Source organism: Meriones unguiculatus, chromosome 11 (genome assembly GCF_030254825.1).
Source record: "Meriones unguiculatus strain TT.TT164.6M chromosome 11, Bangor_MerUng_6.1, whole genome shotgun sequence".
NCBI lineage: Eukaryota > Metazoa > Chordata > Mammalia > Rodentia > Muridae > Meriones > Meriones unguiculatus.
In genome coordinates this window covers 56,792,169-56,861,962 of record NC_083359.1, presented here as the reverse complement: position 1 = coordinate 56,861,962, position 69,794 = coordinate 56,792,169, and the positions used below count along the sequence as shown (strand labels likewise).

General features: G+C 45.9%; 3 protein-coding genes across 4 annotated transcripts; all 3 read left to right on the top strand.

The window, feature by feature from the left end:
- The first annotated feature begins 3,855 nt into the window (after window positions 1-3,855).
- On the top strand, window positions 3,856-17,406 carry Timm17a (translocase of inner mitochondrial membrane 17A). 2 transcript variants are annotated; one of them, XM_021636670.2, is made up of 6 exons: window positions 3,856-3,980; window positions 7,131-7,230; window positions 7,779-7,842; window positions 10,460-10,588; window positions 12,697-12,807; window positions 16,952-17,406. In XM_021636670.2, the coding sequence occupies exons 1-6, from the start codon at window positions 3,955-3,957 to the stop codon at window positions 17,035-17,037; spliced, it is 516 nt and encodes a 171-aa protein (XP_021492345.1). In that variant the 5' UTR covers window positions 3,856-3,954; the 3' UTR covers window positions 17,038-17,406. The 2 variants fall into 2 exon arrangements, with proteins under 2 accessions (XP_021492345.1, XP_021492346.1); XM_021636671.2 differs by having other exon boundaries at window positions 3,933-4,056.
- A 16,077-nt stretch (window positions 17,407-33,483) lies between these two features.
- Window positions 33,484-52,482, top strand: Rnpep (arginyl aminopeptidase). The gene is made up of 11 exons (XM_021636652.2): window positions 33,484-33,986; window positions 37,442-37,582; window positions 38,555-38,703; window positions 42,275-42,391; window positions 42,943-43,178; window positions 46,846-46,959; window positions 47,793-47,905; window positions 48,081-48,189; window positions 49,660-49,884; window positions 50,930-51,072; window positions 52,049-52,482. Exons 1-11 carry the CDS (start codon window positions 33,540-33,542, stop codon window positions 52,205-52,207), a joined length of 1,953 nt encoding a protein of 650 aa, XP_021492327.1. The 5' UTR covers window positions 33,484-33,539; the 3' UTR covers window positions 52,208-52,482.
- A 2,319-nt stretch (window positions 52,483-54,801) lies between these two features.
- Elf3 (E74 like ETS transcription factor 3) lies at window positions 54,802-61,536 on the top strand. Its single transcript, XM_021636630.2, has 9 exons — window positions 54,802-56,848; window positions 57,346-57,525; window positions 57,885-58,106; window positions 58,253-58,351; window positions 58,532-58,648; window positions 58,790-58,879; window positions 59,037-59,153; window positions 59,988-60,183; window positions 60,745-61,536. Exons 2-9 carry the CDS (start codon window positions 57,354-57,356, stop codon window positions 60,857-60,859), a joined length of 1,128 nt encoding a protein of 375 aa, XP_021492305.1. The 5' UTR covers window positions 54,802-56,848; window positions 57,346-57,353; the 3' UTR covers window positions 60,860-61,536.
- Window positions 61,537-69,794: the final 8,258 nt, after the last annotated feature.

Genomic DNA, 69,794 nt, shown 5'->3' with positions numbered 1-69,794 from the left:
GGAAATCTATTCAGAAGCCAAATGACAACCAGAAGAGTGCCCAGTGACTATGGAATAAAAGCTTGATTAACAGGATGACAAGGAAGCAGAGAGAGCTCCAAGAAAAAGTTATCCCAACTGTTGAGTTGATGCTCTCTACTGCACCATGAGCTATGAAGCTAAGAGCAAACACACAGAGTTGCTGTAGGAAGCAAAAGGACGCAGTCAGAGCTCAGGGTCCTCAGGAAGTTAGAGAAAGTGTCTTTGCCCCACGAGAGTGCATGCCCCTAGGTATTGTTTGTGCCCAACAGGTCTGGAACACTGACTGTACATCAAACCCTTGCTCTCTGAGCTCCTCCTTCTATGTTCCATGTTGCCCCTCGCACATTCTCTATTCAGCTTGTACAGCTAATTAGATTTCATTATTCTTGATGATAGCCACACAGAACCTCTTGTGTATGCACACCCAAATTTGATACATGGTTGCTTGTTGCTTTAAAGACTTGTTTATTTACATACTACAGGACCATACAGAGAATCCTTAAAATAATACATTTATGGCAGCCCATGCTGCCACTGAGGACCATGTTTGGGTTTGTGGCTATGCAGCAGCAGGGGTCAGTGTTGATGTCTGTGGTGCATATTACCACTAAAGACCATGGGATGTCCCTGGTGTGGGCAGCCACCTAGGACCATGTGGATGCCCAGGGGCTGTGCAGAACTGGTCCCACCCCTCACTGGCTATGGTGCTCTAGAGAGCTGCCCCCCAGCTCTCAGGACAGTAGGTCCTATGCTTTGCCTGGGCAGCACAGTGGAGCTAGCCTTGGTGGGGCAGGATTGATTGGGTGCTGGTGAGCCAACTATGGGTAAGAGCATGGGGGTGCTGGCCCCCCCACTCCTCTGCCATGAAGTGGCACAGGAATGGAAGTGATGCCCTCTCATTTGCCCCTTGCCACCTACAGCAGTCAAGAAAGCTGGCCCTTTGGTCACGAGGGCAGGAAAGCTGGCCCTGGCTATCATCAGCTGTAGCACTCAGGAGAACAGGTCTTGCACCTTGCCTGAGAAGCACAGTAGAGGTGGCCCTAGTGGCAGGGGAGCAGGAGAGCTGGCCCCATTGCCACTTGTCTGCCATGAGGTAGGTGGCCTGGGCACAAGGTGACTCCTCTGCCCCCTTGCCCCTCACCACCTGAGGCAGTTGGGAGATCTGGCCCCGGGGTCATGAAAGCAGGTGAGCTGGCCTTACCCCTCACCAGCTGCAGCACCTGGGAGAGCAGGCCTTTTGCTTCCACTGGGCAGCACAGTGGAGCTGGCTCTGGAAGCATGGGTGTAGATGAGCCAGCCGTGACGGCATGAGAGGGGACTACCAGGGTGAGCCTCTCTGACATTAGACCACACCATGCCATCACTGGCAGGAGCCGGGGTCGGCTCAGCTACCACCAAGGCCCAGATACAGGACTTTTGAGTTGGCCCACCCCAGAATCTACAGTATCTGTGAGCTGTTGGAGCTTGTGAAAAGGCTGGTCCTGCTGACTCAAAGCTGCAGGATCTCCATGACACATGGAGCAACAGAATAATTGGGAGGAGTACCAGTGAGGAGCCAAAATTGATGGTGTCACAGAAGCCAGAGATCTCAAACCAGACTAAAGACTCACCGCAAGTGAAGATGTGCGGACAGGGGGTGTACTGTGGGACACACTGTGACATACCACAGCTTCCAAGGTGAGATGCTTCTGTACTTTGTTTTGTCTGTGTATGTGTTTTTTTACTTTGCGGGGAGATTGCAAGGGCAGAAGGGGAATTCAAGGGGACAGGGAGATGAGTGGGACACTGGGTGCAAGTTGGGAGACCCACAAAGAATCAAAAAGCTTCTTAAAAATACATTTATGTGTGTATGTGTCTGTGTGAGGGTATGCACAAGTCTGGGTAGAGGTGCATACACCTGCAGGCACGTGGAGGCCAGAAGAGGGTGTTGGGTCTTCGGAAACTGAAGCTAAAGGCATTTGCAGGATGCCAGGCTCATTTCCTGGATGCTGGGATCCAAACTCCAGTCCTCAAAATTTCAAAGCATCCTGAGCCATCTCTCCAGTCCTGTTTGGTATTTTTAAGCTAAGTTTAAAGATTAAAGTCCCCCCTCCAGTATCAGATTTCATTAAAAATTTTACATTTTCTGTGTGTACTTGAATACCATGGCAAGGTGGAGGTCACAGGACAGAGGAGCTGGTTCCTTCTACAGTTTAGGTTCTGAGGACTGAACTTCCAGCACAGCTCCTGCTGAGATAGCAGGATGTGCCACACCCAGCTTTAGATGACTACTTTAAGGACATTTATTGCTATTCTGCAGCTTATTTCCAAAGGTTTGGAAAAACACCACTTGTCATCATAGTCTACTATTTATTACACTGACTTTCCCATAAAATGAGTATCTGTGTTAAAAAAATTAAAACCATGGGTATTTTGCCTGCATCACAAGTGGGCCTGTTGCCTGCAGAGGGTGTTAGAGACGACTGTGAGCTGTCATGTAGGTGCTGTGAACGGAACCCCAGTCCTCTAGAACAGTCAGTGCTCTTGACTGCTGTGCCATCTCTCTTGCCCCAAATATCTACAGTTTAAAAAAAAAAAAAAAGAAAGAGAATGGGGAGAACTCCCTTCACAAATGGCCCATAACTGGGTTTTCCTGATAGTAACTAAACATAGGCTGATGGAACTTCATACTTTTAGTCTCTTTTTACCTTTCTTTTTTTTTTTCTTGCCAGGACAAGTTTCTCTGAGCAGCCCTTGGCTGTCCTGGAACTCACTCTGTAGATCAAACTGGCCTTGAACTCACAGAGATTACAGGCCTGCAGGCCTGCCTCTGCCTCCCTGCTGGGATTAAAGGCGCCAGCATGGCCAGTTTAGACTCTTTTTCTTAATGAGGTCTCATGTATCCCAGGCTGGCACTGAATTCTATATGCAGTGCAGCTGAGGATATAACCCTGGGCCACTGCCCTCACTATGTGCCACCACACCCGTTCAGGAATGCCAGGGACCTGATTTAAGGTTTTGCACTTGCTAGGCAAACCATTTAACCAACTTAGGTATGTCTCTAGCCATGCATTTAATCTATTTTCTTTGGGCTAAACATATCTCATGCTTTCTGGGTATCCTTTGTGAGGAGGTGTCCCATATCAATGACCCCAAAATGAATGGTCTCAAATTCATCATGGCCCCTGAAATAATCCAGTAGCTCAATTTCATGAACACTTATTTTCAGGCTGGCAAGATGGCTAAGTGGGTGAATGCTTGTTGTCAAGCCTGCCAAATTCAGTTCTATAGATTGTCCTCAGACCTCCATGCATCCATCTTCTCCCGTGCACAAATATATAAATAAATGAAATAAAACATTTTTATTTAAAAAAGTATCTATTACATTCCAGTTACTATGACTATAAAGTTCTACCCGACAAGAGCTACATATATTTGCTCAAGATTCACTGTTCACGGCAAATTAAGTAGCACTATTAATAAACAGCTGACAGCAAAATTACTTTTTAAAAAGTAGCCGTTGGGTAGTGGTGGCTCACACCTATAACCCCAGCACTCCGGAGGCAAAGAAAGGCAGATCTCTGAGTTCGAGGCCAGCATGGGTCTACAGAGTGAGTTCCAGGACAGCCAAGGCTACATAGAGAAACCTTATCTTGCAAAAACAAAAACAAAAAAAAAAAAAAAAAACAAAGGACAACCTCGTTTATCCCAGGCCTCGGGGCTAACCTGAATTCTGTCACTCAGTACCCCGAATCCTGTCAACCTTCCATGACTGGCGGCGGAGCAGCTACTGCGTACGTCCGGGGCCTGCTCGGAGTCGCGATTGCTATTGGCTGCGACTGGAAACGATGACCCAATCCCCGTCCAGTAACACGCCTCCTCCTGGGATCACATCCGCCACGGGGATCATTTCCGCCCGGCGTGCCGGGCGCTCTCGCGCGGGCTGAAGCCAAGATGGAGGAGTACGCGAGAGAGCCGTGGTGAGCTGCCGCCGCCGCCCTTGTTGTTCCTTGTTTTCTCCGCCCGCGGTGGTCGGAGTCCGAGGTGCAAGCGGAGGTCCGCGCGGCTCGGCGCCGAGAGCTGGGCAGCAGTGGGTGGTGCGGATGAGAGTGACCAAGGTGGCTTTTAAGCGCTCTATGCCGGGACCCAGCACCCCTGTGACCTTGTGATGCATAGGGAGGAGGTCCAGTGCTGGGCTTGGTGGAGCTTTGGAACCTCCTCCCTATGGCAGGTGCTGTCGACTTTGTGCGGGTATAATAGTGATCCCCTCAGCGGTGACCTTGAACACGTCCCTAGGCCTCACTTTGCTCAGTTGCTGCCTCGGAGAAGGGAATGTAGATCTCTGAGTGTCATACTTGAGACCTTATTGCTATGGTAATAAGTGCTCCTATGATGGTCTCCTATGAGTAGACCACAGATTTCACCCAAAGTTCAAAGGGTCTGGATCAAGAGTCTTGAAAGCTAGAGCAGCTTTTCCAGGGTAGAATTCCCGGAGAAAAAGCATGTGGAAAATAGGAAGAGATTAGCTTCGTAGCTCAGAAAAGCTGTATGCTTTGCTCAAGGACTAAACATGAGTAAATCTGGCATAGCAACATAGCTGTAAATTCGTGTGATAGCTGTTCAATCTCAAGTTGTGTAATATCTATTGGATCTCAGGTGTTTTGAATAAAGCCTCAGGGTTCACAAGCACATAATTAAATCTTGATAGTTAAGTTAATCTGGTTTTGCTTTTATTTATAACGAGAAAGTTTTATTTATAACGAGAAAGAGTTAGGGTATCCTCAGATTTAGTGCCTTCCCAGGACTTTATTATCTGGTGGCAGTCTCTGCCTGCTTTGTGCTTCATCCTTCAGAGAAGGTTGTCTCCAAGTATTGAGTTTGGATAGCCAGGTTTAGCCTGACTGTACATTGGTATTGGCAGGAGGGGTAATTTTGTTGCATTGAAGATTTTATGAAAGTAGTGAGTTTTCTCCAGGTCTGGTGGTACAGGCCTGTAATGCAAGTCTCACGAAGCAGAGGCAGGAAAACCAGCATGGGCTGCAGAGCAAGTTCTAGGCCAGCCAGGGTTAGACCTTGTGTCAAACATATTTTAGCAGAGTGCAATACACAGCCCTGTAATCTCAGCACTTGGACAAGAGGATGCCAGCCTAGGATACATAACAAGACCATGTTTCAATATTTAGTGAAGTCACTGGTTATTGCTTTTTCTTAGTAAATGTGTTTTGAAGCCGGCACTGTCTAAAATAGTAGATGGTTTAATCATTGTCTTAATACTTTTACCATTTGTTCGCTCAGAATTCTTTAGACTATATAAATAGTCTAAAGTCTAAATAGTAAGAAAAAATTTGAGGACTTCGGAGTACCAAAATGTATGCTTAAGCGGGCTCTTACTAGTTACTAATTTGATTTGGGGCAGGCTGCTTAATTTCCGTCTGAGCCTTTGTTTATTTGTAAAATGCAAAGGAGAGAATCATAATTTTTTTGTCAAGTTAAAAGACTGAATTCTAAAGGAAAATTAGTCACTATTCAGATTCTTGTGAGCAATAATGGTTAAGTTTAAAAGCATACCTGTTTTTACAGTACGTGTCCATGAGCTGGCTCACTGTAGTGCTTGTCTTTTTGTAGGAAGGAACCTGGGTTGGGGCTTAAGACAGGGTTTTGGGTTGTATCGTAGGCTGGCCTCTGACTCCTCCTGCTTCTTCCTCCCAAATTCTGGGATTACCAGTGTGCCACCACTTCCTATTTTGTGTTTAGCTCTTGGGATTGTCTGACATGCCGAGAAACTTCTGATAAATACACTACCTAACAGACCTTTTTTCTTCTTCTAACTTGAGACGTTGTTGTGAAATTGTCTATAAACCTGAGTAAGGTTCTCTGTGCTTGACCAAATAGCATATGAACACAATAGAAACAACAGTTTTGGTTCTTTTTGGGTTTTTTGTTGTTGTTGTTTGTTTTGTTTTTTTTGTTGTTGTTGTTGTTGTTTCTTTTTTTTTTTTTTTTGAGATAGGGTTTCTCTGTGTAGCCTTGGCTGTCCTGGACTCAATTTGTAGACCAGGCTGGCCTCTGCTTCATTGAGTGTTGGCATTGAAGGCATACGCCACCATGCCTGGCTAAAACAGCAGTCTTGTTTTTTTCACAGAATTCATTTGATTTGAAAAATGGTGGATGGTGCACGCCAGCAGTGAGCTACCGGCTTTTTATTTGGAAGGAGATGTTAGTAGAATTACAACTTTATTGAGACTTGGCTGAAACAGAATTTACCATGTTCTCTCTCTCTCTCTCTCTTTCTCTCTTTTCCTCCTTCCTTTCCTTCCTCCCTCCCTCCCTCTGTATGTGTGATATATACAGAAAAGAAACATAAACCTTTACACTAATAAATTGACTTAACAAGGCTGGAGATATTGTATGTGTCAGGCCCTGGATTCTATACAGACTGATTAGCCAGATTCCTAGAGTGGTGGTTTTGCTCTCCTGACTAAATTACTCAGATTTCAGTGTTGAATGAATTAGGGTGCTGTGTTTGGATGCTGGGTTTACAACTTAACTTCTAATTATTAGATATTATTCTAGTGTGTTAAACAGAGCTTATGCAAACGAAAGCTTAAAATACTGTTTTGAACTTAGTTCTCCTGAGAAGACTTCAGAGTTTTAAGAATGTGTATGCAGCTAATGAATCTTCATTGGAATGATCATACCCTGATTTCTAGAAACAACCAATATTGTTAATTACAATATGAACTATTTTATTTGCTTTTTTATAGCGCCCAGCTTGGAACAGACTTATGATAAGTTATTGTGAGTGAATAAAATGCCGGGTATGATGGGATGGACCTGTAGTACCAATGCTCAGGAGGATGAAGTATCAACATAAGGGCAGGCAGTTTAGCAAGATACCACCCACACTAACATTCTTTTAAAAAGGAATGTGACTGGTAAATCCATCCAGCTTCAGGGACTTGAGGCTGAATAGCTGTGGATGAGTTTAGTATCCTTGCTCTTATTTTATAAGCTAAAAGTTTATTGGTTGCAACAGGACCTGTTGTATCCTTTTATATAGTAAGTAAAAAAAAGTTTTATGGTTTATGACTGAGAAATAAGGTCATCTTTTCCCCCCCTCCTGTTTTTAGCCCCTGGCGAATTGTGGATGACTGTGGCGGTGCCTTTACCATGGGTACCATAGGTGGCGGTATCTTTCAAGCCTTCAAAGGTTTTCGAAATTCTCCAGTGGTGAGTGAGTGATTGGTCTTATTTTATCTTTAGTGGAAGCCAGGGCTGGTTGAAATTATTGATGGTCCCAGCAGTGGGTTAGCAATGTATTGCACTTACAATCTATTACATATTGGTTACTGTGTGTGAGTGTATGGATGTGGGTGTCTTGCCTGCATGTGAGTCTGTTCACTGCTTGGTGCCTGTTGCTCCTGGAACTGTGGTTACAGATGGTTGTGAGCTGCCATGTGGGTGCTAGGAAATGAACCTGGATCCTCTAAAAGAGCAGTAAGTGCTCTTAACCTTGGAGCCATCTCTCCAGACCTATTTTGTTTTCTGTACATGAATGCTTTCTCTTTGTTTATGTCTGTGCACCATGTACATAGAGACCAAAAGAAGGCATTGGCTTTTGAGGAAGTGGAGTTACAGACTGTTGTGAGTTACCAGGTAGATGCTGGGAATCTAATCTGGGTCCTCTGGAAGAGCAGCCGGTGCTCTCAACAACTGAGCCATTTCCGCAGCCCCTAATCTATCACATTTCAGACCACTTTGCTTTGTTTTTGTTACAGGGAGTAAACCACAGACTCCGAGGGAGTTTGACAGCTATTAAAACCAGGGCTCCACAGTTGGGAGGTAAGAGGAATGTTTCCACATATACAGACTTGCTGCTTACCTGAACATTGAGTTTTGCCTGTCAGTATGCCTGTCCCTTCTTCCTTCCCTTCATTCTTCCCCAGACTGGACTGAAACTCAACATCTTTCTGCCCCACCTTCCTGAGTGCTAAGATTACAAGAGTTCAACCAGCGAATTTTTTTTTTCCTTTTTATATTAGTGATATTCATTTGTTCTGTTCAGCTAGTGTGCCTGCAAGTTCTTTTTGATTGGCTTGGTTTGGAAAGTTAAATTGGATTATTATGTTTTTTTAAAAACCTTGTTTCTGTCGTTCAGGTATCCAGTGTTTGCTTTGTTCTAAGGTGCCTTAGTCAAGGTTTCTACTGCCACAACAAAACACCATGGCCAAAAAGCAAGTTGGGAAGCCCCCCCCCCCCCCATACTTCCATGTTACTGTTCATTACCGAAGGAAGTCAGAACAGGATCTCAAACAGGCCAGGAACCTGGAGGCAGGAGCTGATGCAGAAGCCATGGAAGGGTGCTGCTTACTGGCTTGCTCCCATGACTTGCTCAGCCTGCTTTCCTTTTTGTTTGTTTGGTTTTGTCTTGTCTCCCCCAACAGGGTTTCTCTGTGTAACCCTGGCTGGGTCCTGGAATTCACTTTGTAGACCAGGCTAGTCTTGAACTCAGAAATCCACCTGCACTGCCTCCCAAGTGCTGAGATTAAAGGCATGGACCACCGTGCCCTGCTAGGTTTTTTTGTTTTGTTTTTTGTTCTTTTGTTTGATGGGGAGTTGTTTGAGACAGGGTGTTACTATGTAGCCCTGCTTAGTCTGGACCTCACAATATAGATCAGGCTGGCTTTGAACTCAACAGAGATTCACCTACCTCTGCCTCTGAATACTGGGAGTAAAGATGTGGGTCACAACACCTTCAGTCTGTTTTTTTGTGTTTGTTTGCTTGGTTTTGGTTTGTGTTTTTCAAGACAGGGTTTCCCTGTGTAGCTTTGGCTGCCCTGGAACTCAATCTGTAGACCAGGTTGCCATGTTGGCCTCTGCCTGCCTCTGCCTGGAGTGCTGGGCTTAAAGGCTTATGCCATCACCACCTGCCTGCTTTTTAACAGAACCGAAGAGCACCAAGACCAGTAATGGCCTCATCCACAATGGGCTGGGCCCGTTCCCATCAGTCACTGATTAAGAAAATGATTTACAGCTGGGTCTTAGGGAGCCGTTTTCTCAATTGAGGTTCCCTCCTTTCATATGACTGCAGTGTGTGTCAAGCTGGCATAAGACCAGCCAGCCCCCATTTTCCAGAAGAAAGGCTATGTTCAAAGTTCAGATTTGGAGAGGCAGACATGGTGGCATAATGCTGAAGAGAATGGAATGTAAGGGACCAGAGAGACCGATTAAGCTGGTTGGGTTCTTCCAGGTTGACATTAAGACATTGTACAGAAACCAGTGCAGAATGTCGGACGATTATAAGCATGCAGCACTTAGGAACCTTGGTTTTCAACCTACCTGGTGCTGGGACCCTTGAATACAGTTCCTCCTGTTATGGTGACTTCCAGGCATAAAATTATTTTTGTTGCTACCACATAACTGTAATTTTGCTACTGTTATGAATTATAAATATCTGATATTTCCAATGGCCTTAGGTGACCCCTGTGAAAGGGTCATCATTACCTACCCAAAGGGGTCACAACTCGCATATAGGTTGAGAACCACTGTTCTAGAGGGTAAAGAAAAAGTAACTTGGCCTCCTGTGTCTGATGCTCTGGTTCCACCTAGGTTTTCATGTGTCTCTTTGGCATGTGCTGTGATGTGTCCAGAAGAGCTGGATTAGTGATTATCAGAGTAGTGATTGCCAGAGTAGATGCTCTGTGGCATTTAATGAGGAAAGGAAAAATAAAATTAGGAAAGGAAAGAAATAGTAGCTTTTGGTTTGAAATATTGTTTAAACAAAAGTGTGTTATTCTAAAAGTGATTTACATATTTTTAGACATTTGTAGCTTCTTTTAGGCTTATGTATGTATTCATTTTTGTTTTATGGTGCAGGTGGTTAAATACAGGCCTTTGTACATGCTAGACAAGAGCTCTACCACTAAGCTAAATCCAGCCCCTCGGTTTCCCCCTCCCCCTTTGCCACCCCCCTTTCAGAAAAGTTGGAGATCTTATTAACATTTTTTTAAATTTGTTTTTATTTATGTTGTATGAATTTCTGTGTCTGCCCCGTGTATGTAGGTCCCATGGAGGCCAGAAGACGATATCACCTTGGAGCTTGGGTACATGTGGTTGTGAGCTAACTGAAATGGGTGATGGGAACTGAACTCAAGTCTTCTGCAAGAGCAGCAAGCACTTTTCACCGCTGTGAACCCTTTCTCCCACCCCAAGATACTTTAATATAAGCTTGAAGCACAATGGTTAGAGAGGTGCTTAATGGAGAGAGATGTGAAAAGCACACCAGTAGTATGGGTGTGGACTCCCTAGGAGGCGGTTGCGTTCCCTTCTCTGAGATGGGCTCATTAGATAATGATAACCTGGGCTGATTTCAAAGTGAACTTAGTTGACTATACTATTTTAATATAAGGCAAAAAAGAAATTTAGGTAGTTTTCTATTTGTCTTTATTGTATAAAACAGGAAGCTTTGCAGTTTGGGGAGGACTGTTTTCCATGATTGATTGTAGTATGGTTCAAATAAGAGGCAAAGAAGATCCCTGGAATTCCATCACTAGCGGTGCCTTAACAGGAGCCATCCTGGCAGCAAGAAGTAAGTGAGCATTGCTTAATCTGGTACAGAATGAATGTTTATGGTGATTTGAAAAGTCAGTAAGAGTTTCCAGGTGTGGTGGCTCATGCCTTTAATCCCAGCGCTTGGAAGGCAGAGGCAGGCCGATATCCATGAGTTGGAGGCCAGCCTGGTCTACAAAGACAGTTCCAGGACAGCCAGGGCTACACAGAGAAACCCTGTCTTGAAAAGCCAAAACAAAACAAACAAAAAATCAGTAGGAGTAAAAAAGTATAGGATTGGGTTTTTTAATTTATTATTATTGCATTATTTATGTGTATGTGTGTGGGCACATGTGTCGCATGAGGTCAGAGGACAGTTTGCCGGAGTTGATTCTTCTACCACTTCACTTGCATTCCAGGAATTGAATTTAGAGCCTATACCTAATGATTCTGTCTCACCAGCCCCCACTTGTTTGTTTGGTGACAGGGACTCATGTGATCCAGAATGACCTTGAATACCTTATCCTCTTGCTCCTCAAGTTCTGGGATGAATGTGTGTGCCCCTTCTACTGGTTAAGAATGTTGGCCATTATTACCAGTTGTGTTGGCCATTATGTGACTGGTAGAATGCCAAACTCTTTGTGCTATGGTTTACTAAGTTCTCCTAAAGTAATAGTACTGCCATACACAACTGTTAGGAATCAAGATCATCCTTTGGACCTGCAGGACAGAGTGCAAACCAGAATTCTTTGGCCATAGAGTAGAAGTTTCAAAGTGTTTCTTATAAAAGTTCAGGCATTAATAGTAAATTAATTTTCTTTATTACATTGATTTAGTGTGTGTGTGTATAGGTATGGGGGGGACTACTTGTGCAGTGGTTCTTTCCTTTTGTCTTAAAGGGTCCCAGTATTGAACTTGGGTTGCTAGGCTTGGTGACAAGCACCTTTTCCTCCTGAGCCATCTGGCTAACCCAGAAATAAGTGTTTACACTTATGGACTATGCTATCTTGTTTGTTAGTTGGTTTCTTTGGATTTGAGACGGGCTCTTTTTTTTTTTTTTTTTTTTAACCATAGTTTTCCTGGGACTTACTATGTAGCCCAGGCTGACTTCAAACTCATAGAGTTCTGTCTGCCTCTGGTTCTCAGTGCTGGCTTAAAGGCATGTGCCACTCTGCCAGTGCACTATGTGAGCCGATGCTGTTAAGACACACTTCAGTAGTGAATAAAACACCATGACCAAGGCAATATATAGAAGAAAGTTTATTTGGGCCTTACAGCTTCAGGGGGTTAGAGTGTTGTGGAACGCTGGTGGCCCTTCATCCATAAAAATAGACACCAAGACCTTCTAATACTTTCAAGCTTAGGCCTTAACCAGGCAGACTCTCAACTAGGCCATCTAATTTAACTACTAGCCCCATCCAGCCATGTGGCTAGCTATACCTTCCATGCCCGAAGTAATATCTATCTCCTCTCATGTTTCCTGGTGGAAAAAAACTTCCTCTTTCTTCTTCCCAGAGTTCTTTTCTCCTTACCAGAAAAATCCTGCCTTCATATTCTCTCTGCCTAGCTACATGTTGTCAGCACTTTTATTATCCAATCAGGGGTAATTGGGGCACAATCCTCATATCACACAGGAGATGGTTCAACTTTCATGACAATGCCCGTGGCAGGGCGGTGGCCAGATGTCTGGGCACTGAAATCAGCATCTGAAAACAGTGCACAAGACCCTCCCCAACATTTGGGTTCCTGTGGGTGGAGCGGAGGTGGCAGGAGGCTGGAGCCCCAGCTGAGAGCACACATCTCAGTCCACAGGTAGAGGCAGAGCACACACTGAGGATGGCACAAGGCTTTTGAAATCTCAAAGCCCACCCACCTTCAGTGACACACCTCCAACAAGATCACACCACCTAATTCTTTCTAAAGGGTTCCACCACTTGGTAACACAGTATTCAAACACTTGAGCCTATGGGGGCCATCTCATTCAAACTATCACAGCTTTGTTTAAAAAAACAGGCTGTGGGCTGGCGATGACCTCTCGGCCATTGTTTGCTGGCTGTTAGTCTTGGACAGTGAAAGAGTTTGAGAATAAGGGAAACATAAAACTATATGCCTTTCTTTTAAAGTAATCTTTGTTATTACTGTCTTCAGATGGACCAGTTGCCATGGTTGGGTCAGCTGCAATGGGTGGCATTCTCCTAGCTTTAATTGAAGGAGCTGGTATCTTGTTGACAAGATTTGCCTCTGCACAGTTTCCCACTGGTAAGTCCTCTTTCTCCTTAATGTTCTAAGTTCATACACGTTGGAATGGTTTCCTCATATTTAGAAAGAATGTATTTTGTTTGGTAAAATGGAGTTTGTAATTTTTACTTTAGGTATTAACATATTATTAGAGCCTATGATAACTTAAAAAGCTAGTTTTAAAAGTGATAGGTAGTGGCTAGAGAGATGGCTTAGTAGTTAGAGTACTTATTTGCGGCTTTTGCAGTGGATCCAAGTTCTGTTCCAAGCACCCACTTTAGTCATTCACAAGTGCTAGTAACTCATCTTCAGTTCCAAGCAGATCTCATGATCTCTTCTGGCCTCCACAGGCACTACATATGTGGCACACATACAAGCAGGCATATGCATACACACACACATATATATATATATATATATATATATATTTTTAAGTGAAAGGTCTATAACTGTCATTTCTAGCCACAGTGACAAAATGCTTTGGGAACTTAACATTTTGGTGATTTAATTTCCTGTTTATCTTTCTCTGTAGACCCAAGGATTTATTAGTGTTCATTTATTTATGCTGAGAAATTTCTGTTCATTTGAAAGATATGCAGATATACAGCAATGATTGGTAGTTGACAACTCCTTACTGTGTTTGTGCCAAGCAGTGTTACGGCTGTTGACAGTAGAGGAGTGAAGAAGACAGTCCTTGAGAGACCAAAGAATTAAAATTTAGGTTTTTGGGGAGATACGGTTTAAAGATTAAAGCCTAAGCCTGAGCAAAGGCTAGCCAGGTGGAGACATGTCTAGCCACCTGCAGGGAGGAACTAGCCTTACTGCATTCTTTTCCTGCCCACTAGAGATACAGTTGCTAGGAAACCGGTCCAGATGGCTAGGCCAGAACCATTTATGGTCTTGGTGTCTAAAGTAAACCAATCATTTAAAAAGTCAATTTCCCTTACCCAGTCATGTAACACCAAGGCATGTAACCCGCTGCTTGCAGTTTTGCCCTTTAAAAACCTTGTTCCCCTAGACTGCAGGGCCGCACTCCCCCTCTTCAACCAGGGAAGTTGCTGTGACTCGGGCTCAAGCTTATAATAAGAAGATCCTCATGTGTTTTGCAATGGACTTGACTTCTGGTGGTATTTTGGTGTCTCAAGATCTGGGTACAATATCCTTGACCTCGGGGACTTAAATTCTAGGGAGCTAAGATTGACAACCAAGCAGTGACATTGTCTTACCCAAATAATATAACTTTCTTTCAAGAATATAAAATAATAGGCTGGCCATGGTGGCACAAGCCTTTAATCTCAGTCCTCAGGAGGCAGAGATATTCGATGTCTTAAGATACAGGGCAGCCAGAGCTATACAGAGGAACCTTGCCCTGAAAAGCCTAGACAGAGAGAGATTACAGGAAGTGGTGCAGCAGAGGCAGGAGGATCTTTGTGAGTTTGAGGCCATCCTGGTCTACAGAGTAAGTTCCAGACAGCCAAGGCTACACAAAGAAACCCTATCTCTAAAAAAATAAAAAACAAAAACAAACAAAAATTGGCTGATAGAAGGTGATTTGAGTTTGGGGGAATCACAGAATTACAGGAAAGAGAGAGGCTGAGCTGTGGACTTGCATGATCATTTGATAGTCATGGCTAGCTATCTGTTCATTAACTTGAAGGGTTTCTTCCCTAAACATCTCTGTATAAATGGGATATTCCTTAGATATTGAAAGGAAATAGATACCAAGATTCTGGTGCTAGAAACTTGAATTGGGGCTGGAGCAGTAGCTCAGTCATACTATTACTCAGCTTTACATGAGCTCAGTCCCCCAGGATTCATGCTTGCAAAAAAGCCAGGCGTGAGTGCTGACACATGCTTGTAATCCCAACACTCTGGATCTCACTGTTAGGTTAACAAAGTTCTAGGCCAAACACACACATGTGCATACACTGGCGTGTGCCACACTGGCCAGATCACTAACAAAGTACCCTACATTCCAATCTTATGGAGGCATTTTCTCAATTGAGATTCCCTCCTTGATAGTTTAATGTTAACTTGGCACAGGCTAGAGTCAATGAAGAGATGGGAACCCCAGCTGAAAAAAAAAAAAATGCCTTCACAAGATTGGGCTGTAGGAAAGCCTATAGGCCATATTCTTAATTAGTGATTGATGTGGAGGGCCCAGCCAGTTGTGCGTGGGGTGATCCCTGGGCTGGTGGCCCTGGGTTCTATAAGAAAGCAGGGTGAGGGGGCTAGAGAGATGGCTCAGTGGTTAAGAGCACTGGCTGTTCTTCGAGAGGTCCTGAGTTCAGTCCTAGCAACTATTTGGTGGCTCACAACCATCTGTAATGGAATCTCATTCCCTCTTTTGGTGTGTATGAAAACAGATCACTCATATATAAATATATAAATATTTTTTTAAAAAAAGGAAAGAAGGAAGCAGGCTGAGCAAACCATGAGAAGCAAGCCAAGAGGCAGCACCCCTCATGGCCTCTGTCAGCACCTGCCTCCAGGTTCCTGTCCTGTTTGAGTTTCTGTTCTGACTTAGATGGTGAACAGTTATGTGGAAGTGTAAGCCAAATACCCCCTTTCCTCCCCCAGGAGTCTTTTGTGTTATCTCACAGCAATAGAGCCCCTAATTGGGACACCTTCTTTCAGATGACTCTAGCTGTGTCAAGTGACATAAAATTAGCCAGGACACCTACATAGCAAATTTTAAGGTTAGCCTGGGCTACATGAAAGTTAGTCTCAATAAAAGATTTTTGTTGTTGTCTGAGGCTTTCTTGGAAATAAAGCTGTAAATTTTGTACTATAACTGTGGGACAGCTTCCCTTTCAGAGCTTGTTTCATGGTTTTGTTCTTTGTTTTTTGAGACTGTTCTCACATTGGTTATTTAAACTGGATTAGTGGGTTCTTTTAAGTACAAGTAAGGGAGTTGTAGCTTAATGGTAAAGTATTTGCATAGCTTTGCAGAGGCCCTGGTTTTTACCCTTTGTACTGCCACAACAATAAAGACATAGATAAGGTCATTCTAAGTTTTATGAACATAGTTTTAAATGGGCATAAAATATGTGTCAGGAGGGGCCGAAGAGATTACTCTTGGTTCAGAATACTTGCTGCTCTTGAGAGGACCCAAGATCAGTTTCTAGCATTCACATTTAGTGGTTCACATCCTCTAACTCCAGCCCCAGGGGATCCAACACCCTCTTCTGGCTTCCCTGTGATCTGCATGCACCCACAGACACATGCAGATAAAAATGTTAAACCTTTAAAAAATGTGTCCAGAGGAGCTGGAGAATTCTTTACTGCATTACAGAAAACCAAGATTCAATTCTTAGTACTAACATAGCTCACAGCTGTGTGCAACTCCTACCTTTCGGGCTTCTGCAGGCACTGCACACTGGTATGCACACATGCTCATAAAATAAAATATTAGGGGCTACAGAGATGGCTCAGCAGTTAAGAACACTGGCTGTACTTCCAAAGGACCCAGGTTCATTTCCCAGTACCCACATAGAAGCTCATAACTGTGACTCCAGTTCCAGAGGTTCTGCCACCCTCACACAGACACATGCAGGCAAAACATCAATGCGCAGAAAATAAATAAATCTGGAAAAAAATAGCTTTAAAGTTTGCTAAGAAACAGTAGAACTTTGTTTTGCTTTTGTTTTCCAGTCTGGATCCAGGGAAACTTACTGTAGCAGTTCACCATGTCTAGGCTGAGGGTGAGCCCAGTTGGTAGAGTATTTGGGTAGCATGCACTAAGCCCTGGGTTCACTCTTCCACAAGAAATAAACTGGGATGGTGTACATACTTGTAACCCTAGGACTTGGGATGTGGAGGAAGGAGGATCAGGAGTTCAAGGTCATCCCTGTCTATATAGCAAGTTCAAGGCCAGCTTGATGATCTAAGACAGATTGCGTCTTAAACAAAACAACAAAAATCTTACTACTTTTTCTATAATGGATCCATTTGGCTTTCCTGGCTGTCCATTCTGGAACACCTGGGATTACAGTCTGTCCTATGATAAATCTGAAGGGTCTCCAGGCCTTTGGTGGGAAATGGACAGGTCCTTATGAAGAAATTCAAATTACAGCTGTAGTGTAGCAGAAACTTTTAAGTTGATTTCATTTCTTTTCTACACAGAATTCTTTTAAAAAAAATCCCTTTTCCATCTTAATTGCAGGCCCTCAGTTTGTTGAAGACCCCTCCCAGTTGCCTTCAAGCCAGCTACCACCCTCACCCTTCGGAAGCTACCAACAGTATCAGTAGGACATCTCTCCCAGCGTCCTGTACCTGGGTGGACTGTAGTTCAGTGGGTTCAGAAGATTAAGTTACAGTCTGTTGAAAGCCTTAGGTGGAGCGATGCTGCCCGAGCAGCCTCGAAGAGACAATTAGCACATTTTTCTATTTAAAAGAGACTCACAGGGGAGAAAAGATACTAAGTTTATTTATTCATGCTTGGATTACATTTGTGATAAAAATAAATGTCTAATACCATCTAAAGAATGTATACGTGCTTGGAAGATACAGGACCAAAGGCCAAATAACAGTGAAACACGACCATCATTTCCTTCGGGACTTCTCTGACTGGTGTTTTGTGTACAATTATTCAGACAATAAAAGGCTTCTGGGACTTAACATTTCCTTTTAAAGTTATAGTTTCATGCTGAGCATACTTCAGACAATGCATGTTTATGCCAACCCCTCGTTGTACTTGAATTATATATCCAAAGTATTATGTATCCTCATGAATCATTTCACAGGAAAGGATTTTAAGGATTGAAAGATTTACCGCATCTTTTGCTTTGAAAGCAACTTGTGCTATCTTAGTTTAGCAGATGCCGGATAGCCAGACATAGTTTACACCTTTAATCCCAGAGCCAGAGGCAGATAGCTCTCTGTGAGTTCCAGACCAGCCTGGACCACATGGAGAAACCATATCTCAAAAAGAAGAGATGATACTGGATTTAAAACTCTTTTAGAGCTGCCATTTATTGACTCCTGGTCATCAGAACAACATGTTTCTAATATAACTTGTTCTGTATGAGAATAATTCTTAAAAGAGTTTGAGGTGTGGGTGTGTTGTGTTTTTGAAAATGAAGATAGGCATGATGGCTCACACCTATAATCCCATCACTTGGAAGGCTGAGGCAGAACAGTCTAACTTCAAGGCCAAACTTGACAGCAGTCTCAAAAAATCAAAGAAAAAGAAGAAACTATTCCGTTTTAATTGTTTGAGTCCCCTGAAGCTGGTTTTAAAGCACACTGTGGGGTCATGTGGGGCTAGAAGTTACTGAACAGAGTGGGTCCCTGCTGTGTTGGGGTGACATGGCCGCGAGAAACCAAGTTGTGCCTTTCGGGTCAGGGTGGTACACATAGTAAATGCTTAATTACTAGTTATGGTTTGATTATTTGAGTTTTGCTTGTTTTTTGTTTTTTGTTTTTTTTTTTTAATTGTGGCAGTATCATTGTAGACATTTGTACATATGTTTTGGTGGCTTGGAAATACAAGCACATTTAACCCTCAGCGTTCTGTATGCTCTGAGCCCGATGGAAGGCAGAGGCAGGAGGATGGTGAGTTTAGTGCCAGCCTGTCTCAAAGTAAGTTAGCATCACTAACATGAACTGTGTATGCATCAGCAGTAGCTTCCCTTACCCTCCCCTCAGCTCCTGGTAATCCACTGTCTGAATTTGCCTATTCACGCTATCTCGTGCATGAAACCATACTGGTTCACTCTGCACCTGTCTTTATTTAGTAGAATGTTTGCAGGTCCATTCATCCTGGAAATTCCTTAACTTTGTCCCTGAATGTTTCCTTGTGTGCATGTACTGACTGTTATTTATTCCTCTGTTGATGATAACAAGCTGTTTCCAACTTCTAGCTATGGTAAGTTCTACCCTAGAGTGTAGTTATCTATTTGAGTCCCTACTTTGAATTCTCTTGGATATTTACCTAAGAGTAAATTGCCAAGTTACATGATAGTTCTATCTTTAACTCTGAGGAACTGCCAAATTGTTTCCCACAAGGGCTGCGCCATTTTACTATTTCCAGGAGCAATGCAAGAGGGTTCTCTTTCTCTACATCCTTATCATCCTTGCTATCTTCCTCGCCCCCTTGCTAGGGTGAAACCCAGGCCCTACTGTCTTGCAGGCAAGCGTATGATGACTGAACAGTAACCTCAGCTCCTCTCCCTTAAAGAGAATGTCTAGGCCTCCTGACATGGGAGGTGGTTTGCCATTTTTTTGATGCTAGGTTTGTTTTGGTTTTGTTTGTTTGAGGCTGTCTAGTTATTGTGGCTTTAATTTGTATTTCCCTAAAACTTTAATGAGATGGAATTTAAGACTAATCTGTTAAATATGCAGTGAAATGTGTATCAGAAAAGTGTTTCAGGTAGCACATTCAGTTGTAGAGAGAATGCTACAATTTGTTTATTTAGTTAGGGGAGCTAATTAATAACCCTTGACATGGCATGTCAGTAAATTCCAGTTCTTTGATGCTGATTCATATGTAATGCTGATACGTTTTGCCATTTTAATGGGTAGCTCTATGGTATTCTATCTAGCTTACCTGAATCATTTTTGTTTTGAGATAGTCTTGCTATATAATTTGGGCTGTCCTTGAGTTTGTGAGCCTTCTGACTTCCCGAGTTCTGAAATTAGGAACATATCTCACCATAATCACTAAGCTTCCTTCCTTCCTCTCTCTCTCTCTCTCTCTCTCTCTCTCTCTCTTTCTTTCTTCTTTCTTTCTCTCTCTTTTTTTTTTTAGCACTGGGGCAGGGTTGGGGAAGGCCAGATGGTTTAACAGGGGAAAGTGGTAGCCATGCAAATTGTACAAGCCTAGTTTGATCCTGAAACAAAGTCAGAGCAAGAGAATCATCCAGTTGCTCTCAGACCAGCTTGCCTGGAATATGAAGTATGATAAAGAAACAAGTGCCATCTCAGCAAGGCAGAAGGCAAGAACCAACTCCGCAAGGTCACTCTGGCCTTCATACTTGCACCTGTACTCATCTATACATACACTAAATAAATATTTTAAAATACATCCTGTAAAGTAAAACAAGTGGAGAGCAATAGAAGCCCCCAGATGGCCACCTCTGGCATCCACACAGTTAAGCACAAATACAGAGACACACAAACAAAAAAATAAAGGTAAACTTGTTTTCAGTCTGCTGAGTCTGTCCATCATATGGCTCTACAGATGGAGCACACTGTTTCCGTGGTAACTGTTGGAACACAGTTACCACGTGGCCATGACTGTTTTCTTACTCTCATCACAGATCAGCAGTTCTGGCCCATGACTAGCACAGGAAGGAGTTGTAGGATTAATATCAACTCATGTTGAAATTGAATTTCTTGACATAGAAGCCATTTTGCAGTGGAGGGTATGCAGTTCTCTTGCCTCCGTCTCACAGTTGCTGAGATTTTAGGTGTGAGCCACCATGCTTGGTAGAAACTACATTTTCTAACAGATACTTGAAAAATACTGAGTAAACAAAGGATAGGCAGATCTGTCACTATGGAGTTAAAAGGTCCAAAGCTGGGCTGGAGAGATGCCTCAGTGGTTAAGAGCACTGTCAGCTCTTCCAGAGGTCCTGAGTTTAATTCCCAGCAACCACGTGGTGGCTCACAACCATCTATAATCTCTTCTGTCATGCAGGCATACATGCAAATAGAGTGTTCATATGTATAAATAAATCTTTAAAGTTTTTTTTTTTTTTTAAATCTGAAGTTTTTAGAAGATATACATTTGGGTTGACAATGTAATATATAAACCCCACATCATAGAAAAAATTAAATATTCTGAACTGGATGAGACAGGTCAGCAGCTAAGAGCATTTTGCCTCTAAGCTTAAGGACCAGAATTTGGTCCCTGGAACACACATAGTAAAAGGAAGGACCAATTTTCACAGCTTGTCTTCTGACCTCCACACGTGTTCTACACACATACGACAAATAAGAAAATATCCGCAATACAATTGAATTTCTTACGCTTGTTTTTTTAAATATTAATTATGGTTTATTCACTTTGTATCCCAGTTGTAGCCCTCTCCCTCATTCCCTCCCAGTCCTACCCTCCCTCATCTCCTCCCATGCCCCTCTCCAAGTCCACGGATAGGGGAGGTCCTCTTCCCCATCCATCTGACCCTAGCCCATCAGGTCTCATCAGGACTGGCTGCATTGTCCTCCTCTGTGGCCTGGCAAAGCTGCTCCCCCCTCAGGGGGAGGTGATTAGAGAGCAGCCACTGAATTCATGTCAGAGACAACCCCTGTTCCCCTTACTAGGGAACCCACTTGGATACTGAGCTGCCATGGGCTACATCTGTGCAAGGGGGTCTAGGTTATCTCCATGCATGGTCCTTGGTTGAAGTTCAAGTCTCAGAAAAGACCCCTGGGCCCAGATTTATCTGTAAAGGTTAACAATTGCTAGGCGGTAGTGATGCACACCTTAATGCCAGCTCTTGGGAGGCAGAGGAAGGCAGATCTCAGATCTCTGTGATCTATAGAATGAGTTCCAGGACAGCCAGGGCTACACGGAGAAATCCTGTCTTGAAAAACAAAACAAAGAAAACAAAACAAAAACAAAAAGTTATCCTGAAGTTGGTGTTTATCATTCACATGGGTTTCTGTTTTTGTTAATAGTTGTACTGCCTAGTTTTTTTGTCAACCTGACATACGCTAGGATCACCAGGGAGGAAGGAGCCTCAATTGAGAAAATGCCTCTATAAGATCAGCTATAGAAAAGCTTGTTGGACTGTTTGGTTTTTCGAGACAGTATTTCTCTGAGTAGGTCCCTGGCCATCCTGGCCTCACTTTGTAGACCAGGCTGGCCTTGAACCAACAGTGATTCGTCTGCTCCTGCTTCTGCCTCCCCAGTGCTGGGATTAAAGACATACACTACCACACCCAGCTTGTTTGTTTGCTTTGTTTTTCTTTTTGTTTGTTTGAGACAGGGTTTGCTATCCTTGATGTTCTTTGTAGATCAGGCTGGCCTCGAACTCAGAGATCCACCTGCCTCTGCCTCCCTGAGTGCTGGAATTACAGGCATGAGCTACTGTGTCCAACTCTTTTGGACACTGTCTTAATTAGTGATTTATTGGGGAGGGCCTAACCCATCATCCCTATGTTCTGTAAGAAAGCAGGCTGAGTAAGTAATGATGAGCAAGCCAGGAAGCAGCACTCCTCTATGGCTCCTGCCTCCAGGTTCCTGTCCTGTTTGAGTTCCTGTCGTGACTTCCCTCAATGATATGGAAGCATAGGCTGAATAAACCTGTTCCTCCCCAAACTGCTTCGGTCTTGATGTTTTATCATAGCAATAGTAACTCTAAGACAAGTTGATGCTAGGATAGTAGGGTATTGTGACAGACCTGACTATGTTGCTTTTCAGAGGCTTGTGGAAGGACTTTGGAATTTAGTGCAAGAAAAGCCATTCATTGATGAGCTTGGAATGTTGAGGGCAATGCAGAAGATGGAGGCCCAGCTCGTGCAATTTCAGAGAGAAGTTTAAAGACTGTGGGAGCCATTTTTTATTTTGAATTAAGATTCTGTGGTTCTGGTTAACTGTGAATAACAAGATACCAGAACTAGTATAGTGAAACCTTGGCTTTGACTAAGAAGATAGCAGTATTGTGGACGTGAAATCTTCTGGGTCGTGAGAACAAACAGAAGCTGTGTTCCAGAGGCAGCCACGGTTGTACCTTGCACTGACAGGTGAACTTGGCAGTGTAATAAGAGTCACCTAAGAGATACTGGTTTTGAAGGCATAAAGGGGTCATGAACAGCAGCTGAGGCTTGGCGTTGGGAGAGGCCAGGACTGAAGGGTCATGCAGAGAAGTTGAAGCTCAGCACCATGAAGAGAGCCTAGGAGAGGCTGGTAAGTGCAAGGGCAGCTAAGTTGCAGAAGACCCTGTCGTTTTGGAGATACCATACCATTACCGTGGGATGACCACCAAGAACAGCAACAGCAGTGGAGTGGAGCCATCTGGGCCCTAGACATGCCATGTCTGCTGCAGAAGGCAGAACCAAAGAAGCGACCCAAGGCCGTGGAGGAACCCAGAAGATCTGAGTGAATCCCAGACATTGAATGTTTGAGTTACTTATACTCTTGGAGTTTGGTTTTGTTTTATGCAGATTATGACTGTTGTCCGGTTCTTCTCTCTTGAAATGAGAAGGCATTTAATTTCATTTTGATTTATACAGGAGCCCACAGCTAAAAGACTTAGAACTTTTAAAAGAGATTTTACATTTTTAGAGAGATTGGGCATTTTAAAGAGACTGAAAATTTAATGTGTTTGAATTTGTGAAGACTGTGGGATGTTTAAAGTTATTTATATATTTTTTGTTTTTGTTTCTCTCAAGACAGGGTTTTTCTGTGTAACCTTGGCTGTCCTGGACTCGCTTTGTAGACCAGGCTGGTCTCAAACTCAGAGATCCACCTTCTTCTGGCTCCCAAGTGCTGGGATTACAGGTGCCCAGCTTGTTATTTACATCTTATAATGTGATATTAATATTAACATGCCATCTTGGGGATAAATGAGAAAGGAAAAGTTCTAATTGAACAGTGATGTGTTTGTCAAATTGACAAGAGATTAGTAACTAACAAAACAGTATTTTTAGATAACTTTCAACTTAAAAGTTACAAAGTTTTTGATATATCTTTCGGTATATCTTCCATTCATGGTCTCTCTCTCTCTGTCTTTGTTTTTTTTGTTTTGTTTTGTTTTTGTTTGTTTGTTTGTTTAAGACAAAGTTTCTCTGTATAGTCTTGGCTGTCCTGAACTCACTTTGTAGCCCAGGCCTTGAAATCAGAGTGAAGCAGAGTGCCTCTGCTTCCCCAAGTGCTGGGATTAAAGACGAGCACCACCATTCCCAGCTCATTCATATTCTCTTATGTTAACATCTTATGTAACTATAAAGCAATAATCAAAAATGAAATTCACATTATATCTTGGGATTTTATTGCTATGAAGAGACACCATGACCAAGGCGACTCTTACAAAGGAAAACATTTAATTGGTGCTGGCTTACAGTTTCAAAGGTTCAGTCCATTATCATTGTGGTGGAAGCTTGGCACCGTACAGGCAGACATGGTGTTGGAGAACCATGAGTTCTACATCTTGATCCACAGGCATGGAAAAGGAGACTGGAGTTCCACACTGGGCGGAGCTTGAGCATAGAAAATCTCAGAGCCCACCCCCAACAGAGACACAGTTCTTCCAATAAGACCTCATCTCCTAATAGTGCCACTCACTATGGGCCAAGCATTCAAACACTGTATCTGTGGGGGCAGTCCCTCAAATCACCACAAATTAGTTATAATTATTACTCTGTGGGCCTTTTTTGATTTTGTTTTTCCTGTAATGCCTTTTTCCTATATCAAGATCTAATTCAGGACCCCAAACTCCATTAGTTTATGTCATGATTCTTAGTTGGTGGTTTGTTTCCTAGTCTTTGTCTTTTATGCTTTGGAAAAAAAATGCTTTTAAAAACTTATTTTATTTTATAGGAATGAGTGTTTTGTCTGCACATGTTTTTGTGCACCATGTGTATACCTAGTGCCTTCAGAGGCCAGAAGAGGATGTCATTTAGAATCCCTTGGAACTGGAGTCAGATAGTCACGATCTGCCATGTGGGTACTTGTCCCGATCTGAGGGACTTCAGCGGGGTTCCTAAGGGGCAGATTGGAAGGAATGGGGGAGGGGACGAGAGACACAGGAATGAAGCCAAGTCTGTTCGTCTGATCAAAGCCTCGTTAATTAGAAATTTTTACCCAACTTATATAGGGAGAAGGCAGGAAAAGGGGGAAGGTTAATTTACTGCTGCAGGAGATAGGGAGAGTGCTTTCATGGGTTAAATATTGTACCTGCAAGATACCATAAGGATGTTTTCTTAAGATATCTTACGGAAGCTGTAACAAACGGATGTCCTCACAATCTATCACCCATGATTTAGGGTCTGAGATAACTCTTTCCCTAAATAGCTTTAGGTCTCCACTAAATGACCTTTGCTCTCTAGTTGGCTTTGGCTTCAGTAAATACCTTTGTCTCCACTAGATAGCTTTGGCTCACGACAGGTACTGGAAATTGAGCCTGAAAGGAAAGTGAATAATCTCTCTAGCTCTGATGCTTAAAAATTTTTTTAGAAAATTTTATGAGTGTGTTTGCCTGCATGTATGTATGTACCATGTACATGCCTGATGTCTACAGAGCCCATAAGAGGGCATTGGATCCCCTGGCACTGGAATTACCAATAGTTCTGAGTCACCATGTGGGTGTTGGTAACCAAACCTGGATACTCAGCAAGTGGTCTCAACCAGTGAACCATTTCTTCAGCCCTGACCTTTATGCTTTATTCATTTATTTTGACTGGATTGTTTGTTTGTTTTTGAGAACAGGGTTACTTGTAACTTTGCCTATTCTTGAACTCACTATGTAGACCAGGAACTCCTGCCTTGGCCTCCCAAGTGTCAGGGTTAAAGGCATATGGCACCACGCCCCTTCATTTATGCTTTAAAAAAGATTTTTAGGTTGATTTTATGTGTATGAGTGTTTTGCCCGGTGTATGTGTGTGCACTAGTGTCTAGTGCCCTTGGGGGGTCAGAAGAGGGCATTAGATCCCTTGGAACTCTAATTACAGATGATTGTAAAGTCACCATATGTGCTGGGAGCTGAACCCAGGTCCTTTGCAACTGCAACAAGTACTCTTAGCCATTGATCCATGTAGATGTAGGCTTTACCAACAGGTCCCAGTTCCCAAAAAATGACTGTGATACTTATTATTTATTAATAAGTATAGAAGAAATCTCTTGTGTCTGTATGGAAACATCACCTGTCAATAAAAAGCTATTGCCCTAATAGCTAAGGCAGGAAGAAAGAATTCTGGAATAGAGTGAGGCCACAAGATTCACACAGCAAGATGTGAGGACAGATGCATGGTACTTGAGCACAGGTAACCAGCCATGTGGCAGAATGTTAAAATAACAAATGGGTTGTTTTATGAGCTAGTCAGAGAAAAGCCTAAATGCATGGCCAAGTTGTTTGTAATATATTTGAGTCTCATGAGTCTTTGATCTTGGGGCAGGGAGAAAAAAAAACATGCATCCTACAAATAAGCCTAAGCCTTAAGCTTTGACTTGTTCTCTTGTATATCTTGACTTGTATATCTCTTGACTATCTTGTAAATGCTCATCCCATTTGTATTAACCTACGTTCAGCTACATGGCTGGTTACCCCTCCTCTGCTTCATACATCTGGCTTCCTCTGTATCCCTGTGGGGAATCTTGCCCCCCTCAACTCTATCCCAGAGTTCTTCTCTCCCTGATGGAAGGCCTGCCTTCTAATCTTGCCTCACATTATTAGCCAGATTTTTATTTATAAATGATGTTTCTACATAGAACACAAGAGGTTATCCCTACATTTCCCCCTTTTAATCCAATATACACTAAGAATAATTATAAAAACTATCAGGTAAGAATTACATGCATGAGCAGTATGTATTTGTATATGTATTTGCATATGTATTTGGCAACCTTGGAAAAAAATACTATCATTGGTGAGTCCAAAGTTCTGTACTTAAATTGTTTTCTATTATAACTTGCATTTATCAACCTATAAATATCGTTGTAGATCTAAAAATATTTTCTTAAATGTTAAACAACTTGCCAGGCAAAGACAGGCAGATTTCTGTGAGTTCGAGGACAGCCTGCTCTACAAAGTGAGTCCAGGATAGTCAGGGCTCTGTTACACAGAGCAACTGTCTCAAAAAACCAAAACCAAACCAAACCCCATTAAACAACTTAAGCAAGACTGAAACTGTCTAGTCTTCAACCCCATCAGAGGCCCACAAAGGATAAATATTAGCACAAGAAACAGGAAGTACCGAACAAGCAGCTTCCAAAATTGTAGAAATGATAGAGACAGCTGGCTACCTGGACAGTCACCCAAAATTCTGTAACACTGGGGCATCATCTTCAGTCTTCTGGCACAAAATATCTGACAGACTTCTTTGTGCAACAGTAATTATGAAGGATTGCCTACCTAGCCTTGACAGAATCTGGCAGTCGACTTTGCTGCTTCCTGTTTGTCCAGTTTGGATACTAAGCTGCCTGCAGTTGAGGCAATGGCCGTTTCTTCCCCAGTGGCTAGCTTGCCTCATTTGAAGCAAACTCCTCATGAGATTCTTCTATTCCTATCATTTTCTTTGAAGTACAACAGGGTGCTGCAGGATCAGACATGTTTCACTGTCAAAAAGGCCGTTTTTAAGATAAAACATCTTTACATGCCATATTCTGCAGATCTCTGAAGTTTTTGAAGATCATCTATCTACACTAATATCTGAACAGGCAAATATTGCTTGTTTCTAGCTGTTTACTATCTATTCAACCTAGGAAACATATTTCTGTCATTAACTAAATGACATTAACTATAGTAACTAACACAACTATAACTTTAATTGACTGTTAACTTGAATTTCGTAACTATTCTATTATTCCTATATCATCCCTTCCCTCTACCCTTTCTCTTCTAACACCGGATAGGAGAGAAACAAGGATGGAGGAAAGAAAAAGAAAGAGAAAAAGAGATCCCTGAATCCAACTTCCCTTACTTTGTTTGCTCCCTGACAAAGACCATTAATAACTTGTGACCAATCCCCCCTTAAATGATGACAAACATCCATTACACACCAAACGACCAAAAACCACCACCTACCTTTTGGGAAAGGAGTATCATTCTTTAAAATTGCTTCCTGCTATCTAAGGATGACGTCTCTTTTGGGAAGGGGGGGGTCCTTAAGAAGATTGGGATATTGGCCAGCTGCTTTGTTTTTGTTTGTTTTTAAAGACAGGGTGTCTCCTTGTAGCCCTGGCTGTCCTGGAACTCACTCTGTAGACCAGGATGGCCTTGAGCTTAGAGGCCCCCTGCCTCTGCCTTCCCAAGTGCTAGGATTACAGGTGTGTACCACTATGCCCGGCCTATTGGGCAGTCTTAAGAAAACTAGCTGTAGCATTTGCTGCCCAGTCTCTGCATGGTGGGAAAGCATAGAGCTTAACTGAAGTCCTGACTGGAACAAATGGGGTCAGCATTTTGAAGCTGTCCTGGAAGCAAGTTTTGATGAAACAGCTCTTGAGACAGTCTGAGGTAGGATTAAGAGGAATGCTGTAATGAATATGTCTTAGCATCATAGCATCCTTCTCAGCATCCTTTAGGGTAAATCTTGTCAAGGCCGCTTTAACTTCATTGTCTCATTTTTCCTACGAACACATAAACTTTCAAAGCTAATATACATTTCTACATCAACGTGAAATATGTGGTGTGCTCAATTCAGCTAATGAGGATTCTCTGTTCTTTGTTTGAGCAGGTAAGGCATCTGTCTTTCTTTATAAGTAAATTTATACTATGCAACACAAACTGTAATATAAACTTCACCAGTGTCATATGAAAGGATGACATGCTAAGTCCTGAGGACTCACTCTATAGCCAACAAGATTTATTGGTGATGCTTAGCTGAAGTCCTGGCTGGAGACTTTTATGTCTCCACTAGTTTCAGAGCTATTCTCATGTAAAAGGATCAGCATATACTTTACCTGTTTTGTGTGTGTGTGTGTTGTTGCTGCTACTGCTCTTCTTCTTCCTCGTCTTTTTCTTCCTATCCTTCCTCTTCTTCCTGTTCTTCCTCCCTTCTTCATCTTCTTCCTCTTTTTCTTCCTTCCCCACCTCTTCCTCCTCCTCCTTCTCTTCTTCTTCCTCTTCTTCCTCTTCCTCTTCCTCTTCCTCTTCCTCTTCTTCTTCTTCTTCTTCTTCTTCTTCTTCTTCTTCTTCTTCTTCTTCTTCTTCTTGTTCTTCTTCTTCTTCTTTCCTTTATGTATGCAGCCTAGATCTTCAGGTTGTCTTTCCCAGTTAAATCCAATCTTTATTAATTTGGATAGAATCCATAGCTCTTTTTCTCCTTTTGAAACAAAGGCAAAACCTCTTCCCCAACACAATACATTTCCAGTCTTCCATTCTGAAGTTAGGACATTCTTAAAATAGATAGGCTGTTCTAATTCAGTTTTTTTTTTTCCCATAATCTAATGTGTAAGGGTAGATTTTAAAACATGGCTAATAAAGCTAGGCATGGTGCACACCTGTAATCCTAGCACTCTGGGAGGCTGAGGCAGGCAGGATCTTTGTGAGTTCGAGGCCAGCCTGGTCTACAAAGTGAATATAGGACAACCAAGGCTACACAGAAAAACCCTGTCTCAAAACCAAAAATAAAGTAAAATATGGCTAATAATATTTATTATTAACCCTTTAATTATTATGCAATATTATCTAACCTGCTAATCACAATCGATAAAGACACAGACACCTGATAGATTTTAGAATATACTCTTTTCACCTGGGGCATGGCAGATATTACTGCTTAAGCTATCTTTAGTGTTCAAGGCTCCATCCCATGCCATCTGCTCTAATAATTTTATGTGTGCTACTTCCCATCTAAAATTCTATAAATACTTGTTAATGTACTTCATCTGGGCTGGGTTTTATTCCATCCCTGCCAGCCATATGCTCCTCTCCATAATAACCCATTGTGGCCTATCCCCATTTGCATTTAAAAAATGTAAAGTCAATAAAGCACTATGTAATTTATCTTTGGGGATCTTTCTTACCCCCTTTTTGTTTTTTAAGCATCCCTTTAAAAGTGTGATCATATCTCTCTATAACTGCTTGTCTTGTAGGACTGTGTGATATACCTGTAATATGCTTTATATTATATTGTGAAAAAATGCTTCACTTTACTAGAGACACATGCCGGATCATTGTCACTTAATTTGTGACAATTAATTTGTGACAGAATTTGCTTTTTCAGAACTTAAAATACTTGCTCATTTAAATCCTGAATGTGTGTCTATGGTGTGCACATATTTTAACTTTCTTAAGTATGCATAATGAAACACAAACTATTGTATGATATTACACCAAGGTGGCCTCAAGCATAATCTGTATTCTTAACTCAGTGTATTTATCTCTATGGGTTGCCATTTGAATTCTTGATAACCCTGTGAATTTCTCTCATCTCCCATCTAATTCCTTTGACAAGGCTGGGAAAATAATTTTAAGTTTTATAACAAATAGACTGCCCTTTTTAGTCTTTTTATATGGTGCTTTAGAATCTAGATTGGATTCATTTGAAATTTCTTCATGATTCAAAGAAGGATTGTCTAAATTTTGTTCTATTGTTTGTAACTTATCAAGGATTTTTTTCAGGCCCTTCCTTCCCTCAGTCTTCCTTCTTTTGATCACTCTTTAAAAAGATATATAAAATTATAATTGTTACTGAAAAAATATTTGTGTGCTGATAAGTGAAACAAAATTATACAGGATCCAGATGCATTGTGTCACTGTGTTCCTCTCCATTTGTAACACAGAAAATATTTTCTTTTTACTCTCCAATTCTTTCCTTCCTTCAGAGACTTTCTCCCTAGACATTCTATATTCACTTTCTTTCTTTCTTTTTTAGCACAATTTCAAAGATACTTAGCTGGTCAGAGACTCATGTTTGGCTTGGGTTTTTTCCTGTGTGTTGTCTCCCGTGGTTCAGCACGTTCTACCCACTGCTCACAGGCCTCCTCTCTGCCCAGGTGCCAAGGTGCCACACACAGCACCTTGGAGGTAAGGGGCCTGCACACAAGGCCTGTCTGCAGTTTCATGACCCCATGTGACCAGCCGGGCTTCAGCTGCTTCTCTCACAGAGTAGCTTGCTAAACCATCCTTCCCTGGGGCTTCTCAGGCTCCAAGCGTGGATTCTAAGAACCTGTACGTTGGGGGCCATTTGTAGTTGTGGGCTTTTCCACCTGTGCCTCCGTTTCTGAAAAACAACTCTGATGTTCATTATTTATTAATAAGCTTAGGCCTTAAGCTTTGGCTTGTTCTCCAACTATGAGCCTATAGCAACCACTTTTATTCAAACCAGTCCTCCTATTGTTATTATTATTTTGGTTTTTAGCCTTCTTACTTCCTTAACCATGAGATGCTGTTGGACAGTGGTTCTCAACCTTCCTAATGGTATGACCATTTAATATAGTTCCTGTTATGGTGACCCCAAATGTAAAATTATTTCATTGCTATTTCATAACTATAATTCTGCTACTGTTATGAATCTGATGCCATTCCCCACAAAATCCCCACGGGTTGAGAACCATTGCTATAGGATCATTTTGCATGCTCCCTGAACCAAAGCCTGGAATCAGTGTCTACTCTGAAAAACACTAGTACCTTTTGTTGGATAATAAATACAGAATCCAAAGTCCAGGTGCCATGTTCTATACAGTCTGGAGCATCATGATGGTAATGCTCTCAGTTTCAGATGAGTGAATTTATTGGGCACACAGCAAGCAAAGTAAAAGAGCCAATAGCAAGTAGCAGCTAGAGAGGAGCAGTAGACAAAACAAATCACCACCAGACCTGGATGTACAAAATCCAGCAGAGGTTAACTGGAGTAGTGGGATAAGAAAGCAAAGATAACATCAAACCAGGAATTACAAATATCCAGCTGGAACTGACTACGGAAGCCAGGAGTCAGCTGGGATTCCTGGTCTAGCTGCTTTTCTTGTATAAGTTTCCCCAACCTTTCACTGGAATTTTTTATCCAATGGAATAAACAATAGTAATTTTTGTTGGAAATAACTTACCTTCAAGCTGTTTGGGAACTCGGTGTTTTTTTTGGGTTTTTTTGACAGAGTTTCTCTGTGTAGCACTGGCTGTCCTGGACGCTTTGTAGAATAGGCTGGCCTCAAAACTCACAGAGATTTGCTGCTTCTGCCTCCAAGAATGCTGGGATCACAGGCGTGCACCACCACAAGTGGCTGGGACTAGATGTTTTTAGTAACCTTAGCTGCTTGCTTTTTTTTTAATTCTCCCCTTTACATAGTTGGGGGTGAGGGTGGAGTAGTGTCAGCCTGACCCAGGCCTGGGGGAATTCGGAGGACATTTTAAACATGTTTTCCAGATCCAGCTTCTTGGTGAGCTTACATAGCATGTAATAGTTTACAGATATAATACACCGGTGCTTTGTTGTTACTGGGATGTCCTTGCTTCTTGGACTTTTTACTGCATTAAGTTAGGAGAAAAAAGATCAAAGCATTGTGATATATATAAGACTTTGGTCACAGCAGTCAGGAGGTAGAGGCAAATGGATCTCTGAGTTTGAGGCCTGCTGGTCTGCATGGCGAGCTCTAGGTCAGCCAGGGCTGCATTAGTGAGACCTGGTCTTTAAAAGGGTGAGGTGTGGGGGTATAGTTCAGTGGTAAATCATTTGCCTAGCATGTGTGAGTCTCTAGATTCCATCCCAGTTACTGGGGGAATTTTATCTTTGGGTAGATAATAGAGATATATGACTCTCTATCTGTTATTTTAGTTTTCCTCTGCAGACATGAACAAGCATTCGCTATGGGTAAGACACTGAACTGGCCAAAAAAATTAACCATGGCCAAAGAAACTTCCCATAGCTCCATGAGAAAGAGTGTCCTCTCCCTAACATGGTCCTTCTCTCTCTCTCTCTCTCTCTCTCTCTCTCTCTCTCTCTCTCTCTCTTTATTTTTGAGACAGGGTGTCTCTGTGTCCTGGACTCTGTATATCAGGCTGGCTTCAAACTCACAGAGATCTGCCTGCCTCTGCCTCCCAAGTGCTGGGATTACAGGCATGTAATCCTGTTTCTATACACCTATTTCTATAACCTGTGAACCTCGTCAGTTTCTGAGCTGCCTAAATTGTATGATCTCTCTCTTCTGGGACTGAAAGTTTCCATCCCTAGGAAATAGTTACATATAATTTCTTCATCTGTGGCTATTGCAAGGCACCAGTGCAGAAGAGAAACAAAATGTAGAAATGTGCCTGACTCAATAAACTGAACCACACAAGGAAAATACAAATGACATCTAATGGGCAGCTAAGCCTAACAGTGCAGGGATGAGGGAGTAGCTCAGGGGCAGAGCGCTTGCCTAGGAGACATGAGGCCCTAGATTTGATACCCAACGTTGATAAATAAATATTATCTAGGAGTGGTGTAAACCCACAACTCCTCATGCGGATGCAGGATTGCCAGTTTGAGACCACCCTGGGCTACATAGTAACACACTAATAATAAAAAAGCTACATGTGGTTTCAATAGCTAGTAAGCTTAACTAGCCCGGCCTTAAATATAAACATTAGGTAGGGAGATGGCCCGGCTGTTAATGGTACTTGGCTGCTCTTGTAGAGGACCTGGTTTGATTCCCAGCACCCAAATGGCAGCTTACAAGGTCTGTAACTCCAGTTCCAGGGGATCAGACTCCCTCTACTGGCATCTGTGGGCAGTAGGCACGCTCACCAAACACCCATCCACATAAAAATTTAAATATGGAAGCAAAATTTAATGTAGGTAGGAACATATAGGTATATAACAGAACAACAAAAACGTCCCTGGTCCTGACCAGCGTGCCGGGGGTCACACAGGGAGCATGCTAGACATCTTGCTTGACAGAGAAATAGCATTACAACTCTTCAACTTGTCCAAGATGTCACACATCGCCACCGTCCTCCGTCGCACGGTACCTGAGGAGTCTGTGTGAGAGAGGAGGAATGGCTGTGTGCTACAGGGGAGGGGATAGCCGGTGTGTCTCAGACTTGCTAGGGGTGGTGGCCGCCCGCATTCCTCGGGGGCGGGGCCCACGGTGGCGCGTCGCCTCGAGGCGGAGCCTGCCGGGACCGAGGAGCGGCCGGCCCTCCCGGCGGGTGAGCAACCGCTCAGGAGCCATGGAGACCGGCGGGCCCGGCAGCCGTGCTGGCGCGGCCAAGCGGCCGCTGCATTCGGCGGACGCCGTGGACGTGGCCTCGGCCTCCAGCTTCCGCGCCTTCGAGATCCTGCACCTGCACCTGGAGCTGCGGGCCGAGTTCGGGCCTCCGGGCCCGGGCCCAGGCAGCCGCGGACTGAGTGGCAGGACAATACTGGAGCTGCGCTGCTTGCTGCCCGAAGGCGCCTCGGAGCTGCGGCTTGACTCGCACAGCTGCCTGGAGGTGACGGCGGCGACGCTGCGGCGGGAGCAGCCCGGAGAGCCGCAGCCGCTCGCGGAGTCCGTGCCGTTCCACACGGAGCCCTTCTCGCACTATGGCCAGGCCCTGTGCGTGGCCCTCCCGCAGCCCTGCCGCGCCGCGGAGCGCTTCGAGCTGGAGCTCACCTACCGCGTCGGAGAGGGGCCCGGGGTGAGTGCGCGCGGTGCGCCGGGGCACCGGACTTGACCCCTCCCCCGCTCCCCTGGCTGCCTGTGGCTCCTGAGCAACCCAGAGCCGGAGAGCAGGAAGCTTGGTCCTGCTCTGCAGCTTCCGCCGAGATCCCCTCCCCTGGAGCATTCTCTGGATTCTGGTCCCGGAGCCCCCATGTCTGCGTTCTCGAGCCGGTGCTGTGTTCCTCTTGCCGGTCTTTCATGCCTCCCTGGTCGCTGGCCGCATTTGTCTTAGGTTGCACAGCATTGCCCCTGTCACACAGGTGCTAGACCAACTTGTCAGGTATCTTGTCTTTTCAGGATGAGAAACTTCGGGCACAAACTTTGTTTTTGTTGTTGTTTGTAATTCTCCTTGATGGAGCCCGGACATTGTTGGTTAACTAGCTGGATACTGACAGGGTACTTTACTGTGCAAGCCCTTTTGGTTTTGCGCAGGTTAAAACAGCCCTGAAGTCTAGATAATCACTTTTGCTTCCTCCTATGAAATCCGGTATTTGATTAGAAGAATCTGAGCAAGAATGAGAATGTGTAATTAGAGTACTCTAGGCTTTATAATAATTTGGTCTTCTCAGTAACTGTTGGTTGGTTCTTAAGGTTTTCAGAATAGGACAGATACTGGAAATTAAGGGTAACTGTATGCAGTGGACATCTTGGACATCTTTAAGAATGACAGCCTTAGGTTCCCCTTTACTCTTAGAACTAACCCAAAGAGCAGTTCACTTCCTCCTTTGGTTGGAGGAATAGATGAATCTTGTGATAGAACTTGCTAGGGAAACTGAAAGTCCAAAGCAGAAAACAGCCTAGCCGGAAAGGCAAAGTTCCTTCTCGTGCCTGGAGGGAAGCGCGACGGGGCGACGACGACGACAGACACGGACTTGGGGGTTGAGGGGAGGAGGGAGTTGGGGGCGTGGGCATCTTCCATTCCTCTATTATATCTTGACTCCTAATTTTTAGTGGGAGCTAGAAATTAAAACTGGATTGGAAAATTAAACCCTCCTTTAATTTGCCCACTCTAAAGTTGGCAACTGAAGTTAAACAGCAGAATCAATTACCGTTCTTCAAAGCGTCATGGCTGAGGTCACTTCCTGCTTTACAGAGAATTGTCCTTTGGCCTGTGCAGGCCCTTCCCTGAGGGCATTGCCATGCATTCTGTGCCCACTCTGCATCCGTTCTGATGAGAGTGCTCACCCAAGCACTGCCGCACCTTCTCCCAGAATTCACGCGCAGGCTGTACTGCACGCACTATTCAGGTTTCTTCATGTGTCATTCTGTTTTCTTCACATTATTTAGGAACAAACAACCCCCCCCAAAAAAAATACTGTTAGCAAATATGGAGGAGGCATAATGAACATGGTTTCCAAAGATGTACTAGGAACTTGTCTAAATACTTGACAAAATTAAGTGAATTTTCTTTATGTAAGTGTCTGATGCCAGCCAGGTATGATGGTACATGCCAGGAGCCCCAGAACTCAGGAAACTGAGGCAGGGGGACTTCGAGTTCAAAATAACAACAAAAGGCATGTGATTAACAGCTCCTATACACGCCCTCCACAGTTTCCATTTTCCCATTAGCATCAGTTCAGCTCTGATACCCACTAACTGACAGTATTGAGGAGGCTCCACAGGCTTTACAGCTATCTTGGTTTTTTTTACCTGCTTCTTTTTTCTGCCCCCAGATCCCAGCCGAAGCAGCACATAGTAGCTAGCTGCGTATGTACCTCTGCATCTTCTTGTTTCTCTTAGAGTTGTAAGTTTCTCAGACTTTTTGTTGTTGTTTGTTTGCTTGCTTTAGTGACCTTTACGGTTTGGAGGAGTGCTGGTCAGGTATGTTGTAGAATGCCCTTCCCCTGGAATTTTTCAGAGGTCCCCATAACTATTTGTTTAGACTGGAACTGTGCATGGTGGAGGGGAAACTCTGAGGTGAAGGGCCACTTTGATCACACCGTACTGAGTCTGTGCCATCTACCTGTCAGGGTTAGCCTCAGTCACTCCACCTTGTGAGTTTTTGCTTTTTCTACTGGGTCACCTCCTGCCTTCCACATGACAGCGTGTTTCTTGGAAGACTAAAAGGGTATTACACTTGGGCAAAAGAGGGCAAAGAGAACCTCAACATCCAATGTGGCTTTCTTCTGCATCCCTGAAGTGTCTCAGACCCGTGCTTCCAAAGGCCTTCCTTCTGCCTGCTCAGGCCTGCCTCCCACCAGCCTGCTCAGGCCTGCCTCCCACCAGCCTGCTCAGGCCTGCCTCCGACCAGCCTGCTCAGAGCCTCCCATCAGTCTAGCCAGAGCCTACCCAGTTCCCAGAGCCAGCATCTGGCCTGCCTTTCCCCACTCACTTGGAGAAAGGCTCCTCTCTTCTCTTCCAACATCTGACTCCTGCTTGTCTGATCAAACTCTTAAAGGTCCAATCACACAATCTTACTTCACCCATGAAACCTTCCTGGAGTTGTGTAACCCGTGATAAGTGAGCACACACTCATCCAGGCACACTCAAACACTTTCACCTGTGCTGGGTGGGATTTCTTTTTGCTATGGGCAAAAGTAAGGCTTGCTTCTTCTCACAGTAAAACCTCGGTCTTCTTAACTAATAGACAGCTACATCATCAATCATAACCTTCAGCACTCAGGAGATCTGGAGTAACTAAGAAAACTGAAGCTGTGTCTTGAAACACCAGGACATCTCACCAGACCTGTACCAAGGAAAGGTTTCCATCCCCTTTCTGGGCTTTACAGGGCTTTCCAGTCTACCCAGATTCAGGAGAGAATAGGAGTCACCTTACTACGTGAAAGAGCTAGCTGCCTCGGAAGTATTCATTAAAAAACGGAAACAAACAAACAGGTTGCTGGGCGCTATGGCATGTATTCGTAATCCCAGCATTCGGGGGAGGCAGAGGCAGGCAGATATCTGAGTTTGAGGGCAGCCAGGTTGATAGAGTGAGTTCCAGGACAGCCAGGGCTACAAAGAGAAATCCTGTCTCAAAAAACAAAAAAACTGGGCATGGCATATGCTGCCCTGTCAAAACCAGCCAAACAAAACACAAAACAAAACAAAAACAAATGGACAATAAAAGACAACCTCTGACTCCTAGATAGTTCTGCTCTTCTGTCAGAAATAAAAAGCACTGTTTAGATGGGAAACTGCTACAGTGAGAAGGAAACAGAGGAGGCCATAATTGCAGCCCGAGTCTCTGGTGGGATTCCCGAGATGCCCGTGGGATATGGTGGGAGCTCAGTTTCTGCCCTGTGATTCGGGGATGAGACCATGGTCTATTCCAGAACAGGCTAACTACACAGTAAGAAAGGCATTCTAGTCAGGGACAGATCAACTGGCAGGAAGATCTTAAGGTTTCTGAAATGTCCTGAAAACGCCCCATGTCAGCCAGCTCCTTTCTCTGCTCATGGTCTGTCTGCTCTGAGATGCCCTCTGTTATTTCAGGTTTGCTGGTTGGCTCCTGAACAGACAGCAGGAAAGAAGAAACCCTTTGTCTACACCCAAGGCCAGGCCGTCTTAAACCGAGCCTTTTTCCCTTGCTTCGACACTCCTGCGGTGAAGTACACGTACTCAGCTCTTATTGAGGTAAGAGCCCTTGAGATTATGAATGAGAGATGGCTCAGCAGTTAAGAGCACTTTCTGTTCTTCAGAGGACTCTAATTTAGGTCTTAGTACCCATATCAGGTGGCTTACAACAGTCTATAACTCTGTGTCCAGGGGATCCAGCACCTCATGGGCACCATATATATATATATATATATATATATATATATATATATATATATTTGCACGCGCACACACATACACAATTAGAACATAATAGAATTAATGTTTTGTTTGTTTCTTAATATTAAAAAAAAATCCAGGCACAGTAGTACGTGTCTATAATTCCAGCCCTTATGAGGCAAAGACACAAGAATTATGAGTGCAATGCCAGCCTAGGCCATCTAATCAGACCCTGTCGCAGAGAAAGAGAGCGACAGAGAATATAATTTCAGACCCATCAGGTCCTATTTTGGTTGGTAACTTACTACATCCATCCAGTGGTAGCTCTGAAAGTCAGCTTTACGTCTGAAGATGTTGTTTGAGACAGCATCTTACCATGTAGCCCTGGCTGTCCTGGAACTCACTGTGTAGAGCACGCTGGGCTCAGACTCTCGGAGATCTGAGTGCTGGGATTAAAGGCACCTGCTACCATGCCCGGTCCATTGACAGAGATGTTATGCCGTCCAAATCTCATCAGTGTAAGAAGCCTTTGTGTTCTCCAGGATGGACTGTGAGTCCTCACCATCACTACTTTGGTTTTTGATCATACTATTCTTCAAGTTAGTCAAAAGAGACCTTTTTGCCAGGTACGGTTGTGGAATTAGAGCCCTCAGAAAGCAGAAGCAGGAGGACCATCGAAATGTCCAGGTCAGCCTGGTGTGTACATCAAGGCTAGCCAGGGCCGTATAGCAACATTTTTCCTCCAGAACAAAGCAGTAGTTAAATAAGCAAAGGAGGCTTTCTGGGTGAGGGTTTTTCCGGCGAGGTTTCCTGTACTCCTTCTGTTGCCAGGTCCCAGATGGCTTCACAGCTGTGATGAGCGCAAGCACATGGGAGAAGAGAGGTCCAAATAAGTTCTTTTTCCAGATGTGCCAGCCCATCCCCTCCTATCTGATAGCTCTGGCCATTGGAGATCTGGCTTCAGCTGAGGTTGGACCCAGGTAAGAAACAAACACCAGGCAGAAATGATTGGATTGGCCCCAGAGGCAGGGGTGACTGACCCCAGTGGTCCTGTTAAAGTGGCTCTTGGGACAGTGTGGGCTCCCATGTCTGCTGTCTTCAGGTGCAGAGTAGGTTGGTGGAGAGTCTTGTTTTTCTCTCTTCTTCTTCCCCACCTTTCCTGTCCCCCTCCTTCTATGTCTGAGCCTGTTGTCTTCAATGAGACAGCCAGTCCTGCTAGCACAGCAATAGCTGCTGGGGCTGTAGTTGAGTCTCCTACAAGAAGAAAAGGGCAGCTGCTCAGCCAAGTGATGTCGGTGCTCAGGTGGAAGTTTGAGAAGAATGATCTCGGTTAGGGACTAAGTACTAAGTGCTCCTCCAGGCACCATCTATGTCTCTGTGCCAAAGCCCATTTCCTCTAGCATTGAATTCTGCAAATTAACAGATCTCATTGCATCCTTTTAGAAAGAAAATGGACTGTCTTTTCTGCCTGCTGCAGATGCCTTGATCTAGACAAATACTGACATGATGCTAGGTAGATTTAGTGGAGACAAAAGGCATTTTATACAGTTTCTTAAGGCAATAATTTCGGCCATGAGCTGAGCATTGTGTGTAATTACAGCTACTAGGGATACTGAGACAGAAAGGCTTAAGTTCAAAGCCAAGCCAGGGCTGTATAGAATAAATAATCCTGTCTAAAACCAAGAGAATGGGTTTTTTCCCATTTTCCTATCTTGTACCTCTGTAACTTAATCCTCCTGTACAAGGGTCAAAGGTTGGAGTGGAAAGTTCAGGTCCCTTTCCTGGCTCTTTTGTTATGTTGTTCCTTAGCTCTGAAGGTGGCAGTGTCTTCCATATGATTTATTAAGCGCTTTGAGTTTCATAGCAAGGCTGTGGTGTCATGAATTAAGGTAGCCCCTAGGCGTTGGGGGGAATAATAAGCAGGGTTCCATTGGTACCGGCTTCCAGCACACACATTCAAAACAGTGCTAGTCCTGACTGTTTTGCTGTGCTGGGGTTCAAACCCAGGACCTTAAGTGTGCTCAGCAGATACCCTAACCCTGAGCTACATCCCCAGCACCACCATGCCAGTCTAGAAAGGCAAGGTATTACTCTAATAGATAGGGAGGTCATCTTTGCAACTAGAGGAAAAAGGTAAGATAAGGTCTATGGTCTAGGATGTGTCTGCCCTAACAAACGCTCTATTTACAAAAGTGTCAAGCAGGCTGTGCGTGGTGGTGCATGCCTCCAATCTCAGCACTCGAGGGCAGAGGCAATAGGGTCTCTGTGAGTCTGAGGCCAGCCAGGGCTACACAATGAAACCCCATCTTAAAAAAAAAAGTTGTATGAACTAACGGGAATATGACAGAATCTAAGCATACTATAAAATAATGATTCTTTTGATCCCTCTCTAAGAAATTAACCCAAAACCATGTCAAACAAGCTAAGATGGTCCAAGTACCTGGTGATGATGATGGTTTGAGGGTACAGCTCTGTTGATAAAATGCTTTGCCTTGCAACACATGAAGTCCTGGTGTGGTGTGTAAGCCAGGGTGGTGGCACAGTGCTGTAATCCCAGCACTTGCAAAGTGGAGGCTGCAGGATCCGAAGTTCAGGGTCCTTCTCAGCCACATGGTGAGTTGGAGGGTGGCCTGGACTACATGAAACCCTACCTCAAAAAGCAAAACAAAAAGAAGGAAACTAGTGATGATGGCTTCCTGCTCCCCCTACCAGGTGGACACCCCTATTTCACATCCTAGGGCTCATGCTGTGTGTTAAGCAGGAGGGTCCCCTGGCACAGTATTCCTCCTAGCCCAGGTCCTGGTTCCACAAGAGGATCCTGGGTAGAAGGCAGAGGGTGGAACCCGATGGCCTTTGGTGCATGGTCCCTCTGAATCTTTACCCAGGCTCAGTGAGGTTGACAATACGTATATCCTCTTGTGGATAATTAAACTGAGGCTATGACAAAGACTTAGGCAAGGTTGAGGTACAACCCTTGACTTCAGGAGTCCTGAGTCCTGGTGTCTGTTCATCCTTGGAGTCATAAATGGCCTTGGCTTAATTCCTGGCTCTCTCAGCCTTTACTTTCTGTTTGTGTCATTCTGATGACACTGTTGTTTCTCCTTCTTCACTTCTTTATTCTTGTCTTTATTCTTTGGTTGGTTGGTTGGTTGGTTGAGACAGAGTTCTCCTATGTAGCCCAGACTGGCCTCCAGCTCTCAATCCTCCTGCCTCAGCCTTCCAAATGCTGGGCTTACAAGGGCCAGGAAGACAGCCCATTAGGTAAAGGTGCTTGCCACCAAGATTGATAATCTAAGCTCATTCCCTGGGACCTACACAGTAGAACTAGAGGACTCTTCATGCACATACAAATCATACAGTCATATAAGTGAACATAATAAAAAAAATTAATGCTGTATTATATATGTGTATTACCTTGCTCACTATTTATTTTTATAAAAAATTCAAATTATAAAAAGCTGAAGGAACCGTACGTTGAACATCTATAAACACACCTGTTTTGCCATACTAGCCTTATTTATACATGGGCTTGTTTTTATAGACCATTTTTGTTATAGACCATTTGTTTTTAATTTTTAAAATCCCATTACTACATGCATATGTCTTTGTGCTTATGGATGTGGCACACACACCTGCATGCGCACTGTGGCCACATGTGGAGATCAGGGAGTAACTTGCGTCACTTCTTTCTCTTCACTGTGTGGGTCTTGGAACTCTGGTCATCAGGTGTGGCAGCAGGTGCTTCTAGCCCCTGAGCCATCTCGCTGGCCCTATTCTAGACCATTCAAAAGTGAGTAAGTCATAATGCCTCTCTGAGGGATGAAGCCCACTCTGGCTTTATTATGAAGTAAAGGCACAATACCATTTGACACCTAAAAGAACTGTCAACTTTTCCTTTAATATTGATAAGTTTCTCCCAGAAGGCAATTTTTAATTCTAGGGATTCTGTTATCAGATTGTGTGTGTGAGAGAGAGAGAGAGAGAGAGAGACAGAGAGAGGAAAGGATGGAAAGAGGGAGAGTCACTTTTAACCCTGGCTGCCTTGAACGTTCATGTAGACCTGGCTGGAAACAGGAAGAAGGAAAGTAATTGTGACACTTTATGAAGGTCTCTTATAGTCCATCTTTTTTAGTTGATATTATTTTGTTTTGCTTTTTTTAAACATTATAGACCTAGCTGTCTTGGAACTCACAGCAGTCCTCCTGCTTCAGCCTCTCCAGTGCTGAGATTATAGGCCTGAGAACTATATTCTGTTTTATTTCATCTCTTTTGCAGGATTGAATTCAGTGTGGAAGCCATGGCTTCATGTGGGGGTAGGTCCTGTTGCCTAGAGAGGCTACCGAGCACCTCCCTAAGGCAATCTTAGCTTTTCATACGCACATATGATAAGCAGCCTTTTGGGGCTGAGCAAATCTAATCTTGCTGTTGAAGTGGCTGGCCACACAGCCACATTGCAGTGGCTCAAACACGGGACCAAAGCTGGTGTTCTACAGGTGGTTCACGTGGCTGCTGCAGCCGTCTCTGAGCTTTCTTCTGCCTCTCTGTGCTTAGGAGCCGGGTGTGGGCAGAGCCGTGCCTAATTGAAGCTGCCAAGGAGGAGTACAGTGGGGTGATAGAAGAATTTCTGGCAACAGGAGAGAAGCTTTTCGGACCCTATGTTTGGGGAAGGTGTGGTATCAATTAATGGATGTGTTTGGTGAAACTGAGTAGCCGTTTTTCACACTCCTGGGGTTGCCTCTGTCTCCTAGAGCAAGGAGAGGGGAAACAAAGAGGAAGGGGTGAGCCAGGCTCCTTGAGGCTGCCACTGGGATCTGGGAGGAATGGTTTCTGAAGTGATTGAGATGAGCTGCCAAACTGGCGGTGGGGAGAGTGGAGAAGCTCTGGAGCCTTGTGGGAAGTTCCTTTCACATTCAGGCTGCAGTCTTGGAGATACAGGCTGGTCTTTAAGACCCCGAGTTGGCCTCCAATGAGGTAAGGCAATGAAGCTGAGAGCATGCTCACAACCAGTTTGCGAAGGGAGCAAGACAAGGCTCAGATACTTTAAGAGAGTAAGCATAAAGGCAAGGGTGCTCCCTGGGGAAGGATTCAGAGGCCAGGCTTCATTTCCAGCACTGGGCCTGAGGTTGCCCTGTCACTTTGGACTGCAGCTCTGGGGCTGAAGAGGACAGGGAAATGAGGCTGGAGAGCCAGGGCCCCTGTGACCTCCAGTTTCTTGACAGGTATGATTTGCTCTTCATGCCACCATCCTTTCCATTTGGAGGAATGGAGAATCCTTGTCTGACCTTTGTCACCCCCTGCCTGCTAGCAGGGGACCGTTCCTTAGCTGATGTCATCATCCACGAGATCTCCCACAGTTGGTTTGGGAACCTGGTCACCAATGCCAACTGGGGGGAGTTCTGGCTCAATGAAGGCTTCACCATGTATGCCCAGAGGAGGATCTCCACCATCCTGTTCGGTAAGGTGCCATCCTGGCTCCTGGCTCCTGGCTCCATTCTTAGTGTCACCTGCTTCTGTGGGCATGAAGGGAGGAGGGACTTATGCAGAAATCTCAGGTGAAAGGCCGTCAGGGGCTAAACCTACATAGAAATTTATTTTTATTTTTTATTTTTGGAGACAGGGTTTCTCTGTGTAGCCTTGGCTGTCCTGGACTCACTTTGTAGGCTGGCTTTGAACTCACAGACATCCACCTGCCTCTGCCTCTCTGAGTGCTAGGATTAACCACGCCTGGCTCTGGAAACAGTTTTTATTTGTGGTTGTGAGCCTGGCCTTTAACAGCTGAGCCATCTCTCCAGCCCTGGAAACAGTTTCTAAATTAGAAATTCCCATTCCACTTTGTGCTACTGCAAGCAGTATGAACTGTAGTTTAAATTGACTGAATGAACTAATGGGTGAGTTCACAGTGAAAGTATTTATCTACACTGGGGTCACCCTGAATGCCAGGGTGTTCCCAAGCAGACACAGATCCTGGTGAGAATCCAAGCATCATTTATCCCAGATGGCTAGTTGGTTATGAGCGAGTCACTGGTTATCATGCTACATGTGTGCTCGGCTCTTTCTCTGTCTCTGTCTCTCTTTTAGTGACAGGGTCTCATATGCCCCAGGCTGACCTCAAACTCCCTATGTAGTCATAGACAATCCTTTTTTCAGTCAGTGCTCTTAACTGATGAGCCATATCTCCAGCCCCTCATATTCAACTTTAACCTCTTCCTCATCCTCTTGCACATCTACCCCCCAAGTGCTGGGTTTCCCAGCATTCACCATTATGTCTGTAGTCTGTGAAGCCTTCCTGCAGCTCTACCAACTGGGTCATGTCTCCCAGCCCCACATGTGCTGAACAAAAGAAAAAGGCCAAAAGTTTTTCTATTGCCTCATTAGTGAAGTAATGAGAGGCTATTGTATATTACATGCTCTAACTGGTAGAACACACACACACATATATTTAATAAAGATTTGTTTGACACGTGTAGAAAAGCACAGAAAGGAACACAAAATTCATCTGTAACTTCATTGTTCAAGACAATCAGTATATATTCTTTATTATTGTTTTCTTTATATTCTCTTTTCTATTTTCTTTTACTTATGTTTTAAAAATTATATGTAGGGGTGTGCATCTGCTTGTGAGTGTGCACGTAAGTACAAGTGCCCTTGGAGTTAGAGGGATCTGGAGTTAGCTTCAGTGCTGAGCTGACTGACAGGGATGCTGGGAACCAAACTTGGGTCCTCAAGAAGACTAGCAAGCACTCTTAACTGCTGAGCCATCCCTCCAGCCCCTTTCAATTCAATTTTTGTTTATGTTGGTTGTTGTTGTTGTTATTTGAGACAGCTCTCACGGAGGGATGGCCTAGGACTCACTGTGTAGACCATGTCTTTGCCTCCTGAATTCTGGGGCAAAAGGTGTGCTCCACCATGCCTTGCACTTTGGGGCTTTTTTGAGGCAGGTCTTGGGTTGAGGCTTCATGTATTCATTTGGGAAAGTGCTTGCCTGGGTTCAGTCTCCAGTACTAGGGGCAGGGTTCAGAGAGGGTCTTGCTATAATTCTCTTCTGATCTGAAACTCACTGTGTAGACCAGGTTAGACTCCTAGCTCTCCTCCTGCCTCTACCTCCTAAATGCTGAGATTAGAGATGTGTGTGCAACTCAATTTCTATATGTGAGTGTGAAAGATCAAACATTTATGGGGTTCCTTCTATGTTTTTATTTTGGGACAGGGTCTCACTGTGCATCCCTGTCTAGCCTGGAACTCACCATATAGACCAGCAATCCACCTGTCTCTGCCTCCTGAGAACTGGGATTAAAGGCTCATACTATATCATTCCTGGCTCACGTTAAGGTTTTAAGCTATCTAGATAATAATGTTTTAAAAAAATTTAAATTCTAAAAAAAAATAAGTTAAAGCATTAAAGGAAAAAAGGAATTAAAAAAAATCTTCATTAGGGGCTGCAGAGATGGCTTGGTGGTTAAGAGCACTGTCTGTTCTTCCACTGGACCCAGGTTCAACTCCCAGCACCCACATGGCAGCTCACAACTAGGCAATCCAGGTGGTCTGACACCCTAACACCAATGCACATAAAATAAAATTAAATATATATTTAAAAAAAATCTTCACTAAATTTAACAGGATTTGAGCTGGTAACGTAGCCCATTTGCTCGAGTGATTGCCTAACATGAGGCCTTGGGTTAGATCCTTAGCACTGTGGGCTGAAGGCAGGGCCAGGGGCGTTAATAAAGCTCAACAGCTCAGTGGCTGAGTACTTGCCTAACACGCATGAGTCTCTGGTTGCCGTCCCAGGCATAAAGCTGAGTGTGGTAGCCTATAATACCCATACTCTGAGGGTAGAGGCAGAAGGATCAGAAGTGCAAGGCTATTGAGGCCAGCCTGCGTTACATGAGACCCTGTCTCAAAAAGAAAAAAACAAAGAACTATTTTGACAACCATTTTTGTATACACTACACATCAGTGCACACCTCAGACCATTTCAGTAAGGATGATTGTTAGAAACATCACCTCTGTGGTGCACGCCTTTAATCCCAGCGCTTAGGAGGCAGAGGCAGGCCGATCTCTGTGAGTTCAAGGCCAGCCTGGTCTACAGAGTTCCAGGACAGCCAGGGCTACACAGAAACCCGGTCTCAAAACAACAAGCATTTAGCTTAGTAGAGCTAAAGTGCTAGAATCCGATAGTACAGCTTTTCTTTTCCCATTGTGCAGAAGTAAAAACCGAGGCTAAGGGAGGCGCAGAGCCAGAACATGCAGTGAGTGGCAGAGTTGAAGTGTTTGTGCACATACCCAGTGTTTGTGTAGTAGTAAAAAGACCACTTTCTGGAATTGCTTCTCTCCTTACATATAAATTTTGGTGATTGATTGTAGATAACAGAGCTTAGTGACAGGCATTTTTTTTTTCAAGGCAAGGTTTCTCTGAATAGCCATGGCTGTCCTGGAATTCACTCTGTAGACCAGACAGGCCTCAAACTCACAAAGATACGCTTGCCTCTGACTCCTCAATGCTGGGATTAAAGGCATGCGCCATCACAACAGGGACCCATTGATCACTGGCTCCAAGTTACTGTTTTAAAGCCAGGAGAAAATTTTAAAGATGCTTATTCTTTTCTTTCTTTTCTTTCTTTCTCTCTCTCTTTCTTTCTTTTCTTTCTTTTTGTTTTTCTTTTTTTTTTTCTTTTTTCTTGAGAAAGGTCTCATTCCATAACCCTGATGGCCTAAAACTCACTGTGTAGACCAGGCTGGCTTCAAACTCAGAGATCTGCCTGCCTACGCCTCTCTGAGCTGGCCACTGCACCCAGCATAGACACTTAAGGTTTTTGAAGGTGACAGTTTCTTTTGTGCCACAGGATCATCAGAGGAAAAACTTTTTAAGTTTCATAGAAACCAAGTTGTTACCTAAAAATAAAACTACATTCCTGGTGACAAGGAAAGGTTCCGCTAGTCCTTGTATGAGACCCACAAGTCAGGTTACCCGAACCTCTGTAGCCCAGAGAATCAGAGAGCTAGGGGCTGAGTCATGCTCTAAGGTGATGCCATTGAGCCTCAGGCCACAAGGGGACAGCACAGCACCTGTCAGGAGAAATGTGGCCGAGGTGAACTTGGGGTTTGTGGTTTGTGTTTTCCAGGAGCTGCTTACACATGCTTGGAGGCTGCAACGGGGAGGGCCCTGCTTCGGCAGCACATGGACGTGTCTGGAGAGGAAAACCCGCTCAACAAGCTTCGGGTGAAGATTGAACCAGGTCCAGAAGGCTCTGTCCTCCCCCTCCAGTAAATTACTCTTGGAGCCCCAAGTTAGTCTGAGCCACATATTGGAATGCTTTCTTTGAGAAGGGGGCCACTGGGGCCACTGGAGTGTCCTGGCCACTCCCTGACCCCTGTTCTGTAGGCTGACTGAGCCCAACCATTTCAGCCACTGAGATCTTAATGACTTGGCCATTGCTCTGTACAGGCGCTCACTCTCCCACCCCTTTTTATTGTTGTTTCACAAGTATGGCAGCTGCTAAAGCTTGTGAGCTTTATTTTACAGAAGACAGGCCCAAAACCAGGCAAATTCATTGACTTGCCCAAGGTCATGCACCTGTCAGCTCCGAACTTCCTGCTTTCTAGCATTTTTCTTTAGTTTCAGCTATGACTAACCTAAAAGCCTTTTGTGCAGCTGAAGCTTGTGATCCTGGGTGCCACAACTGTAAAATGAACTCCTTGTTCATTGGTCATTAGCCTTAGTCTAGGACAGTTGTAAAAACAATACCTGGGAGGTTGACTGTGGAGATGCTGACCAACAGGTCTCAAAAAGTCTGAGCATGTTCAGCCCGAAGAGTTAGTTAAAGGCCCTGCCCAAGGAAATGTGTTAGCCCACTGGTCTCACTGACCTTGCCTTACATCCATAGTTACTGGCCCTCTTCTGTCACCTTTGAAGTACCATGGGAGAGGCCGTCGGTGGCCTAGAAACCTTGCCTGGACCTGGGGAAGGTGCAGTCTGAGCAATTCCAACAGTTAGTCTGCAAGCAGGAGGCAGAATGCAGTGTGAGGGCAGGTGCCTATTAACAGTCCCGTCTGCTCTCTCCCCTGCCAGGTGTTGACCCCGATGACACCTACAATGAGACCCCCTATGAGAAAGGATACTGCTTTGTCTCATACCTGGCCCACCTGGTGGGTGATCAGGATCAGTTTGACAAGTTTCTCAAGGTACAGTCAATTCTCCATGAGGGGAGAAGGACAAGGAGCAGATAAAGCAGCTGGGCCAGAGTGCAAGGGTAGAGGCAGGGGGCACAAGAGGTAAGGGGTCAGAGAGGGCCTAAGAGGTGGGAAGGGGTTCTCCCCAGGGTGGCTGGAGAGGCAACAATTTCTTCCCTCCCCTCAGACCTATGTAGAAGAGTTTAAATTCCAAAGTATCATGGCTGAAGATTTTCTCGAATTCTACCTGGAGTATTTCCCTGAGCTGAAGAAGAAGAGAGTAGATGGCATTCCAGGTAAGCAGGGAAACTGGACTGCTAGCTTCCAAGCAATAGTAGAGATAAGCAAGATGAGATGGGAAAACATTGAGTCATAGGTTCCTGGTGAAGCATCACTGAGAGAGCCGGCCCAGAATGCCAGGCCCCGTTTCTGCTCAGAATGACCCGGTAGCTGGGGTGGAGCTACATGGTAGAGCATGTGCCTAGTATATACGGGCCTGGACTCAATCCTCAGAGAGACAGACAGACAGACAGACTTTGTGGGTTACTGGTGGAGTTCAATTGGTAGATCACTTGCCTGTCATGTATGAGGACCTGGGTTTGATCCCTAGTACCAAAACATAAAAGCAAATAAAAAGCCCATTTTAAAATTGAACTAAAGTGCTTTGGAGTCCGAGGCAGTTTATAGTCATAAGTTTAAGACCAGCCTGCGTTACATGGTGAGTTCAGTTCAAACAAACAGAATCAAAAACTCTGGGCATGACTGTAACCCCAGCACCTGGAAGGTGGGGACAAGAAGATCAGCGTTGAGACACTACCCTTGGTTCCAGTGAGCTCAAGGCCAGTGTGTGTGGCCGACATGAGACCTTGTCTCAGGAAGACAGAGAAACAGGGACAGGCTGGCTTCTTGACTCTTCCCAGAGGGTTGCTGTGACCTCTGCTGCCCAAATTAGAAGCAGGACAGCAACAGGGACTATCACCTCTTCCCTGAGCGCATGGTGAGGTCTCCGTGGGCTCTGTGAGCAAAGGGAGCTGGGCCTGGCAGCTGCTCTGGTGTCAGCAGCGAGGCACTGCTTCCTCAAAGAGCAGAGAGGATGGCTCGCTGTGGCCCAGACCATCCTTTGGGCACACCCCTTGTCAGGATGTGAACTCTGAATCACCCTGGTTGGTTTGAAGGCAGTTTCAGCCTTGGTAGCACTGTGTTGTGTCATTGGTTGGAGGCCTGAATTTCAAGGTCGTGAGACTGTTAACGGACAGTGGTTAATAATTACTGAGTGCTTACTATGCACCAGGCAGTACACTAAGCTTTTAATGTCTATTTGCTCATTTAATCTTCACAACTGTCAACTAAGGTAGGGCCTAGCACCCCCATTTTACAAACAACTGAGGCGCCAAGAGGTAACATAACATGCTCTTGGCCTCCCAGATAGTCATGGCAGAGCTCGGATGGGAACCTAGGCAGCCCAGGCTTGGGACCTAGTGCTGCTGTGATGGAGAGAAGAGCATGAACTTAACTACAGCTAGGACTGTCTCTATCACCTGATGACAGTAATGGTGATTTTAAAGCAAAAAAAAAAAAAAAAAAAAAAAAAAAAGCAGTTTCACAATAGAAACAGACATAGTCAAGTCTTACTGTGACACCCTCCAGACACCACCCCAGCCAGGACCCTGCAGATGAGGTGATGGAGTCTGCAAGCTTGGGAACTGCTTGTACCTGTGGACTGGTGGGAGAGTCCTGACAGTGTCCTCTTTTCTTTTACCAACAAGGTTTTGAGTTTGATCGATGGCTGAACACCCCTGGCTGGCCCCCGTATCTCCCTGATCTCTCCCCTGGGGACTCACTCATGAAGCCAGCTGAAGAGCTGGCTGAGCTATGGGTGACCTCAGAGGTAGACATGCAAGCCATTGACGCTGTGGCCATCTCTACCTGGAAGACCTATCAGCTCATCTACTTCCTAGATAAGATCCTGCAGAAGTCCCCTCTCCCTCCTGGTAAGGACAGTGGGTGGTGCCTTATCACACTGAACCAGGCTGCTTGGGTGCAGAGCTTCTCGTCAGGGGCCAGAAGGGGACTGGGAAGTGATCTTCCCTCTAAGTGACTCCAGGGTAGAAGGGAGACTGATACCTCACAGGCGTACATCATCAGAATAGTGAAGGTTACACAGACAGGTGCCCCGGGGATCAAATTCATAAAGCTTGGCATTCATCAGGCCCCAGGTTCTGCAGGGCATTCTGGAGGCTCTGTTTCTATTAGGCCATGTAATCACCGTGATTACTCTGTGTTGAGACACCATGATCTTAATCCCCACTATATCAGAAAGGTAACACATGTAGCTACTAACTGGTCAGGCTAGAATTTGAACCCAGTCACCAAGCAGGTTTTTTGTTTGTTTTTTTTATTTAAAAGTTATTTTAAAGACTTATTTAAGTATGTGTGTGTATCAGACCTGTGTATGTGGGTACCTGCAGAGGCCAGAAGAGGACGTTAGATCCCCTAGAGCTATGCTTACAGGTGGTTTTAAGGCACCTGCTGTGGGTGCTGGGAACTGAGCTGAGGTCCTCTGGGAAAGCAGCAAGCACTCTTAAATACTGAGCTCCTCAGCTCCCTCTGACCCACTGATACTGTGCTGTTGCTCAGTCAGAAATAATAGTCATCAAATCCCTGGGAGAGTGACCTCTCTGGACTTAGGGGTTTTCGTACTAAGAATACTTAACCGAACACACTCAGATTTCAAAGCTGGGTCCAAATTGATTAGAATAATGGTAGGAGAGAACGTGAGGAAAAGAGCTGAAAGTCTGGAGTAAAGTTAAGGGCATCTTATGGGAAAGCCTTAGAAATGAAGCTGCACGTGGGACTGGAACATCCCCGTGCCAGATACCTGAGCAGAATGGATGGTAAAAGGTGGGTGGTAAGGAAACTTCCTTGAGGTTTCTGCCAGTGCTCTTGGAGGGCTTGAGGGCAGACACTCAGTAGCCCTGAGATTGAGCCTTCTGGGTTCCTCAGCTGGTCGTTAACCTGTTGCTTTCTCTCTTCTAGGGAATGTTAAAAAACTTGGGGAGACATACCCAAAGATCTCAAATGCCCAGAATGCTGAGTTACGGCTAAGATGGGGCCAGATCATCCTGAAGAATGACCACCAAGAAGAATTCTGGAAAGTGAAGGAATTCCTGCAGAGCCAGGTGGGTAATTAATTACATATCCATCCCTTCACAGACAGGCTGTATCCATTATCGTACTTGAGGCCTCCCTCAGGCAGAGCCTTGTGAGAGTCTTGTGGGGCCTGGCTGCTGAAGGACCCTCCTGAGCTTGCCAGTGTCGGTGTGATTCCCTGAAGCTTTGTCCGGGGGGGCGGGGGGAGAGAAGTTTGCAGGTTTGGAGACCAGCTGGTGAAGCCTAAGGGGATGGAGTTAGTTAGAGCTAACCCCAAGCTGGGAAGAGAGCAATGGATAATGTGAGGACTGGTTGTGCAAAAGGACAAATGAGGCTAGTGAAGGGTGAGGTACCTGTTTCCTGGAGGAGTTCAAGCACTTGGTAACAGTCCAGACACCAGCAAATCCCTCTAAGAGTAACCCTTCAGGGCAGAATGCTTTCATGATAAACTGATCCTCCAGAGCGAGGAGGGGCTGATGTGATCCAAAGCAATACCCAGATGGCTTCTTCAGCAGTGAAGTCTGCAGTGGGAACTGCAGGTCTGTGGGAGGTCCTTTGAGCCCTCTGGGCGGATGCCAAGGCTCTGGAGCTCAGGAGCTTGCCATGCAGCTGCTGGGCAGTTAACGTGGATTTGGGGTTTTGGCTTGCTTGCAGATGGGCCGTGCATGGCTCTGGTTTTGAGCTACCATTACTTTGGTGGCTAACCTCCAGCTTTCTAAAAGCTTCGCAGTCCCATTGCGTCAACCCATCTCATTTGTTTGGTACTTGTGGATGGTTCCTTGTTATCATGGGTTGGCGTTCTGCTGAGCTTAACTTCCCCACAATTGTTCTCCACCCCCTAGAAGACACCAAAGTCAGTTTTTCTGACAGGAAAGTCCTTTATTCCAGCGCTGACCCCCAAGTCCCTTTTGTCCTCAGACCATGACTGCTGTTGGAGAAGGGGGAAAAGGGCTGGGCACACCCACTGAGCAAGCTACTGAGGACAGGTGTCTGTGTTTCTTACAGGGAAAGCAGAAGTACACTCTGCCTCTGTACCATGCCATGATGAGTGGCAGCGAGGTGGCCCGGACCCTCGCCAAGGACACCTTTGCAGCTACTGCCTCCCAGCTCCACAGCAACGTGGTCAACTATGTCCAGCAGATCCTGGTGCCCAAGGGCAGTTAGAGGCTCACGTGGGTGGTCTTTGCTTCTCAGGCTTCATAGGCTTTCTGAAGAATTGTTCCTTCCCAGATTCAAGTTCTCAAGTCCTGGAGTGTCCTGGAGTTTCTATTCTCTGGGCTTGGGTGTCTTAGACACATGGGTCTCTGCCCCCGTGGGAACTTCTGGTCTAAAGAGCCCTGAGGCCACAAGGCCTCCCCATGTCCTCCCTAGCCCAGGCTGCAGAGGGTAAAATTTCTTTCTCTTTTCAAATAAATGTTTTTAAGTAAGAAGTAGATAAATTGAAGTTCTAGACTGAGTCACTTATTTTTATTCTGGTTGTTTTTTTAAGAAATGCTCTGTGTGAGTGTGTGTGTGTGTGTGTGTGTGTGTGGTGCTCATGTGGAGATTACTTCTCTTGTACCACCAGGTGGGTTCCAGGGACCAAGATTGGGTCAGCAGGCTTAGCGGCAGCTACTCTTACCCACTGAGCCATTTCTCCAGCCCTGTTTTGAGACACTCACTATGTAGTCCCAGCTCAAACTTGTGAGCCTCCTGCCTTCTGAGTGCTGGGATTACAGGCAGGAGCCAAAGTCACGGGGTCCCCTCTGTGCCATGCGCCATGGTGGACCACATGCACCATTCCTCGGTCCTCCCTTACATCCCTGGGGCTTTGCTAGGCCTCCCCTACCCCAGCTCCTCACTATTTTAATGGATTGGGATTTGCAGGGTCTGCTGAAAGCCTGTCACTAAATTCTGATTTCCTGGCTTCAGCATGGGGACGGAAGCAGTTAGCATCTTGGGTTTGAGAGTAGAATGACAAAGAGTGTTTGAATAAATGCTAAGATAAGTTGAAGTTGTCTTTCCTATATACAGGGACCTTTGAACCAGTCTCCATCAGTGGCTCCACCTTTGGCTTTGCCTTCCTTGAACAAAAGTGGAGAAAAAGAGCTGAGGTTCCTCCATCTTTGACAAAGCCAGGTGGTAAGCAGGACAGTGCCCCTAACTCACAGTATGCCCACCCTCAGCAATAGAGGCAGCTGTGAGCTACAGGACAGAGATTTGGGGGCCCAGAAGAGCAGGGGAGGGATTGCTGACATTACTGCTGATCTCTCTCAGGACTGTCCTGTGGCCTTCTGCTTCCCTCCCCTTTGAATCTACCCTGTTAGTCCCAAGATCTGTCACTATCTTTTTCTTTGATTTTTGAGACAGTCTCTCTGTGTAGTCCTGGCTGTCCCGGAACTCACTCTGTAGACCAGGCTGGCCTTGAACTTAGAGATCTGCCTGTCTCTGCCTCCCAAGTGCTGGGACTAAAAGCAAACAGTGTTGCCGCCACCACGCTACTCCATCCCCAACCCCCACCACCTGACTGGCTTCCACTCACATTTCATGGGCATCAGGAGTTGTGTGTCCTGTCTTGTTAACCATCTTGGCTTTGCTGGAGTCCTATTTGGTCTGCTTATGCTTTTACAGGACTGCAGGACCATGTTCTTTCTCACTTTTCTTCTCTTGTTGAATGAATTAATACTCAGAGGAATGGGCTAGCTAAAAGATTTCCATAGCTCTGTTTTTCCTGGGAAGAAGCCCCATGAAGGCAAGGGAGCTAGCTGATAGCCTCAATCTTCGTATATCTACCTCCTCACTTTGCTCTGAGGACCCAACCAGGTGTTGAAGGGGCTAAGGAGCACGTGAGTAGTCCTGAGGCTAAAAGCCGGTTCTCCCACATTCCAGGGTGAATGACTAGGCAGAGGGTGTGTCTGCCTCAGGCTGCTTGGGGGAGGTCCCCTGAAGGGCCAGTGAAATCCTACCCAGAGCCCCGGGCTCTCCAGCTGCGCTGCCCTAGTGGAAAGGAGCATGTCTGTTTGAAGAGTGGATCCCACGGGGGTGGGTGGAGGAAGTGTGTCCTTGGACAGTGGACACAAAAGGAATTGCCTTTTGTTTGAGAATTCCTGGGGGTTGCGTGTCCATAAATGAGGTGGAGAGAGTGGAGAAGACACAGCTCTTAGATACAGAAAATACTAATGGTTTAGTAAAAACTTGCTCAGTTCATTGAGTGTCCTAGGTTGGTTCCTCAGGCAGTTTATGTTTTTGCTTTTGAGACAGTTTACTGTAGCATAAGATAGCCCCAAACTCTACATGTAGCCGAGGCTGACCCTGGAATTCCAGACACATGCCACCATGCATGTCTTCCTATGGTGGAGGACATTATTAAACCCAGGGCTCTGTGAGACACTAGGCTAGCAGCTGTACCGTGTCTCCAGTCCTGCCCCTTTAAAAATTAAATAATAATAATGATAATGACTTATTTATTACTGGAGCACATTCGTGCCACCTGTGCATGTGGAGGTCAGAGAATAACATTGTGGAGTCATTTCTATCCTATCTTTACATAGATTCTAGAGATCGAATTTAGGACGCCATGTTTGAACCTCAAACGCTTTCATCCGCTGAGCCATCTTACCAGCACTTGTTTTTGAGACAGTATTTAGTCTTACTGAGTTTCCCAGGCTGCCCTCAAACTCTCAGTGTGCCTGCCTCAGGCCCCTGAGTAGCTAGAATCCCAGGCACACCCTCTGACTTGGGATAGCTCCAGAAACTGCGGTCTCTGACCATCCCAAATGCAGATGCTTAAGCATGGCTCTCCAGCTGCCTCCCTGCCTTCCAGGCGCTCTGGGATCGCTAGGGAGACCTGCAGAAGCTGGCCCTTTGTATTTCCTCGCAGTCCGCTGAGAACCATTGATTACTCAGGACTCATTGAGTGGATGGTTGCACCCAGAGCCACTGCGTGTAGGGAAAAGACACCAGCAACATCTGTCGCTTTCTTGGCCTGAGCAAACCACTTGTGACGACAACTTACATCTTTTTCTTTCTTTCTTTGTATTTTTATTTGGTTTGTTTGAGAAAGGCTTCACTATGTAGCCCTCAATAGCCTAGAACTCACCATGTAAATCATGCTTAGTCTTGAACTCAGAATCAGCTGCCTTGGGAGTGCTGGGACTAAAGGCATGTACCACCATGCCTGTCCAACACTGCTTCTTAATTTTTAAAAAATTATATTTACAGCCAAGCATAGTGGTGCACGCCTTTAATCCCAGCACTGGGGAGACAGAAGCAGGTGGATCTCTGGGAGCAGGAGGCCAGCCTGGTCTACAGAGTGAGGCCCAGGACCACATTGCTGTAGTCAGTTCTCTCCTTTCTCATGTATGGGACACAGGATGCCAGGCTTAGTAGCAGGCACCGTTATTCACTGAGCTCTCTCTGAAGCCTGATATTGCTTGTTGGATTTTTCTTTTTTGTATGATGAATGTATTGATGATTTGTATTATGTTAAAAGGGTGGTGCTAGTCTGGGTGGTTTACACCTTTAATCTCATTACTAGAGCCTATCTTTTGAGTTTGAGGCCACCCTGGTATATATGTAGAAAGACACTGTCTCAAAAACAAAGTGTTCTGGGAATATAGGCCATTTGTAGTGCTTGCCTGGGAAGCTCTGGGTTCAATTTATAGCACCTCTGGTTTTTCAAGACAAAGAGTTTCTCTGTATAGCCCTGGCTGCCCTGGAACTCAGTCTGTAGACCAGGCTGGCTTTGAACTCACAGAGATCTGCCTGCCTTGGCCTCACAAGTGCTGAGATTAAACACGAGCGCCATTATTCCCCTGCTTGTTTTTGGTTTTTTAGATGCCTGGTAAACAGTAAATTAACATGCACAATTCCTTTCTGTTTATAATGACGCAAGTGTTGGGCTTCTGGCCACTAGAGGGCAGCAGGCAGATGATACTGAAGAGCTTGGGAGGAGAAAAGGGTGAGGCTTTCCCCTTGTGAAGTACAGCACCTCCAACCGACCCTAGGCTAGGAGAGCGCCACAGGCACCAGGGAAGACTTCTGAGATCGTTCCGCTGCAGCAACCAGCGTGCTTGGGTTCCAGACAGGCAAAGTGCCACCAAATGGGCTCTGTGGCTGGCTAGACTGGCAGACCCAGACCACTGGCCCGTGAATGTTGCCCAGTGTGCTGCCTAGATGCTTTGAGCACCCAGTTTCTGGGTGCTGTGGAGAAAATCCCTTAGCCTCTGTAACCTCTACTAGGTCCTCTGGTCCCCAGATCTCTAGACAGATGCGGGAGTCCTGACCCAGGCCATCCGACCCAGGTTCAGATCCCTTACCTTGCTTTCTCCTCCCTAGTCTAGCCCTGGCCTGGCCCCCGGGGAAGAATTTCCCGGGCCAGAGGGCAGCCTAAAGCACAGATGCCCACCCCAGCAATGTTCCCGCCACCTGCCCAGTCCAGTACCCAGGGCCCAGCCCCAGAGGGTGCGGAATGACTGACTCTGACAATCATTAAACCAGCCAGGCCTGATTTCCCAGCACCGCCTGCTAGGATCTGGGCCAAGTGGCACGGAATATGCAAATCACCTGGGACCGGGAGCCCAGTCTGAAGGCCAGGAAATCCCCTCCATCCAATGAGCCACTAGCTCAGGTTACAACTGGGGACGCGCACCGAAGACCTGGCGGGGGAGGAGCTCCTGCCTCGCTCTATTTAGAGCGGATGGGGGGGAGCGCTCAGGCCACATTCATCCCCGCTACCTGGCGGATCCTTCGGCCGCTTGGATTTCTCCCCTCCCTGCGGCCTCGGAAGCCTGTCTACCCGCCTGCCACACCGAACCCTGACGCTCGGTAGGGTCACCACATTCCTAACTCTGGCCGCGGGAACAGTCCAGTGGATTTACAGTTCTGAACCTAATCGCTCTAGCTTGGGGCTTACTAGCTGAACTGTTAAGGCTGTGGGTGTGTTTAGGGACCGCTCAGAAACAGATCGGTGTCTCGGAGAGACAGGGTGGCTTCTTTGGTTCAAGGGTCTAGGTGATTTTTTTGGAGGGAGATCCAGCGGAATTTATCTTATGATTCCATCCTGCCTTGAGATGATTATTTTATTTTTATTTTTTTGGAGCGTAACTGCCCAGTTTGGTGCCAGCTGGCCTGGTGCTTCTAGGCTCAAAAGATCATTCAGCCTCAGCTTCCCAAGTAGCTGGTTCTTGGGGGTGGGGGATGTTTCTTGGAGGGAGAATGTCTACAGCAACACCGATCGCCTCTTAGATGTGCTGCCCAGGCCAGACAGAGTAGCAGACGTGTGCCTTGACCCGTGTCCTCACCACCTTGTCTCCTCTTGCCAGGGAGCCTCATGGCTGCCACCTGCGAGATCAGCAACGTTTTTAGTAACTACTTCAACGCCATGTACAGCTCAGAAGACCCTAGCCTGGCGCCGCCTCCTCCTCCTCCTCCGACTGCTGCCTTTGCCGCTGAAGACTTGGTGTTGACCCTGAACAACCCCCAGATGTCACTGGACGGTCCGGGTGAGTGCTGTGCAATGGGTATCTTTATAGAGACATCAGTCCAAAAGGCTCTTAGATAAATGGGTGGGGAGGAAGGCCTCCAAGGGAATTCAGGGCTAGGGGCCGGGGAGATTTTATCCATTCACATACTTGCTGGGGAAAGACCCCACGCAAGACCTTATTCATGTGATCCTACCTGTAGTGGCTGAGGTAGTGGGAGGGTAGGGGCTGTGACAGTTTGAGGGAAGGACTGAGACCAGGAGTGTTGAGGTTGTGTCTATTACCCGGCTCCGTGGGTTGGACAGGACCTCAGACAAGATCCCAAAGGGACATGAGAACTCGGGCCTGCACTGACCCTCTGACTGTACTCTGCCTTGCAGAGAAGGCAAGCTGGTCAGGGGAACAGCCCCAGTTCTGGTCGAAGACCCAGGTACTGGACTGGATCAGCTACCAAGTGGAAAAGAACAAGTATGACGCCAGCTCCATTGACTTCTCCCGCTGCGATATGGACGGGGCCACCCTCTGCAGCTGTGCCCTTGAGGAGCTGCGACTAGTCTTCGGGCCTCTGGGAGACCAGCTTTATGCCCAGCTTCGAGACCTCAGTAAGTCCAGGCCTGGGAGCCATGGGGCCTAGAGAGTGAATAGGGAGGATGGGCCTTGGGTTGGACTTGGAGCTCCTGGCTTGAAAGTACAGCCATTGAGCTCTTGCTGGAAAGGTGGTCAGTGACCCTCCCCCTGCCTCTGCCAGCCTCCAACTCTTACGATGAACTCAGCTGGATCATTGAGCTGTTGGAGAAGGACGGTATGGCCTTCCAAGAAAGCCTAGGAGGAGACCCAGGCCCCTTTGGTGAGAACCCATTTTCTCCCTTTCTCCTGCTCATCTTGTCTCATCTGTGACCCTGCCAAAGTGTTAGAGATATACTCTCCTGGCTTGAAAAAGAATTTCATGGTTCTCTGGCTCCTAGGTGGTCTTACCTGTCCTTGCCAGTCCCCTGGCCTTCTCTAAGCTCCAACTCCTTTTTCCCAGACCAGGGAAGCCCTTTTGCCCAGGAGCTGTTGGATGATGGCCGCCAGGCAAGCCCTTACTACGGCAGTAGCTATGGTGCTGGAGCGCCCTCCCCTGGTAGCTCTGTCTCCATTGCAGGTAAGAGCCCTGTCCTTGCCTCAGCCTCCCTTCTCCGAATGCCTCAGAGTGCATCTAGTTCCTAGAATGAGCACTTGAAATTGCAAGCGGCAGCTGGGCAGGCTGGCCTTGTGGCACTCAGGCTGTTTTCTCCACCCCTAGGGACCACTACTCCCCAGAGCTCTCATTCCTCTGACTCCGGTGGAAGCGACGTGGACCTGGACCTCACTGATAGCAAAGTCTTCCCTAGAAGTGAGTTGAGGACTGTTCTTGGGATCCCGTTCCACAGTGTCCAGCCAGTCACCCTCTTCCATCCTCCTCTCTGCTCTAGTGCCATGGTTCCTGTGGCTAGGCTCCCTGCTGACACCCTGCCCTCACCTTCTCTTGACCTTCCAACTCCTTCCCATAGATGGCTTTCCTGACTATAAGAAGGGCGAACCCAAGCATGGGAAGAGGAAACGGGGGCGTCCCCGAAAGCTGAGCAAAGAGTACTGGGACTGCCTGGAAGGCAAGAAGAGAAAGCACGGTAGGTTCTAGGGTCTGTGGCCTGTGGTCTGTGGGCCAGTCGGCAGAGGGACACCATTCCTTCGGCCTCCTTGGGCCTCGCAAGCTTCCTTGATCGCATTGCCTTTGTGAACAGCTGGAAGGCTCCATGGCATTAGTTATCACTGCCTTGCAGAGGCCTGCTTGAAATTAAAGAAGGGAAACTGAGGATCCTAGAGGAAGGCCCATGGATAGAGCCAGGCTTCAACTTTCTGTGCATGTGGCCCCTGTCTGGCCTGATGGAACTTTCCGGTGGCATGGGGGCAGCTGGTGGGTGCTCAGAGGGCAGTTGGCTGGGATGGCTGGGACTCGGCCTTAGGAGCCTTAGGCTTTGTGTGCTCCAGCTGCTCTGAACTTGCTTCCCTTCCTTTTCACACACACAGGCCTGCACGTATGCACTCATGGCCTGCTCCCATTCCTGTCCCGAGGGGATTTTTTTTTTCCAGGAAGCTGTTTCTTAATCCCCAAGGCTATAGCTAGCTCTCTGACCCCATGCGTGCCTAGTTCTCACCAACACTGGTCCCCACTGATTCATGAGCTCCTCACAATGTAGAGTGTGTCTGTCTCTGTCCACCCTAACCAGATCTTTACTCCTTATCTGGTGAGAGCATTGTGTGTTCTGTGCAGTCTGCCTAGTGCACTGCATTTTGAGGCAAGAAAGGAAGCAGCCACTATAGTAATCACTAAGAGGACATTGCCCTGGGCTTCTAGAAGAGCTATCATGTGCTCCGTTTAGCATTGTGAGAATAGGCAAGGCCAGATGGTCTGGAGGAGACGGGCACCCCAGACTGGTAACTGAGAAAATCTTCCCTTGTAGCCCCGAGAGGCGTTCACCTGTGGGAGTTCATCCGGGACATCCTTATCCACCCTGAGCTCAATGAAGGTCTCATGAAATGGGAGAACCGGCATGAGGGTGTGTTCAAGTTTCTTCGCTCAGAAGCTGTGGCCCAACTATGGGGCCAAAAGAAAAAGAACAGCAATATGACCTATGAGAAACTGAGCCGGGCCATGAGGTGAGCTGGTGGCTGGCACCCACCTGATGGGAATGGGCACCAAAACTTACAGATCTGTCAGGGACCTCTGTTCAGACTCTACTGGCCTCCATCAGGCCTCATGTGACAGGTGTGAGGCCCACAGGCAGAGGACAAGGGCAGTGTTGGTCTATGTGGTTGGTTGGTCAGGTGAAGCATGAAGGAAGCACTAACATTGCTGTTTTCTGCAGACTTGTTCTAAGAAAGGCACTTAGTGATAGACAGAGCAGCAATTTGCAGCTCAGCTCTCTTGTATCTGGGCCACAGTTTCTTCCTATGTGCCACAAAGGTGGACTAACTCAGTGTCATTAGTGTCCCCTCCATCCCTATGTTCATTTGCCTTCGTGAAAAGCCCCAGGACATAGCCAGAAGGCCCAGAGAAGTTAAGCAGAAGCAGGTGCTCTGGCCGTAATTAAAGACCCGTGTGGCAACAGCAGGTGGGATGAAGGCTCAGGCAGTGAGGAGCAGGCTCAGCGCAGTGGGGAAACTCAGTACCCAGGATGCCTCCTGCCTGCACCTCTGACCATCTTCTTTCCCAACCAGGTACTACTACAAACGGGAGATCCTGGAGCGGGTCGATGGCCGGCGGCTTGTCTACAAGTTTGGCAAGAACTCCAGTGGCTGGAAGGAAGACGAGATTGTAGAGAGTCGGAATTAAAGGGTCTGGACTGGACCCAGAACCTGACTCAGACATGAACTTGAGAACTGAAACCTTCCTGGAAGGACAGGCAGGCCGGAGGCCCCCTTAATGTGGATGTGTTCCCCGTGTTGCTGTAGAGAGGAGAACCAGTTGGGTGTGTTGTCAGCAGTATCCTGAAGTTACAGCCCTTGGCCTCTCCTTCGCCCTCTTGGAATTACAAGCTCCAGGGTTTGAAGCGATTTGTTCGCTGACTCTACAGCTGTGAGTCCAGCTCCTTCCAGTCCCAGCACTGACTGCAAAAGAGACGCACCTGTAAATGCCTGGGCTCAGCCAAGTAGGCTGGGGAGACTGAGAAAGGAGACCACAGGGACAGGCTTGTGTCCTCCAGTGCTTCTTCCTGAACTGGCTTCCACCTCTCTGCACTCAGGCTCCACAGGTGGGGGTTGGAGCATCCCTAATTTATGTGCTATAAATATTCCAGGTGTACATATAGAGCTATTTTTTCTAAAGTGTTTCCCTTCCCTGCTCTTCTCCATGAGCGATGGTGGCCAGACTGATTGTTCTTTGGCCCCTAACTGGATCAGCGAGAAGTGGGGTGATGCCAGACCCCCCTCCCCAAGATGGGGCTCCTGGATCCCTTTTCCTGTGATGGAGGCTGAGTCCTCCAATAAAGTGCCCTCTGGGCTTTTTTCTAACCTTGGTCTGAGTATTGAAATATCTGTGTATTGAAATTTGGGGCTGTGGACTGGTAAGGCACAGAGATAAGAGGGAGAGACACGTGCAGAAAGATATATGTGGGGGCTGGGTATGGAGTTCTGTAGGTGGAGGTTGAGAGGAGAGCAAGGAAAAATGGGCGAGGCTGCTGACAACCAAGGAAGCACCCAAGACCTCTTACAAGCAAGGACATGGGTTCAGAACAGGACCAGGGCTATCCTGTTGCCACCAACCATGTGCTCAGTGACCTTGGCCAACTCCGTTTTCTTCAGGGCTGCTTCCTCTTGTACAAGAGTTTGGATCCGATGTCCTCCAAGAAATCTAGAATTGCAAGTCCAGCCCTGTGAATAGCTGCTTTTGCATTCTAGCCAGTTTGGCCGCATGCTAAAGACCTGTAATCTGAACCCTAGCTTTGTGACTGACATGAAAGCACAGATAGGATCTTGTAAAGTGAAAAAGCAAAACAAAACTGCAGTTGAGTGGTTGATGGAGAAAGAATGGCAACTGATCATTGTTGACAGCCAAGGCAGTAGCCAGGCTAAGCCCCGGGTTGCTTCATTTCCTCCTCTCCCAAGAAGAGACATTATCTAGGCTCTGACCTTTATCCTGTGCTTGGGAGCATCTCTAACCTGGGTTTTGGTTGTTCTTATTTGAAGGCTGGGAGACAGGATTTCACATATTGACCAGACTGGACTCGAGCTTAGCGTTCCCACGATCTGTCTGGGGCTGGCCTCCCGGTGCCTCACCCCCAAGTCCTGGGATGAATGGCATGCAGCAGGCCACCTGGATCTCTAACTTACATAATTCTTTTTTCTTTGACATTTCAAAAAAGAAAATGTTTTATTGGGTATTTTCAAAATGAAAATATTTTATTGAAATGTTAACGAAAAATGATGTTAAAAAGTTGAGGTCCTAAACCAGGTCGTGGTGGTGCACCTCTTTAATCCCAGCACTCAGAATCTCTTGAGTTTGGATCTCTTGAGTTTGAGGCCAGCCTGGTATACAGAGGGAGTTCCAGGACAGCCAATGCTACACAGAGAAACCCTGTATCAAAAAACAAACAAACAAAAATTGAGGCCCTGATAACTTCTGTTTAGAGCTTCTGCCATGCTGTTTGTCTCTGGTGCTGGGATCTGAACTGTTCTCAGAGCCCTAGCCATGCTGATGTCTGTCCATGGTGTCAGTAACTATTCTACTAAACTTCTACCACACACACACACAATGAAGTGCTGGACTGTAGGGCTGGGCATGGCAGTTCACTTGTGTGTAATTCCAGCACTTGGGAAAATGAAACAGGAGGATTGCTATGAGGTCGGTTGGTTTGATTTGGTTTGGTTTAAGTTTTTCCAGAAAGGGTTTCTCTGTATATCCTTGGCTATCCTGGACTCGCTTTGTAGACCAGGCTGGCCTCACAGAGATCTGCCTGGTATGCGCCACTGTGCTTGGCTCCCGTTGTGAGTTTTAAAGCCAGCCTGGTGTCCATAAAGTTCCTGGCCACCCAGACTCAATCCTAATGTTCATGTGCCACCTCCCCCACCCCCACTCATACATAAAAACCCACCAAGCCATTCTCTAAGTGTGAACCAGTTAAGACCTAGTTGCCTTGGAAATACCAGATTATCTATTCCCTGGAGGGGTGCTGATAAAGAAGGAATCTTGAGAAAAGGCCAAGAATCTGCTTGTGTTTATATCTGGAAATGGGGCCTGCTCTAGAGAAGCAATGATTCCTGCAAAGAATAGGGAGGTTTGTTGGAGAGGCTAGAGAGGCTGTGAAAGAACCTAGAATCTTCTGCAGGCATTTTGGAACAGATCCTTAGTGTAGGCAGGGTAGGCTTCATGCTGCAGTGGCCACCCTAGCTGGGGAAGTGAAGGCTCCACTTGGCCAAACAATGATCTCATTTGTGTGTTCAGCACACAGATAGTTTCTCCACCAAGCTCTCTCTGGAGTCCTTTCCTTAAAGAGACAACTTCTTCAGGTGGATCTCTTTGAGTTTGAGGCCAGCCTGGTCTATGAATTGAGTTCCAGCACAGCCAGGGCTGGTGAGGTGGCTCAGAGGTTAAGTGCACTGACAGTTCTTCCAGAGGACCCAGGTTCAGGTCCTAGTACCCACGTGGCAGTTTACAGCTATCTGTAACATACTCACACTGACATATAAGTAGGCAAAACACCAGTGTGCATAAAAATAAATGGTTTTTATGAAAAAAAAAAAATATAGAGAAACCCTGCCTTGAAAAAGAGGGTTGGGGGCTGAAATAATCTCTTGTTGCTGAAGGCACCTCAACCAAAAGTAGAAAGCCTTGGGGAATAGGCCATCCTAGCTATGCCTCGTCTGCTGTGTCCCTTAGTTTTCTCAGCTCCAAGGGAGATGAGTCTCACCTGTGAGGTATGTGTGGGGCTAGAAGGCTGGGAAGCCTCGCACACTGCTGAAGCAGCTGCCCCAGAGGCCTGAGCAGACGTTTGCCCTGCCCTCCTCAGTTTCTGAAGTGCATTCCTCATCCCACTATCACAACAGATCCATCCCATAGGCCTCTGAGAAGACCAGGTGTCCCATTTCACTGATGGGAGCAGAAGCTGGCCCAAGGTCACTGGTCAGGTGAGCGTGGGGACCAGAAACCCAGCATTCCTGCCTGGGCCTAGGGCAGAGTCCGCAGGGATAGTCTTTTATGATACAGTTTCACTCTGGAGCCAAACACTCCAATGCTTTAGTCCAAGCTTGCTTTGAACCAGCATTGATCCTCCTGCCTCAGCTTCCCAACTGGTGGAATTCCTTGGTATTGTTTGTTTTGCTTTTTTTTTTTCTTTTTGAGAAAGGATCTCACTTTGTACACTGCACACACTAACAGATCACAGTTCAAAAGGAATCCCCACCGGCCTCAAACTTTCTTGCTTCAGCCTCTAAAAGGCCACCATGCCCAGCCTCTGTGGGACACCTTTAACTTGAAATCTTTCACCTCAATAGTTCTTCCTCCCCTCTACCCAACAGGACATGCAGTGTCCTGCAGACCCCTAGGCTGTCATTTCTTAGTTCTCTGAGAAAGGCAGAAAACTAGGCCAAGTCTCACCAGCCAGGGGCCATCTAGCCCTCCGCCACCTGCCCTGGGTCCACTAGGGTGTGTCTTGGGTAGGGCTGTTTATATCCTGCCCTGAGCTGGTCACCTCTTATCAACTTCTCTGGGATTATGTGTGTTGCTGGGTGGGTCAGAGAGAGGTCAACCCTCCAGGGTTTGGGTGTGCCCAATGGGTCCAAGCCTGAGGGGCTGGGCTAGCTGCCCTGCCTCTTCTGAATGGTTCCCAGAATCACATAGCTCAGAGTCCAGCATCCCACCACCGTGCTTTCTGGAGTAGGACTGGCTGAGAAGAGAGTCAAATTATGTCTAATAAGGTGCCACTTAATATTAGATGTTTATTTTCTAGGCCTCGAGAAAGCATCAAGCCACAAAGAACATATTATTTCCCAAACACACTATGAAGAGTATCTGAAATCTTGTGCCACTCCCTCCCTCAACACACACATACAAATTTATAATTCTTTTGGTAAGTTTCCTTTTTTTCTTTTGAGACAGCGTTTCTCTGTGTAGCCCTGTCTGTCCTGGATCTTGCTCTGTAGACCAGGCTGGCCAACTCAGAGATGTGCCTGCCTCGCATCTGCCTCTGCCTCAGGGGTGCTGGAATTAAAGGCATGCACGACCACCACACTGCTGTATAAAAGACTGCTTTGTTGACTGCTATGCTGAGCCCTTTGGCATTGGCCAACACCTTGCCTTATTTTAGTTTATTTCATCTAACCATTTGTACACCTCCGTCCTTACCTAGTTGCAGTGCCTCTTGTACACAAGCTTATTCCTCTCAGCACCTGGCCCAGACAGGGTGCTTCGTAAGTAACTCCCTGCAATTGTCTCTGACCTGGTCACCCTCATGTACAGGAACACAAACTCATGTCACAAAGTCAACACACCCCTACGTGCCATCACCACACACACCACACCAACATATAGTCTCACTATCATACAAACAATCCCTCATCATATGTACTAGCATACAAGGCAGGCACTACATGCTTACACTCACAGAGGTCACAGCCTCAAACACACCCTTATGTGTGCCAAAACATTGGAGAAAACACACACACACACACACACACACAACCAGACTAAGGCCCTTGCTGGGAGCCTCTCAGACTGTCTAGCTCAGCCTTTTGTTTACACAGCTCCTCCCTTCCCTGAGCCAAGTGGCCCCTTCTCTGCAGCATTTCCAGCTTTCCCTCCAAGCAGCTTATCCTTTCCCTCTACTAAAAAATGGAATTGGTTTGTTTGGTTTTGTTTTTCAAGACAGGGTTTCTCTGTGTAGCCCTGGCTGTCCTGGAACTCACTCTGTAGACAAGGCTGGCTTCGAACTCACAGAGATCCTCATGCCTCTGCCTCCCAAGCGCTGGAACTAAAGGCACGCACCACTACTGCACGACCCAAAAAAACTTTTGAATTTACAGAATTTGCAGGGCCCAGAGCAAAGTAAAAACCTGGGCCCGTTTTTAAAAACTACATAAAGCTGGGCAAAAGGCCTCAAGCCTGTAATCCCCACTTCTGGGAGGGTGAGGCAATTGAACTGCTGTTGAGTTCCAGGCTCAAAACAAAGAAACAACTTACTTAAAATTCTAAAAAGCAACAGAGCTGGGTGTCATGGCAGATGGATCTTTGTGAGTTCGAAGCCAGCTTGGCCTAAAAAGCGAGTCCAGGACAGCCAGGGCTCTGTTACACAGAGAAACCCTGTCTCAAAACAACAAAAAGTAACAGAAAGAGCTCCACGTCAGGCATGTGGCCATCCTGCGCAGGTCTCCATTCCCATCTGCCTCTTAGGTGCTGCGCCATACACCAAGCGCCCAACAGGGAGTAAGTTAACTTTTTTAAAATGGAGGGTTGGGGAACTGTCACAAAACAATAGGATCAAAATGAATCCAAGCCTTCCCTTTAAGATCTCAAAAGAGCCTGCAGTGCTGGCCTTTAATCTCAGCACTCGGGAGGCAGAGGCAGGTAGATCTCTGTGAGTTCGAGGCCAGTGCTACACAGAGAAACCCTGTCTCAGAAGGAAAAAAAGTGATCTTCAGTCCCTATATGGAGCATTAATCACAGAGGCTCTGACACACACACACACACACACACACACACACACACACACCATACTGTTCCCCAAGTTATTAGCATCACCTGCACACAGTACTGCATGGCCTGGGGTCACGTCTACTTCCCACTTAGTCCTGCACTCTGGGAATGTGTTTGGTGCCGTCCCTACCTGACAAAAGGATGGGCTTGATAAGGATGTCACTGAATTCACGGATGATGGTGCTGAGGACCGGAGATGATGAGGTTCATGAGTGCAGAAAGGCAGGCAGCTCTTCCTCTTCTGAGTGTTTGAGATGGGGACCAAGAGGCCCCTTTATCCTTGCTGGGAAGTATCCCATCGTTCTTACCTGCAAAGTCATTTTGTTTGTTTTGAGACAAGCTCTCTCAGTAGCCCTGGCTGTGCCGGAACTCACTGTGTAGACCAGCCTGGCCTTGAACTCACAGAAATCCACTTGCTTCTGCCTCTGGAGTGCTGGGACTAAAGACGTGTACTCAAGCCCAGCTCAAGATCATGTTTTGAGTCAAGGTATAATAGCATTTTACGAGCCTCATCACACTGGAGGAACAGGATAAGCCAGTGTCCAAAGACACCACCAAGGCCTTGTGGCCTTGTCTCTCCTTGCTGACTGTACAATAGCTCTTCATATATCCTCCCCGCTCATCTTTATGCGTTAACCCCTTTACAGAATTAGCCCAGTGGAGTCCAACGAATCTTAAGCCATCTCCCTATCACTTGCAACAAGTCTACAGTGTAAGAATGACTGTCTTGTCTTGTCCCCAGATGTGGAAAATGAGACATTAGAGAGATTCCAAAGCAACTCCGAGTTAGGAACTAGGGCTTGAACCATGGCTCTGGACCGTCTTCCTATGGCCCCATAACCGCTTTGCAGGCGCTACGCAACCTCCACAGCTCACGGTGCTCAGATGCCTCAATTCCACCGTTAGATAAAAGATAGGCAGTTTAGGAAGTGCTTTGCTGATAAACAAAGACGTCTATCGTGGGTTAGGTTCAGTCAAGGCAGCTACCCAAGGACCCCAGGTCCCATGGGAAGGATGAAGGGGGAGCTCTTGTGAGAGCCTCAGGGCAGACGCCCCTGGGGAAGGCAGGTTGCTTCTCACCGTGACAGCCCTTTGCTGGTGCTGCTGCTACGTGCACAGCTAGGCTGGGACAGCAGCAGCAACCAGGCCAGCTCAGCTACCCGTTACTGGAACCCACACTTGAACCATGGAGCTGATCCAGGAAGCCTCGCCCAGTGTCCCGCGTGACTCAGTCTCACCTGCCCAACTCCACACCTGCCGGCCTCTGAGACCCACACTACAGGGCTGACGGGAAAGCCGCAACATACAAGGCATGCTGGGATTTAGAGTCCTTGTAGCTCAAGCCAGGTTCCTCGGAAGGCAGAGCCAAAGTGAAAATGGAAAACTACCAAGTATCATAGAGGCTGCAGGAGACTGCAGACTGGAGTATCCACTCTCTCCCTTTTTCACCACTCCCGGCCTTTTTTTCTTTCTTTTTTTTTTTTTTTTTTTTGGTTCCAAGACTGGGTTTCTCTGTGTAGCCTTGGATGTCCTGGACACGCTTTGTAGACCAGGCTGGCCTCGAATTCAGAAAGATCTGCCTGCCTCTGCCTGCCAGAGAGTACTGGGATTAAAGGCGTGTGCCACCACACCTGGCTTACTCTCTCCCTTTTAATAGCTGAAGAAACATGGCAGTAGCTAAAGACTCCAGAAAATTAATCTCCTCCTTCTCCCCTTTTCTCAGTCCACCTGCCCCCCAACCCAGCATAATCTCCTGTAGCTGAGCCTGGCCTTGAACTCACTATGTATACCTGAATGACCTGAACATTTCCAGATCCTCCTGCTTCCACCTTCCAAATTCTAAGATTACAGGTGTGAGTCACCACACCCAGGCCTACTACTTTTCACATATAAAATTGACAAAGAATAAAAAAAAATTGTTGAAGTAGGTGTGGTGACCGCTCACATCTATAATTATAGCACTCAGTGGGGAGCAATAAATTCAAGGCCGGCCTGATCTACACGGCAAGCCAGCCAGAGCTACCTAGTGAGACCCTGTCTCAATAAATAAATACATAACAAGATAAAGAAAATTATGCTGGGTATGATGGCACATATCTGTAACCCCACACTTGAAAGCAGAAGCAAGAAAACTGCTTCAAGCTGGAGGTTTGCTGGCAAGTCTACAAGAGTCCCGGGCCAGCCAGTGTTACGCACCTAGACCTCAGAAAGGGGGAAGGGGAGGGAAAGAGGAGGGAAAAGAAGAGGAGGAGAAGAAAAGGAAAGAGCGGAAGAGAAGGGAGAGAAGAAGGGAGGAAGGAGGGAGAGAGAAAATAGGTATCTATAGAGTTTTTTAGGACCTTCCAAGACTATTATTTATTTCTGTCAGCACTTTGTTTTTGACTTTGTGCACATGTGCTATACGCATGCCTACTTGTTCTTATACTGTATGTGTGTTCAGGTGTATGTGTATACCTATGTGTGCATGATGACTTTGGGGGGTCTTCCTCTATGGGGCACTACTATATACATATATATAATTTTCTTAAAGCAAGGTCTATTTAGTCTTGGCTGTCTTAGACTTCATTATGTAGACCAGCTGGCTAGCTTCAAAGTCACAGAGATCCTCCTGCCTCTGCCTCCTAAGTGATGTGATTAAAGCTTGTGCCACCATACTGTGTAACCCACCTTATATTTTGAAACTGAATTTGGAGTTTGATGATTTACCATGACTAGCCAAAGGGCAAATTTTTTGAGTGGTGGGCTCCTTTTGGCAGTCTAACTCAGTCATCTATGGTTGTTTTTCTGCCTCTTCAACACTGGAGATCTAGAAGGCAGGCTTTCTCGATCAATCAGGGCACTATCGCTCTTCCTGACCAGAGAAGCCTTTATCTGTAGGGGAAGGGGGCACGTGGCCTATAGAATGAACCGCAGCATCCCAGCCCTCTACTCCAGGCCTCGATGGAGCAACCCCAGCCCTGGATATATCAAAGAAAACATCTCCAGCCACTGTTAAACATCCTTCTGAGGGCCCTGCTCCCAGAACCGCTGCTCTGCATAGGATCCCAAGAGAACACAAGGCTTTGCAGGCCCCTCTCAGTGG

What these genes read in the sequence shown, in the direction of transcription:
- Timm17a (XM_021636670.2), top strand. Translation starts at nt 3,955, where the DNA reads ATGGAGGAGTACGCGAGAGAGCCGTG. An exon ending in CAGGGCTCCACAGTTGGGAG is followed by an intron (nt 7,843 to 10,459) that starts GTAAGAGGAATG and finishes TGTATAAAACAG; the next exon opens with GAAGCTTTGCAGTTTGGGGA. An exon ending in CTCTGCACAGTTTCCCACTG is followed by an intron (nt 12,808 to 16,951) that starts GTAAGTCCTCTT and finishes TCTTAATTGCAG; the next exon opens with GCCCTCAGTTTGTTGAAGAC.
- Rnpep (XM_021636652.2), top strand. Translation starts at nt 33,540, where the DNA reads ATGGAGACCGGCGGGCCCGGCAGCCGTGCTGGCGCGGCCAAGCGGCCG. An exon ending in GGACCCTATGTTTGGGGAAG is followed by an intron (nt 42,392 to 42,942) that starts GTGTGGTATCAA and finishes GTTTCTTGACAG; the next exon opens with GTATGATTTGCTCTTCATGC. An exon ending in GAGAGTAGATGGCATTCCAG is followed by an intron (nt 48,190 to 49,659) that starts GTAAGCAGGGAA and finishes TTTACCAACAAG; the next exon opens with GTTTTGAGTTTGATCGATGG.
- Elf3 (XM_021636630.2), top strand. Translation starts at nt 57,354, where the DNA reads ATGGCTGCCACCTGCGAGATCAGCAACGTTTTTAGTAACTACTTCAAC. An exon ending in GATGTCACTGGACGGTCCGG is followed by an intron (nt 57,526 to 57,884) that starts GTGAGTGCTGTG and finishes TCTGCCTTGCAG; the next exon opens with AGAAGGCAAGCTGGTCAGGG. An exon ending in TGCCCAGCTTCGAGACCTCA is followed by an intron (nt 58,107 to 58,252) that starts GTAAGTCCAGGC and finishes TGCCTCTGCCAG; the next exon opens with CCTCCAACTCTTACGATGAA.